The 72,089-nt window shown below is 39.3% G+C and overlaps 1 protein-coding gene across 1 annotated transcript; it reads right to left on the reverse strand.

Moving 5' to 3' along the window:
• Positions 1 to 30,323: 30,323 nt before the first annotated feature.
• LOC122792742 (GATA zinc finger domain-containing protein 14-like) lies at positions 30,324 to 30,743 on the reverse strand. The gene has a single exon (XM_044060322.1). It carries the CDS (start codon positions 30,741 to 30,743, stop codon positions 30,324 to 30,326), a length of 420 nt encoding a protein of 139 aa, XP_043916257.1.
• Between the last annotated feature and the right edge of the window lie 41,346 nt (positions 30,744 to 72,089).

Consider the following 72,089-nt stretch of genomic DNA (forward strand, 5'->3'; position numbering starts at 1 on the left):
TTGACATGCACTTTTGGTTGAACAACTTTCTCCCCACCATTAGCATTATTAGATATTTTTTTAATAATTATATTAGGGTATAAATTCCCTTCAAGTTGTTGGGATGCACCAAGTGTCTCACTAACACATACTCCTTCTATATCCCTAACCAAGGATATAGTCCGAGAGCCACTAGTGCTAACTGTACCAGGGCTTGGCATGTTCACCACAGTCCCATCACAATTCCCAACATTATCATTAAAATTGACATGCACATCACTGTTAACAGAATTCACACTAGTGACAGTATTCACAATGGCACTATTATTATTATTATTATTATCATTCCTAGACACTGTTGTTCCCAAAGGGACACCTCTAACCACGGCTGAACTGTTACCAGCTCTAGCACCAACATTCTGTCCAGTTCTAGGCCACATAAAGACGTGGCCTGATTTAAAATCATTAATGTCCCTTAAAATTTTTATCTTCTTTTGTTGCATTAATTTACGTTCAAACGCAGCCACCCCATCAAGCAGACTTTCAAGCAGAGGATTAACAGTCTTTGCAGCAAAGTTATTAAAAATGAATTCCTGTCTCTCTTTAATGACCTCTCTCAGCCTGTTCTCTTCAGGTCCGAAGAAGTCAATAAGTAAATGCATGTACTTGGTGCTTACCTCCAAGTTTAACTGCTGCCAGCGTGAGAGCAGCTCCGGATATTGCGAGCCTTGTCTAGGCATGTTGAATACACGTAATCCACGTGGTACAATCTTCTTCTCTAGGCAGAATTCAAAATGATGTCACTGCGCTTGCAGCCTCTTTAATTTCAAAAAATCTTGTTCCAGCTCTTCCATAATCTGTCGCAACTGCTCAGACTCGCCGGTTGCACCACCAATGTCGTCATCCATTGGGCTAAGCTCAAACTGCCAAAGTACACTCCTTTCCCATGTAAGGTATTGAGTAAACCTTTTAGGGAGCATAACACTCACACTGTCCCCTCTGTCAGGGTTATAGTCCAATTCTATGGAACCATGCTGTTCCGTTGCCATGTCTCAGTGGATTATAACAAGGAAGATAATTAATAAAACAAAGCAGCAAATAATCCACAGGGCAAATGGTTTGATGCTGAGAAAGTAGATAAAAATAAAAACTGTGCAGATATTCACGATGAAGCAGCCAGGCAACTCCTTGAAATTCTTATGTATAAAAGTCTTTTATTAAATGACCATGGAACAGTAAGCGCTTTTGCTAACAAGCTTCTTCAGACCACATAACACAGACTAAAATAATGATCCATTTATAAAAATTCAAAAATCACATAAACCAATCACATGGACACACCACTTAAATCAACCATCCCCTAAAAGAAAAAACATTATATCAGCCCCATTTAAATAACACGATCATACTGCATTTCTAAAAAGTGCATAAATATGCATATACATATAAACAATGCAATTGCACCAAAAAATAAATGTATATATATATATATATATATATATATATATATATATATATATATATATATTATATATATATATATATATATATATATACATATATATATGATAAAAAATGTCATACAAAACAATAATTCATTTCTGAATCCTCCTTTTTCTCAGTAGGGGTTTTATAGAAGCCCTCTCATTCAACCCCCTCCCCCTATCTGCTCTGAGGGTAATAGTCCACTTAGTTTCCCTGTACTCGGTGTGGTTCCTAATATCACCTTCCCTAATACTTGGGGCAATGACCTCAAGGACTCTGAAATTAAAGCCATGGTTATCCCCAAACTGCATAATATGTTTGGATAATGCATTATGTTCAGATTTCATTTTGATGTTATAAACATGTTCTCTCATCCTGTCATGAAAAACTCTATTAGTCTTCCCACGTAATAAGAGTGGCACACATGGCACTCAGCTAGATATATATATATATGGTTCCCTATCAGAAGCCTGAAACACTATAAGCCTAAAAATCAAAATCCTGAAACCAAAAGCCTGAAAATTCAAAATCCCAAAAACCCAAAATCCTGAAACTCAAAATCCTGAAAACACAAAATGGACATACTGACGTCATTGTGGCTTTGCTTTTGTTAGCCCTGTGGTGTTAGGTCATGCGTTGGGTTCAGGTAAGTGTGCGGTTGGTTTTATGTTAGGGTTAGGGGCGGTTTAAGTGAGTTAGGGTTAGGGCGCAGGTTAGGCATGTATGCAATAGTGACAAATATTGGGATTAGGGGCGGTTTAAGTATTTTAGGGTTAGGGCGCTGGTCAGGTGAGTGTGCGATAGTGACGGACCTTAAGGTTAGGGTTAGGGCCAGGGTCAGTTAGTAGATATTAGTGTCTTTATAGTGACATATTAGCATTATTTGTGTTTTCAGGATTTTGAGTTTCAGGATTTTGGGTTTTCGGGATTTTGAATTTTCAGGCTTTTGGTTTCAGGCTTTTGATTTTCAGGCTTATAGTGTTTCAGGCTTCTGATAGGGAACCATATATATATATATATATATATATATATATATATATATATATATATACATATATACACATCTGATGTCATACCTGTGGCATCAGTATGAAGGATAAATTTCTTCTGAAGATCTGGATGGTAAAAAATACTAGAAGTGTTAATTAAGGAACAAAAATTACATCTCCCACAAGGAAGAGTACGTCACATTTCTTTTTTCAGGATATTAGTACCTCTCTCATAACAAAGAAGTCTCTTCAAATTTTTCCTATTCTTATACAGGAAACACGGTTTCTCACCCACTATTTCATTGATACATGTATCCACTTGTAGGATGGACCAATTTCTGCTGAAAATTTCTTTCAAATCCTTATTATCAGCAGTGTAAAAAAGAGGAACCCTGAGCGTCTTATTATTAGTCAGGGGCGGTCCATGATATTGGACTGCCGGACTGCAGTCCCCCCAGCTGTAAAAAAAGAAAGAAAGTAAAATAAAATAAAATAAAATACAAAGAAAATAAAATAAAAAAAACAATCGCAAGTAGCAGACCTTCACGCACTAGCAGCATTTCCAGTAGCAGACCTTCGCACATGCACACTAGCAGCATTCCCGATATCCAGACTGCTGCTGAGACAGTCTGGAGCATGCACAGACTGTAGGGTGTATGTGTAATGCCCCAGGTGCTACATGGTGGTGGGTAGAGAATAAGGCTTGAATGCTTTACCTTGGGCCCAGGTGGCAAGAGCCTGAATTCCCTACCCACCACCATTTGTAAAAATGTTGCACATTTTTCCCTCATACTTGCTCTGTTCTTCATAAAATCTGTGGTTTCTGTATTTTTGTGTCCTTGCATCCAGCAGGGAATTGGTGCAGTGGTAGCATTGTTGCCTGACAACTACATGTTTTCTGGTTTGATTCTTGGCTGGGGTGCCTTACCTTCTGTGTGGAGTCTGTATGCCCTCCCTGTTTTTGTTTCCTCTAGTGTCCTCCCATCTTACAACGACATGTGTCTGCCTGGAGTGTTTCTCCCTGGGCCTCTGCTAAAAAATAGCTTTTGTTCCAGGTCAGACTTTCCTGGTTAACAAATGTTATAAATGACACGCATTTGAATATCAGACTTCATATTCTTCAGAAAGTGCATGTTAACACAAAAACTTTTATTCTAGCAATTTTCTAAGTGTATAAGATGGATATTTGAAATTTGTCCCTTTTTTTGGGGACTGTATTCCCCCATTATTGGCTTCATCCAGGTTTTGTGCTAAGGTTGAGAGCTATGGTAAGAACTGAATTCACTGAATATGTTTGGGGGCTATATTCCCTCATTACTGGCTTTGTCTGGGTGTGTTTTGCTAAGAGGTTGAGAGCTATGATGAGAACTGAATTCACTGAATGTTTGGGGTCTGTATTCACCCATTATTGGCCTTGTTCAGGTGTTTTGTGCTAAGAGGTTGACAGCTGTGCTATGGTGAGAACTGAATTCACTAAATGGTAGTCATTTAAGTTTCCGTCTTCGTCTTTAAGGAAACAGCTGATTTGGCATAGTGGTATGTTGCTCTGACTGTGTTGCACAGGGCCTGGGTTTAAGGCTTGGCAGTGAAATGTATGGTGGTAAGACAGCATTTTATTCTAGCAACTTTCCAACATTGCACAAGCAATGTAAACACAAAGAACAAAGAGCACTGGGTGGTTTGTATCATTATACAAGCAATGTTTAAAATGTGTCCCTGTTTTTTGGCTTTTGTCCCCCCCACAATAAACTTTGGCTTTTTCCAGATTTCTTTGTACTGCAAAGTTCAGAGATACAACTGAGTGAGTAGATTGTACAAGGAGCTGACAGCTGCAGTGGAGTAAAAGTTTAGTGCTGCTTATGCTGTGTCTGCTTGCATTGTTAATAGCACAACAGGTAGTATACTTGCTTTTGATGCAGAAGGCTGTGGGTTTTACTCCCACAGTCGATAGATGCATTGCTGATACTGTACTGTGTTGCAAAAGGGGTGGATGCTGCACTCATTTTTGGCGAAGATACCTAGTAACTATGAACCTGTTATCAGTTTGCCATCCATTCTCTATTGCAATATTGCTAGCTTATCATTTTTTAGTGTAAGATAGGCAATTTATTCCTCAAGGGTAACAGGTACTTTATTTGCAGATGAAACAAAAAAATACAAAGTTGTTTGCTAGCAGCAACTTCTTCATTAGTTACAGATCTCTTTAATGTGGAATTATTTAGATGACTTTTACTTCTTCAAGGATTATGCATATGTACTGATAGTGGTGGACTGTAGAAGTTTGAGTAGACTTTTATGATGGAAATGTTCTGAATTGGGCAGTTTTGTCATTACTGGTGCATGCATTTTCTTTCATTGTTTACTGGAAGAATTTCAAAACAATAAATTTAAAACACCCTCAAACTGTACTGTATTGTTCAAGGAATATAATTTAATACAATCAGGAAGGTATATGAAAGAGCATGTGTATGTTTTGTGTACAAGGGGCCTGTGATTTGAAAACAGCCCAAACCTAAAGTTAATCTGCCACTGGCAAAATGTATTTTCTTTGAATGTGGGTTTCAATGCTGTTTCAGTGATTGTGAGTTTTCAAGGGCAGAGAAGTTTTAATGCTAAGTCTGTTCTCATTGTGAGACTGCATTGCTTTGTTTAGCAGATATGATATCTATTAGTGTTTGCGCTGTAAAATGCAAAAGAAAACTTTTAAATGAAGTCCAAATCATCACAGAAGTAAAGCAGTATGCACACTAGTGTTTATGGTAAATGGGGTAAAATAGACAAGTAATGGTTCATTGGAATGGCTGTAGGGGGGGAAGCTCCATTCGACCATGATTTTGTGAGGGGGGAAGGGCAGCAAACTCAAAGACAGCCCCGGCTGAACTGTACCTCTCAACTGTCCAGATTTTTGCAGAATGAAAAGATTTTTGCTTCTTATTTTTCGTTTGTTCCTCATAAAATTTGTGGTTTTCTGTCAAATCATTTAGGAATGAAGTCATTAAGTAATGACAGACACTGAGTTTCAGACTTCATAACCTTCAAAAAAATGCAAAGACATGTTATTCGATCAACTGTCTCAGTTTATACAAGAGCAATTTTTAGTACTGTTTATATGTTCCTCCCCTATATTTGGCCTTGTCCAAATTTCCTGCATTAACAGGTTGAGAGGTACATGCAAATAGAATTAGGCATATCCAGACCTCTCAAGTGTCCCCAATTTTGGCTCAAAATGTTGCTCTTCCCCTATTAATCCCTCCACAAAATGGCAATTTTGGAAGAAAACATGGAGGGTTTACAATTAATAAATAACTGTAATAATCAGTTATAGATTACTTTTATTTCAGAAATGCATGTAGATTATTTTATTTTGTCAGCTGCTCAAGTTAGCAGTACTAATATTAAAAAGTGTCCCTTCTTTGACAGGTTCCCAGCTGTATTGTGTGGCTATTTTATATTTTTGCATCACATTTTCGGTCCATATTTCATAAAATTGTGTTTTTTGGCAACTTATTGGGAAATCATTAAAGACTGAAGTTAGAAAATAATGACAGACATTTCAGTTTCAGATTTGATACCCTTCAGAAAATTCATACCAATGCAAGACATACTATTCTATTATCTTTCTAAGTTTATAAGAGCAGTATTTAAAAATTGTCCTTATTTTTTGGGCCTTTGTCCCACTTCTATGTATGGCTTTGTCCAGATTTCTTGCTCTGAGGTTGAGAGGTATGATAAATGTGCCAGGGCCATCGCAGTCAGCCAGAGTCATTTCAAATTGTGACATACTTGTTGCACCTCACTCCCCCATGTAGTGACTCTGGATGTGTCCAAGCAAGGCAAGGAGCAGTTATGCAGTGTAAATGTGTAGAATATCCCCCATCCAAAGTAGACACAAGTACTACAATGGCTTTTCATCTGCCCTTGATTTTGCAGAATGTTCTGGTTTCTGTCATATTTTTATACTGTTGATTTATGCTTATTATTATTCAGAAAGTGCCTGTTGCTCTGTGTTTAAGTAGCAGTGCTTTAATGACCACCTGGTAAGCTTGTCTGAGATTGTAAGATGCAAATAAGTTTTAATAAGCATACTGTTAAAGAATTGCCAACATTGAAAGCCTTTCTGTTGTTGCCATGCAGAGAATATTTACATAACTAGATAACACATAAGCCTTAGGTATTGAAATGCATATGACAGTATTTGTAATAAAGGACAGGATTACATTATTTTAAGAGCTCATTACAGGCTTTACCTGCAAACTAAACAGAATGCCAATCTATCATCTGCGGTCCATATACTGTGCGGTAATCCTTTAAGCAATGTATCTTGAGCTTGTTTCTTGTTTGCTGTTCATTTTTTACTTTGATCATATTTTCCCCATGAAACAAGTAGATAGTTGTTGTCAGGCAGCAGGTCTTTTTTGAATAAGAAACATTTTTTACAAGTGGGGGTATCACAGAGATTGCTACTTTCAACATGTTACTTGGTACTTTAATAAAGCTGAATATAAATTATAATTAGAACTGGAGTACAAGGAGAAGTGATTTGAGTTGAGTGCTGCTTGTTTTTCTTGTACTTGATTTTGACCAGCATTCCAGTAATGTATTTAAAAAGTAATTGTTCTGTTTTGACTAATCCACCAATGAGACCCATAGTAGCGGGTGGAGGATGGATCACGGAGCCTCTATTATTGTATGTTGAGAAACATCTTAAACCAGTGATTTGTCAGAACAGAACAGTCCTTAGAGACTTTAAACAGTTTCTTATAGATCTTTATGAATGTACTAGAGAAGTTTGTGATCTGGAAAGTGTAGTTTTTGTCACATTGGATGTACAGTCCCTCTTTATGGTGATTCCCAATGATTTTGGAATACAATATGTACAGGAATACCTTATGGCTCACAGTGAACTTACTTCAGTTCAGATAGATCTTGTATGTCATTTTTTGGAAATGGTTTTGGAGAACAATCTTTTCACTTTTAATGGTGAAATGTATATTCAAAGGCATGGTGTTGCCATGGGCACCTCATGTGCCAACAGTGACGCTAATATGTTTTTGACACTTTGGAGAAACACTGTACTTTTTGAAAAAGAGGGGTTCAAGGCACATGTTATATTTTATCGACATTTTGTCGATGACCTTTTCCTATTATGGAAAGGAAGTCCAGATGAACTTGTTGTATTCCATCAGATGATGAATGCTTTCGACTGTTTGAAATTTACTATTTGTTGGTCGTACACATGAACTTGAGTATTTAGATTTGTATGTGGAAAAAATAGACAATGGTCTTATTAACACTGATGTCTTTTGTAATGCTTGTCTCACGATTCACTTTTAGTTAGGTCCAGCATGCACCGTGGATATATCTTCCAGAATTTGATAAAAGGCCAGGAGATGAGGGCATCTAGGCTGAATCCTTTAAATGATTGCTTCCAGGATGAAACTGATAGCTTGGAATCAAGATTGCTAAGGAAGGGTTATACAAAAAGTGAGATTACTGAAAATCTGTCTGAACTTAATGTACTATGAGAGGGTGTTGCAGCCCCATATTTTGGCCCAGCTAAGGCAATTAGTGCCCATAGTGGTATCACTAATAATAGGTTGCTCAGGGTTCCTCTTTTTTACACTGCTGATAATAAGGATTTGAATGCAATTTTCAGCAGAAATTGGTCCATCCTGCAAGTGGATACATGTATCAATGAAATAGTGGGTAAAAACCATGTTTCCTGTATAAGAATAGGAAAAATTTGAAGAGACTTCTTTGTTATGAGAGAGGTTCTAATATCCTGAAAAAAGAAATGGGACGTACTCTTCCTTGTGGGAGATGTAATTTTTGTTCCTTAATTAACACTTCTAGTATTTTTTACAATCCAGATCTTCAGAAGGAATTTATCCTTCATACTGATGCCACATGTATGACATCAGATGTGATATATCTAGCTGAGTGCCATGTTTGCCACTCTTATTACGTGGGCAAGTCTAATAGAGTTTTTCATGACAGGATGAGAGAACATGTTCATAACATCAAAAAGAAATCTGAACATAATGCATTATCCAAACATATTATGCAGTTTGGGGATAACCATGGCTTTAATTTCAGAGTCCTTGAGGTCACTGCCCCGAGTATTAGGGAATGTGATATTAGGAACCACACCGAGTACAGGGAAATGAAGTGGATTATTACCCTCAGAGCAGATAGGGGGAGGGGGTTGAATGAGAGAGCTTCTATAAAACCCCTACTGAGAAAATGGAGGATTCAGAAATGAATTATTGTTTTGTATGACATTTATTATACAAGAAATGTTTAAAATGTGTCCCTGTTTTTGGGCTTTTGTCCCCCCCCCAATAAATTTTGTCTTTTTTCCAGATTTCTTGTGCTGCAAAGTTCAGAGATATAGCGGCATGTCGAGTAGATTTTACAAGGAGCTGATAGCTGCAGGGGAACAAAAGTTTAGTACTGCTTATGGTGCATCTGCTTGCTTTATCCACACTATCCTCAGATTTGTATCTTTTACACCCTCCTATCTCCTCATTACTTCCTTTGACCTGTCTTTGTCTCCTTCTACTAGCTTCATCCTCTCTTTTTTTCTCTCTCTCTCTTCAGAGCACACTCAAGCAAATCTGCAGTCTGTGGCTACCACTCCACCCATACTGTATAAGAAGGAATCAGTACTGCAAACTAAACAAGGATATACATTTTGAACCTCAAGAGCAGGGTCAGTCCACCCAAGCATTCTACTTGTATGTTTTATGAGAGTCAATCTATTACATTAGCAGTATTTCTTAGTAGTTCTCAGCTTGCTAATAAAACTGACTGTTGTAGCCTTGTGTCCTCCCCACCCCCCCCACTAGTACAGTAATCCTAACTGTCCAATAGACAGTATACATTTAATTCACATCCCTGTGACTAAATTAACCATCAAGCAGCCCTCTCAGTGCTTTCTGCCTTAGTTTGTATCACTTGGAGGCCCACCTGTTTATTTGGATCTCTATACATTCCCCTTCATTGCTAATGTATCTCCCTACTCTAATCTGTGCACAAACTGGTTACTAATCAGCAAGTCAATGTGAAGACACACTCCCAACCTTAATAACCTTTGCTGTCTCTTCTCTCCTTCATTTTACAGGTAGTTTGAATTATTACTTACCCCCTCTGAGGCCTTCACTGATTTCCACTGATTGCCTCTCTGTTTTCTTTGCATTCCACCTGGTTTACACCCCTTGTGCTATCTCCCTCCCCCAATACAAAGTCTATATTAGAATCCTGCTGAGCATGGAGCCATCTTTAAGTTTCTAGTCTCCCACCAGGACACAAGTGCTCTTCAGCAATTACATTCTGCTTGCCGGTAAGCCATTAGACCTCAGGAATGTGTTTAAAGTGTTCAGATTTGTAAAGTAATACTTACTTTTTTCTCTTGTCTTGGTTGGCTCTGCCCTGCTCCATTTGCCTTCGCTAATGCTCGGGCTCTCTCCGCTCCCCTGCCTTGCCCCCTATTTCCTCCCGCCCCCACTACTTCTACATTTATAGTAATCACAGCCACACCCACAGCTCACCCTCACATCACCTCCACCAATCACAGCTCCTCAAGTCATATCACATTATACCACACCAACTTGCTCAACACAAAATACTCCCAATCACTCTCATTCCCACTAGGCATTTTTTACATCACCCACACTACTTCCCCATCCATATATAGTGCAATCCTATAATTCCTATTTAAACCGCCCACCTAGAAACAACTTAAACTTTATAACCATGACTATCACACAACTAAGTCTAGTCTGTCTTCTCATAATTCTTTACAACATCACAAGTTATCACTCTAGTAATATCCCTAAACTTAGTAGCACAACATTACATTATGCACTCTCGTATACAGACGCCACACATTATAATAATATCTGCCCACAGCTATTCAAGAACTACATAACGGACCAATTCAGAACTAAACACATATGCTCTCATTCCTACTCCAAAAAAACACAATATTTTCTCACACTCCTCACCAAACTCCAACATCTATATAACCATTTTAACTCCAGGTTCACTATAAGTGGGGATATCCACCCCAACCCAGGCCCAAATCCATCCTGTCAAACACAAACTGCTCCAACACAAATGTCAGAACATAACACCCCCACTATCTTCATCCCTGGGCAAATCAACAACAACAGCAAAACCATATTTTAATGCTAAATATTAATATAATAAGAATCAAAAATAAAATACCTGAACTCCAGGTCACAATTGTGCACTACTCCCCAGACATAGTTGCTTTAACAGAAACCTGGCTAAATAAAAACATAGCTAACTCTGAAGTTTTCCCTACCGGCTACAATATCATTAGACAAGACAGACCACTTCGTAAAGGGGGTGGAACTGCCTTACTGTATAGGTCCAACTTAACTGTCCGTCAATTACCAAACTCCTACCCCCCCCCCAATAATTGGGACATACTTATCTCACAACTTCAACTTCACCCTAAAAAGGTCATCATCACAATTGTGATCTATATTCCACCTGGTAATACACCTGCTAGCCTTGAAGACTTCTTATCCTGGTGTTCTTCCACATACTCACAAGAAACCCGTATTCTGGGGGACTTCAACCTAGATTGGTTCACCTGTATATCAGAACCACCAAGTAATCTAATAAATCTCCATGGCTACCAGCAGCTAGTCCAAATTCCAACTAGATGTGATAAAAATTCTAAAAGGGAATCCATCCTTGACTGGGCCCTAACTAACAACCCCACATTGTACCCTCACACAGGCAGTCCACCAGACACCTTAAGTGACCACAACATAATATACTTTATACGTAGTAGAACAAGCATATGCAAAACCACTAACTATATATCCACTAGAAACACACAAAAAATTCTCTCCTGAGGTCCTCAACACTTTACTCTGTAACTGTGACTGGACCCCCCTAAAAACCCTCCCACTTGACCAGGCTGTAGCATATTTCAACAAAACATTTCTACAACACCTAGACATTGTTGCTCCATTGCGCAAAATCAAGGTTAGAACCTCTACAAACCCCTGGCTCAGTAAAGAAACCAAACAAATCCTCAAGTCTAGAAACACTGCCTGGCTTTACTATCAAAAAAACAAAGAAACACAAAGCCTAACTAAGTACCAAGAACTGTGCAACCGTGCAAAAAAATGCATTAGGCTGGACAAAAAATCCTACTACACAACATTACAAACTAAATACCAACACAACCAGCAAAAATTTTGGAAAAATGTAAACCAGCTACTAAAATCCACCCAAAAGGCTACCACCAAACCAACCACCCCTGACACTAAAGTTTCCATCGAAACACAATCCAACTCCCACTTTGTGAACTCAGTTCTATCCTTAGTATCGCAGGACAGTTCCTTCCTCACTAATCCCCCCCCAACACAAATAACACTAATACAAGCTTTACCCTCAAAACAGTTTCCACCACTTCAATCAAAAGCATGCTCTCCAAACTAAAAACCTCATCAACAGCAACTGACCTAGTCCCCAGCTATTTCTTGAAACTCACAGCAGATGCTATTGCTATCCCAGTCTCCACTCTCATAAACAGATCAATTGTTGAAAACTATGTGCCCAAACTCTGGAAAATATCCTATGTTATACCCATACAAGGCAGGACCTCCACTGAACTTAATAACTACAGACCCATTGTTTTACTCTCCTCCCTGGCCAAAATCCTAGAAAAATGCATCCATACCCAGATGCTAAACTATCTCCTAGACAGCAACATCCTGTCACCTACTCAACATGGTTTCAGACCTGCCCATAGTACCACTACAGCCCTCCTCTAATTCACAGACACAGTAAACCATCTCAAAAATGAAGGCCTATGAGTGTCAACTCTTTTTTTGGATATGTCCAAAGCATTTGACACAATCTCACACCAAATCCTGCTAAACAAACTAAACCAATATTATCTATCAAATTCCACTCTTACCTGGTTCCGAAGCTACTTAACTGACAGGTACCAAGCTGTGAAATGGGAAAAGTCTCTCTCTCCTTAGCTGCCCATAACTATAGGAGTCCCACAGGGTTCTATCTTAGGACCATTACTATTCACAGTCTTCACAAATGACTTCCATACCTCCACACAACAAGCATCTATAATTCAGTATGCAGATGACACTACCTTAATCTGTGCTGCACAAAACATTTCCACCCTCCTGCAAACAACTCAACTAGCATTCTCTGATGTTGAAAACTATCTTACCAAAGCCCAACTTATCCTCAATCCAAAGAAAACACAGCTTATGATTATAACCAGTTCTAACAAAAACACTAACAGTCAATTCACTATCTACTCCACAAATGCTACTCCAATTGCTCCAGTGGCACAGGCTAAGCTATTGGGAATAACCATAGACTCCCACCTAAAATTTGATAGTCATCTCAACTTAACTATTAAAAAAATACATGCCAAACTGGGGTCACTCTACCGTATCAAACCATTTCTTACCAGCAACACAAGATCATACATTGCTCGCTCCCAACATCTATCCACCCTACTCTATGCATCTCACATTCTGACTAATCTCAACAAAACTGAACTAAGCAAAATGGAAGCCTGCTATAACAGAATTGCCTGCTTTGCTGCAAATTGCTCATATAGAACTCATCACTGTACTGCTTTGAGACAGCTCCACTGGCTTGAACTGCCCAACCTCCTAACCTACAATCAGCTCTGCCTCTGTCATTCTATCTATTACCTCCCCAATAAGTGTCCTGCCCTCAAAAACCTAGTACATCACTCAGCCAAAAGGCCTCTTAGATCATCAAGCAAACTACTACTAGAAGTCACCAACAGCTACAATAGCTTTGGAGATGCGCTATATAGTAGTTCAGTGGCTAAAAAATGGAACTCTGCCCTTACTAGCATTCAAAACACATCATCCAAAGCCTCCTTTAAAGACCTCATCAGGCAACACCTCAAGCAAAGTTGGCAGTGCCATGATTGCTCCCCAGGCTAGTGAAAGCGGAAAACATATACATGCTAAATCTAGAGCACTTGATAATAGTTTTCAATCTTACTCACAAACACTGGCAAATCTACAATGTATGTACTGTACCTGTGTACTATGTATGTATTCTACCTATGTTCCAAATTTCAGCTGTACACCACAAATCTATTAATAACCTTTATTTTTAAAATTAATATTTTTTGTTTGTTCTCTCCACTGTAACTGTTTATGTGCTGCATACCACTGTAAAAACATGTCTCTTGTAATTTGTGTGTATACTGATCATGTCTAAATAACTAAATGTATCTGTAATTTTTCTTTGTGGAGCTTTTCTCCCCAGGTCTCTGCTCAAAAAGGGCCTTTTCGGCTCAGTCAGACACCCCCGGTTAACAAATGTAAAATAAAAATAAAATTGTTAATAGCACAATGGGTAGTTTACTTGCTTTTGATGCAGAAGGCTCTGGGTTCTACTCCCACAGTAGGTAAATACATTGCTGATACTGTACTGTGTTGTAAATGGGGTGGATGCTGCAGTCCTTTTTGGTGAAGATACCTAGTAACTATGAACCTATTATCAGTTTGCCATCTATTCCCTACTGTGATATTACTAGCTTATCATTTTTTTAATGCAACATGGGCAATTTATTCCTCAAGGGCAACAACCACTTTATTTGGAGATGAAACCATGACATATAAAGTTGTTTGCTACCAGCAGCCTCTTCATTAGTTGCAGATTTCTTTAATATGGAATTATTTAGATGACTTTTACTTCTTCAGAGATTGTGCATATTTACTGATACTGGTGGACTGTAAAGTTTGAGTAGACATTTATGATGGAAATGTAAGTTTCAGTAAACTTTTATGAAGGAAATGTTCTGAATTGGGCAGTTTTGTCATTATTGGTGCATGCATTTTGTTTAATTGTTTACTGGAAAAATGTTCAAAACAATAAATTTTAAATGCCTTTTAACAACTGTACTGTATCATACAAGGAATATAATTTAATACAATCAGGAAGATGTATCAAACATCATGTGTATGTTTTGTGTTTAAGGGGCCTATGATTTGAAAACAACCCAAAGTTAATCTTTATCTGCCACTGGCAAAATGTATTTTCTTTGAATGTGGGTTCCAATGCTGTTTCAATGAATGTGAGTTTCAAGGGCAGAGAAGTTTTAATGCTAAGTCTATTTTCATTGTGAGACTGCATTGCTATGTTTAGCAGATATCTATTAGGGTGTGTGCTGTAAAATGCAAAATAAAACTTTCAAATGAAATCCAAATCATCGCAGAAGTAAAGCAGTATGCACATTACAGTGTTTATGGTAAATAGGGCGAAGTAACCAAGGAATGGGACATTGGAATGGCTGCAGGGGGGAGGATCCATTCGAACATGATTTTGTGAGGGGGAAGGGCAGCAAACCTAGACAGCCTCTGCTGAACTACCTCCACTGTCCAGATTTATGCAGAATGAACAGATTTTTGCTTCTTATTTTTGGTTTGTTCCTCATAAAATTAGTGGTTTTCTGGCAAATCATTTAGGAATGAAGTCACTAAATAATGACAGACATTGAGTTTCAGACGTTATAACTTGCATGCTAAAGCAAGACCTGTTATTCTATCAACTGTCTTAAGTTTATACAAGAACAATTTTTATTACTGTTTGTATGTTCCCCCAATATATTTATTTGGCCTTGTCCAGATTTCCTGCATTTAGAGGTTGAGAGGTACATGTAAATAAATCGCTTTATAGAATTAGGAATATCCAAACCTCTCAATTGTCCCCAATTTTGGCTCAAAATGTTGCTCTCCCCCTAATAACCCCTCCGCAAAATGGCAATTTTGGAAGAAAACGTGGAGGGTTTACAATTATAAATAACTGTAATGATCAGAGTTATACATTACTTTTATTTCAGAAATGCATGTAGATGCTCTTATTTTGTCAGCTGCTATAGTTAACAGTACTAATATTAAAATGGTGTCCCTTCTTTGACAGGTTCCCAGCTGTATTGTGTGGCAATTTTATATTTTTGCATCACATTTTTGGTCTGTTTTTCATAAAATTGTGGTTTTCTGCCAAATTAGTGGCAAATCATTAAAGATTGAAGTTAGAAAATAATGGCAGACATTTGAGTTTCAGATTTCATACCCTTCAGAAAATTCATACTAATGCAATACCTACTACCATTCTATTATCTTTCTAAGTTTATAAGAGCAATATTTAAACACTGTCTTTATTTTTGGGCCTGTACCCACTTTTATGTATGGCTTTGTCCAGATTTCTTGCTCTGGGTTGAGAGGTATGACAGAGCCATCACCATCAGCCAGAGACATTTCAAATTGTGACATACTTGTTGCACCCCACTCCTCCATGTAGCGACTCTGTATGTGTCCAAGCAGTGCAAGGAGCAGTTATGCAGTGTAAGTGTGCAGAATATTCCCCCATCCAAGGTAGACACAAGTACGACAGTGGCTTTGCATCTGTCCTTGATTTTGCAGAATGTTCTGGTTTTATGTCATATTTTTATTCTTTTGATTTATGCTTCTTATTATTCAGAAAATGCATGCTGTCCCAGTGCCCTGTTGCTTTGTGTTTAAGTAGCAATGCTTTAATGACCATCGGGTAAGCTTGTCTGAGATTGTAAGATGCAAGTAACCTTTAATAAGCATACTGTTAAATAATTGCCAACACTAAAAGCCTTTTTGTTGTTGCCATGCAGAGAATGTTTACATAATTAGATAATGTACAAGCCTTGGGTATTGAAATGCATATGACAGTATTTGTAATAAAGGACAGGATTACAGTATTTTCAGAAGCTCATTACATTTGTTGGAGACTTGCAGTCATCTTTGCAGGCTTTACCAGCAAACTAAACAAAATGCCAATCTATCATGTGTGGTCCATAACCTGTGCAGTAATCCTTTAAGCAATTTATCTTGAGCTTGTTTCTTGTTTGCTGTTCATTTTTTACTTTGATCATGTTTTCCCCATGAAACAAGTAGATAGTTGTTGTCAGGCAGCAGGTCATTTTTGGATAAGGAACATTTTTACAAGTGGGGGTATCACAGAGATTTCTACTTTCAGCATGCTACTTGGTACTTTTATAAAGCTGAAAATAAGTTATAATTAGAACTGCAGTGCAAGGAGAAGCTTGTTTTTTTATACTTGAATTTGACTAGTATTCCAGTAATGTATTTAAAAAGTAATTTATTTTTTCATGCCTCACAACCTTTTTGTTTTCATCTAGATATTAAGTAAGCAGTCATGTAGCCAACGCATTGAAATATTTTTTTCTTCTACACTTCATTTTGTCTTGATTGGACTCTCGTAATGACGGTTTGGCACCCAGGGCAGCGTGTTTAATTAAAGTCGCAGTTATTTTTTTTAGCATAGCTCCACCCCTTTCTAGTTGGCCACACCCCTTCCCATTGGCGCCACCCATTCAGCTGTCTCCTGCAGCCCCCCTTTAATTTGAAGGCACCAGACACCACTGGCACTTTTCCACCTAGTCTAAAGTTGGTAACAACAGATTAGTGTCTAACTAAAAAAAAAAGCAACAAACTTGAACTGCAAAAAAAAAAAAAGCACAAAAAATTAAAGAATAAGGACTAAAGACTTTAGTAGGAACACTTCCAAATAAGAAGGAAATGGAACTAAATTTTTTTCTTGATGCCACAAAGATGCATGATGATGAGAACAACAGCAAGTTCAACAGAAGATTCTGAAAGTAAAGCTGTGACATTAGAAGAAACTGAACTGCATAGAGGACTTTTATAAGGATTCTAAACTGGTATCAAACTATAATTAATCTAACAAATGCAATAATTATTACATAACTTGCAAGGTGTGGTTTATATATATATATATATATATATATATATATATATATATATATATTACAGCATTTAATATCATAAGCCTAAAGGAGACTCTTAAGCATAATGCATTACTTTAATTGTCTGAGAAAGTGAATACTATTTAATATCAGAAGCCTAAAGGAGACTCTTAAGTATAATGCATTACTTTAATTGTCTGAGAAAGAGAATACTATGTACCATGCTTTCATAATGATGCATTACATAACTTTGAAAACAAAACTGCAAGAAATATATGCTATACACTAGTTTTCTTGAGAAAATTCTGCATCTACTAACAGGATGAAAGATGCTATAGACTAAAGGCCACAATTTACTGCACAACTATTGTAGAAATATATAATGTTTACTAGATATATTTAACCAATATAATCCTAAATGTGCATAGCACCTAATACAATGATATAACACTATTGGTTTAAAGGATACACTGCAATTTGACAGTCTCCACTTATACTGGCTCTGAGTTTGAATTACTACTATGCTTACCGGATTAGCAAAAAATGCAAATGTAAATATATATATATATATATATATATATATATATATATATATATATACACATTAACATAAAAGGCACAGTAGCGATGCAGGCAGTAAACACAGCACTAACCAAAATGCAGGAAACAAAGCTGAAAAAAACGCTGCTTCATGAACTTTAAAATTCGGATTTATTGTGATACAAACAGAAGACGTGGTAAGTGCTTTCACCTGGATAGGCTTCTTCAGTCCAAAAGAACCCCCCCTCTCGTACACCCTTATATGGCAAAAAAGGTGTAAAAAACAGATAAACCATTAAAGGCACAGTACAACTATCATGGTATACAACATAAATGAAGTGCTTACTCTAAAATACATTAACCATAGTAAAATAAAAACACCTATAGGACTCATAAAACATGAATAGAAATGTATAAAAGCAAAAAAACTGCATAAATTCATACTAATTGCACAACACTAACAATAAACCCTCTCATAAAAATGCTCTCATAAAAATGCTCTCATAATATATGTAAAAAGCACAGTCATATATATCACTTCAATCTCCTGGACTTCAGGAAAGGTCTCAATGGTACTTTCTCATTCAGTCCAGGAAAAACATCTGCTCTAAGTCTAACAATCCATTTATATTCAATACTCTCAGTTCTACCCCTCACCCCCCCCTAAAACTAGTGTGTGTGAGATCTAGTACTTTAAAATGAAAAAAGTGTGTGGAATCATTAGACAAGATATGTTTGGACAGAGCATTGACAGTGGAATGAATCCTGATGTGGTAGAGATGTTCCCTTATTCTGTCCCTCAGACTCCTGTCCATCTTGCTTACATAAAACACAGCACAGGCTCCAGAGGAGGCCAAACAAACAACATGTGTAGATTCACAGTTTGCATGAACTCTAACTTCATGGTTAGTGCCATAGACAGGGTGATAGAAATGGACATCAGTGTCTATGGAACAGCAATAGTTGCAACTACCACATGGTACAGTACCAGCAGCCCTATCACCTCCACCATCCATAACAGGATAACACAGCAATTTCTTTAGATTCGATCTATTCTTATAGACAAAACCTGGGGCAGCACCCATAATTTCCCTCACATTCGGGTCCATTGTTAACACACCCCAGTGTGATCTAATCACATCCTTCAACCTACCTACATCCTTAGTATAATATAAGGGCACTCTGAAACCATGGTTTCTACTCCCTGCCAGAACACCCTGGGAGGGACCATCATGGTCCACTACAGTCTCAGAGAAAAAGGGTGCAGCAGCTTGTTCCCTCAAATTAATGAGGTCTGCCAATCCTCTGTACATATCAGATGTCTGATATTCCCTGCTCTTAAACCTCTCACATAAATCCCTAACATCTGCCACAAAATCATCCTGACTGGGATTATACCATGATGTCCTATATACCTGACCACTCACAATATTACCAAAGATGTAACCTGGATGCATACTGTGTCTATGGAGATAGGAATTGCATTGACACTCCTTTCTATACACTCCTGTGTTCAATAAGCCACTTTCCAATCTCTGAACGTAGACATCCAAAAAGGAAATCCAGTTCTCAGAAACTTCATGGGTAAATTTCAGATATTGTATTAGACCATTAACTCTCTCCAAGAAGAGAGATAACTCATCTTTCGTGCCCTTCCAAATGAAAAACACATCATCTACAAAATGCCTATAAAACATCACGTTCCTCGAAAAATCACCTACACCAAACAAGAACTTGATCTCCCATGCAGCCATAAAGAGGTTGGCATAGCTATTGGCACAAGAAGTGCCCATAGCCACACCATCCATCTGTAAATAGCACTGAGAGCCAAAACAAAAAATGTTGTTTTCTAACCCAACTTCCAAAAACAAAGCCAACAGATCCACTGTATCACTACCTAATCCAGATTTGTCCTTCAAGTAATCAGACACCAACTGCACCCCATCTCTGTTTGGTATCACAGTGAATAGGGACTGAACATCCATCACGACTAAGTAATATGGGAGATCAACAGGGACAGATCTCACAAACTCATACAAATCCAACAGGAACTGTTTCATGTCCCTTAAAATATAAAAATTTGTGTCAACCACTGGGTGCAGGAACCTCTCCACATACAACGAAAATGGTTCCGTGATCCACCCCCTGCCCACAACAATGGGCCTCATGGGTGGACACACACACTGTCCTTATGGATCTTAGGAAGACCCTGTATTACTGACAAGAGGGGATCACTAACAAACAAATATTCATACAACTAATTCGTAATAACATTGGTCTTAATCAAATCATCCAAAACCATCTGTATTCTATGGACATGTATATCCACCATCTTACGTTCTACCAAACTGTAAAACCTTTGGTCTGATAACATAGACCTCATTGCCTTATCATAGAACTCAGAGTCCATAACTACCAGGGCACCCCCCTTGTCAGCAGGTCTAATGACAAGGGAGGGATCACTCCTCAGTTGTTGTAGGGCTCTCCTCTGTGCATAAGTTAAATTGCCCTTTCATTTACTAGACTTACCCACTCTCTTTTCCATGTCATACAGATCATTCTCAACTAGTTTACTGAAGGCAGCTACTAGCAGTGGTACCATTGGCATATACACACACTAGGCTTCTTAAATGATTTCCCATCTAACACTTGTGTTGTATCCTTAAACTCCAATCTAAGGTGCAGATTCCTAATAAATAACTTAAACTGTACTAGGGTATCAACAGAATTACTGTTACTACTAGGTATAAAAGTCAATCCCTTTGATAGTACCCCTAACTCATCTGACATGAGTGGGCGGGAGGAAATGTTATGCACTAATGTCTCCCAGTTTTCTCCCACATTTTCTTGAGGTTTTGGTTCCCCTGGGCATCTGCTGACACCTTCCTCTTCATCCTGTCCCTACTCATAGATCTCAATCTCCCCCCACCCCTGTGAACTATGCTGATGGGGAAAGGGTGAGTGACAATCGCAGTGCCGACATTGTCATGACTCGAACTATGTGCAGCATGCATAACATGGTTTGAATCCTTCCTCCTAACCACCAGTTCCAGATTTGGATTTATTTGAGCCACACACCCAAACGGGTTAGTACTAATGACAGATTGGCCCACTGGGGGGGCAGCAGTAGAACTCAACCCCACCACAGTCGAACCCTCGAGCTCCGACTCAGCAGAAACAACTGCATTAGAAAAAGCCCTATCAAGGACATTCGAACCTTGAGGCATATTACTCATAGAAAATACATTACTAGAGCCATAACTCATACTTGCAGTAACAGTTACACCCTTAGGCATATTAATATCCACATTAGTATCATGAATTTGTCCTTTAGGTGCATCAGTCCATTGAGTAGAAACAGCGGCATTAGGTCCATGCACATTACTGTATGTCCTCGGCCAAGAGAAGACCTTGCCTAACCTAAAGTCATCTATGTCCCTCTTGAGCTTGTGCTGTTTTTGTGCCAGTAAGCGCTTCTCATATAACTTCACAGTATCCAGTGTTGAATCAATAAGTCTATCAACAACATCAGCAGGAAAATGACAATACATCTCCTTCTGTTGTTCTCCAATACTTTCTCTTAACTCAGATTCTTCCAGTAGGAAGAATTAATTCAAGAGTGACATATACTTTAGGCTTACCTCTATGTTAGCCTGCTGCCACTTATAGAGCAAGTCCAGGTATGAATTACCCGTGGTGGGCATCTTCAGTACTCTTAATCCCCTCGGTACAATTCTCCTTTTGATGCAAACTTTAAAATGCTGCCATTGGGTCTGTAGTCGTTTCAACTTCATAAAATCAGCCTCCATTCTTGCAACTGTTGCTCGCAACTTGACCCTATCAAATGGCTCAGCAGAGATCACAACACCCTCCTCTCCAACTACTTCAAACAACATCAAGGGATTCACAGTACCTGATACGCATACAGAGAAATGATCAATGTTCGTAGGAGTACCTCGTTCTGGTACATAAGGCAATTCCACTTGTTGCTCAGCAACACCTGCCATGCTCCCAGGGGGGTGAAAACAGCAATACGTAAAAATAAGTCCAAGAAATATCACTCCCCACAGGACTAATGCTGCCTGTGCCAAACTTAGTCCAAGCACATAAACTAACATAAAAGGCACAGTAGCGATGCAGGCAGTAAATACAGCACTAATCAAAATGCAGGAAACAAAGCTGAAAAAAAACGCTGCTTCATGAACTTTAAAATTCGGATTTATTGTGATACAAACAGGAGTAGCGCTTTCACCTGGATAGGCTTCTTCAGACCAAAAGAACCCCCCTCTTGTACACCCTTATATGGCAAAAAAGGTGCAAAAAACAGATAAACCATTAAAGGCACAGTACAGCTATCATGGTATACAACATAAATGAAGTGCTTACTCTAAAATACATTAACCATAGTAAAATAAAAACACCTATACCACTCATAAAGCATGAATAGAAATGTATAAGAACAAAAAACTGCATACATTCATACTAATTGCACAACACTAACAATAAATCCTCTCATAAAAATGCTCTCATAAAAATGCTCTCATAATATATGTAAAAAGCACAGTCATATATATCACTTCAATCTCCTAGACTTCAGGAAAGGTCTCAATGGTACTTTCTCATTCAGTCCAGGAAAAACATCTGCTCTAAGTCTAACAATCCATTTATATTCAATACTCTCAGTTCTACCCCTCACCCCCCCCTAAAACTAGTGTGTGTGAGATCTAGTACTTTAAAATGAAAAAAGTGTGTGGAATTATTAGACAAGACATGTTTGGACAGAGCATTGACAGTGGAATGAATCCTGATGTGGTAAAGATGTTCCCTTATTCTGTCCCTCAGCCTCCTGTCCGTCTTGCCTACATAAAACGCAGCACAGTGATATATATGACTGTGCTTTTTACATATATTATGAGAGCATTTTTATGAGAGGATTTATTGTTAGTGTTGTGCAATTAGTATGAATTTATGCAGTTTTTTTGCTTTTATACATTTCTATTCATATTTTATGAGTCCTATAGGTGTTTTTATTTTACTATGGTTAATGCATTTTAGAGTAAGCACTTCATTTATGTTGTATACCATGATAGTTGTACTGTGCCTTTAATGGTTTATCTGTTTCTTGTGCCTTTTATGCCATATGAGGGTGCACAAGAGGGGGCGGGGGTTCTTTTGGTCTGAAGAAGCCTATCCAGGTGAAAGCGCTTTCCATGTCTCCTGTTTGTATCACAATAAATCCAAATTTTAAAGTTCATGAAGCAGCGTTTTTTTCAGCTTTGTTTCCTGCATTTTGGTTAGTGCTGTGTTTACTGCCTGCATTGCTACTGTGCCTTTTATGTTAGTTTATGTGCTTGGACTGAGTTTGGCACAGGTAGCATTAGTCCAGTGGGGAGTGATATTTCTTGGACTTATATTTATATGTAAATATATATATACGCCTGTGACCTTATTTTCTTGTTAAGATACTTCTGAAATGATTCTTTACATTTTGTTTATGCAGCACACAGACTACTGACAGTTTAAATGTTTTGTTTAGAGTGTTTAAAACAATAGAAATGAATACAATAGTGTTACTCTTATAGTAATAAGTGGACTTTAGTCTGCTAGATTTGTCACGGAAAGGGATAGGCTCCCTTTATGATACCACATACCACCCTATTCTACAAAAATATATATACACACTGTAGATATATGGCTTTAAATAAATATGACAATACCCTAACTACACTACTTTGTAGTTCAATGTCAACTAACACCTACTCCATTTTTCTATATCTCTTACCTATTATGGCCAGAGGGGAGATAGCTCGACAGTGCTGCGGGAATGGACATGCAGCTGGACTCTTATCGATGTGATGTTTTTAAACTGATTTATCATATTTTCAGACCATTTCATTCTAGGGATTTACTAGATGGATGGTTACTTATCTCTCACTTTAGTAAAAACTTCCTAGTTGTAATGTTAATCCTTTCCAGGCCAAGTAGTTACATGAGTAGACACAGAGTAAGGGCAGGGAGGGATAATATACTGCTTGCTGAAATCACAATACTTTTATTATTGTTTATCATGTTTTATTAATACTAAGAATATTAACTGACCTCATACACACTAACACTTACAAAATAATTAACCTTATATGATGTGGAATATTGATTCTTGGAACGTAAAAGGATCCAGATATCAAAAAAAGGAAATTATTTTTTCATTTAGCTATAAAGTCAAATGAGAATATAATCATGATACAGGAGACTCATATGCTAACTGAACAATGGAAACAGGAGTTAAGGAAAAAATAGATTAAAACAATTGTGGCTACGGGGGACAAGTCATATAGCAAAGGTGTTGCAATTATTGTCAAACATTTATTTTAAGACACTATTCCGGAACAGGATACTGAACAGGAAGGCAGATGGTGCTATATAACGATCAACTCCCCAAATATTAATAAACCTATACTTTTCCTAAACATTTATGCACTGTGCATAAAACAACAGGACTTCATAGTATCCATATATAAGTTATCTAATTTCCCTGACCATTATTATATTATAGGAGGAGATTGGAACATTGTTCAAAACCCTCTCATAGATAGATCAAACACTAGCACTTCATATAACTCGCAAGCAATTCATGCATTGAATGAGTAAAAAGAGACTTTATACTGGTTTTGCCATGCCACATTCAGACAAATAAGCACAATGACAAAAATACATCCTACTCTCAATGTCACAAACATTTGTCTAGACTGGATTTTTTTCTTAATATCAGATACATTTCTGAATTTTGATATAGCACAAAATACAGATCCAAGATTCTTCTCAGATCATTCCAAAATTACACTTACTGTTAGCTGGTTTGGAAAGAGAGGCGACAACACTAATCAGTTTAACTGGACCTTAAATCCCAATCTGTTAAGAGGAAATAGTTCAGGAAGTAGAAAATATCCTTAAAGACCTTCTTACGCAATCAGACTCTTCCCAAATGCCCTTTGATATCCAGTGGGCTTCTGCAAAGGCTGTAATTATAGGTATAATGATCAGTAAAGCATTGTACTATAAGAAAAAACATCCACATAAAGAGATATCACTCAAAAACAAAATTACTGAACTTGAAAATAAATTACAAACTATGACCAAGAAATAGAAAAAGAATTAGCTGTACAACAGAAAAAAATTATACATTTTAAATGCTAATAATCTCTTTTTTTAAGAAATAAAAACAATAGCCAATTATGCTGAATAGGCACAAATGCCATCCAAATTCCTAGCCAACCTAATAAATCAAAGAAACCCTCTACAAATTATTCTGGAACTTGCATACAAAGAAAAAGAGTACAGCTCCAACTAGGACAAGGTCCAAATATTTGAGTAATTGTACTCACACGCATACACAGAACAGTCCAACACTATAACAAATCAGGAAATGGAAATATTCCTAAAACAAGTAAACTTTCCAACACTCTCCCAAGATCAGAGAGAACACCTGTCATCTCCCATCACACTACAAGAAGTAATTACAGCCATTAAAAATCTTAAGTCAAATAAATCCCCAGGACTAGGCGGATTCACAGTGGAATTTTATAAAGCTTTTATTCTAACTCCTAAAATATTACTAAATCTTTTTAACTACCTTATAATTAATGCAATTACTGATCGGCATCTAAATGCATCCAAAACAATATTTGTTTTTAAAGACAAAGCTGACCCTAAAACTGGGGAAACTACAGACCCCATATCTCTAATGAATGTGGACATAAAGATATTTGCCTCCATCTTAGCAAACAGATTAAAAACAGTGATAACTATCTTCATTTCACCCTATCAGTCTGGTTTTATTCAACAAAGATAAATCTATGACAACACCATAACATTGGATGCTATGATTACCTTGTCTAGTCAGAAAAACTCCCTGTTCTTTGCTCTGGTAATAGATGCATCTAAGGCTTTCGACAGAATCAATCAAAAATTCTTATTTTAAATACTACCATATTTCAACATTCCCCCAGAATTTATAACATTCATTAAAGTATTATATTCCAAAGCACATACTATACTACAGGTTAATAAAATGTTCTCTTCTGGAATAGATATTAAATATGGAACTAGACAAGGATGCCCCCAACACCATATCTCTTCAATTTGTATATAGAACCATTATTTCTACTCATTACACAAAAAAATCTATCAACAAATACCAAATTTATATAATACAGTGATTCTTTTTACAGCCTTTGCAGATGACCTGAACCTATATTTTACAATACCGGGCTCTGATATTGAGAAAATCATAACCTCTATAAGCGACTACTCGAAATTCTCTAATTATAAAATAAACCCAGAAAAATCACCAGTATTTCCTGCCAATCTATCCTCCAAGCTTACAATATATGCACTGCCCACAGAAATTAAATTTAAGCACACTATGAAATATTTCAGAATTATTTTTCATCAAGATCCATCATTGGTGTACCAAAGCAATGTAACAAACCTATGGTCAATAATACAACAGGACCTTCATAGATGGGAAAAACTTCGATTATCTGTACTAGCCAGGGTTGCCATTATTAAAATGACCATTCTATCCAGAATGGTATACCTATTCAATGCTACTGACATACCAATACAAGCTAACTTCTTCCATAAACTACACTCCTCTCTCTCCAAGTTTGTATGGTATCCTAAATCAGTCAGAGTTGCATATAAAAAACTGATTCTCCCTAAAGAAATAGGAGGCTTAGCTCTCCCAGACTTTAAACTATACTATGATGTAATAAGAGTCAGCAGAGTACTGGCAATATCTGAATATACTCCAAGCAAAAAACATGGCTCCTACTTGGATAACCTTATACTATAACTGTGTTACATCATTAAACATAAATCCCAGGCTCTTTCTTTCTTGGACAAAAATAGTTTGAAGAACATGAAGTTACATAAAACAATTGGAGACAAAATTAAGGCATTGCAAAAACTTATCAACTCACTGAATTTATATAATGCCTTTATTATAATGCAACCTCTGCATTTGAATCCCAATCTTAAGATTAATGATAAAATGTTAAACTTAAAACCATACCTCTTGCTAAGGGAGCTGATTGTGTTAGACCTTTATTCTTATAGGAATCAATCCCTCACAGAGCTGAAAACAACTTTGAACTTACCTAAACAATACCTAATTATGCTAAGACAAATCAGAGATATGTGTGCCGGTATACTAAATAATCCTACAGTCACACAGCGAGACATAAGTTTAGTCAAAACACTCTGGTCTCTACTAACACTGAGAAAGAAAATGATATCCAGCTCATACAAACTCATAATGTCAATAAGGTACCAAGAAGAGATTATTTTCTCAAAATACTGGCATGGCATAGATCCACTAATTTCTAATAACCAAATGAATCAATCTATTCAAATTACAATTAAATATATTCCCTTCAGAAAACTGAGCTACACTCAGTTCATGATACTAAATAATGCGTACCTTATCCTGACACAAATAAACAAATTTAAACCTACTTCATCCCCCTTATGTCCACATTGTGATAGCCAGAATGCTAACCTACTTCATATATTCTGGAGCTGTAAATGCTCCTCTAAATTATAGTGTTCACTCAAAGTCAGATTAACAAAATGGGATATGAGAAATCTACATTATCCTTGAAATTTGCCCTATTACATGTTCACCCTGTGAAGCTAAAGAAACAACAAGAAAGAATATTAATTACACTTATAAAGCATTATATTACACTAAACTGGAAAGACAGAACTCGGATATCCTGGAATGAATTCAGACAAATAGCTATTAGATACATAACAGCACACAGATTTTTAATGCACACCCAGAAACGAAATAAACATTTTGTTGAATTTTGGAACTCACTAATGGATCATATAACACCAAACTTCAAAAAGAACGCCAGTGATAAATCCAATGACTTAAAAATACGGACACAAATCTAGTGCTTTCATTCACATTTATTCACTTGTGAACTTCTTCAGAAATGATTATCCATCCACTCACATACAATTTATACATTTTAAATCAATCACATGTTCCGTGATGTCATGTAAAATTAGAACTTTTAAAGACACACAAAATAAAATGATTATGTGTATTTGTATAATTATTAAATATCAAAACACTTTTTATGAAAAATGTGTGTTTGTTATATAAAGCCAAATCAGCACTAATGTTGTCTAATTAATAAAAAACACTTCATATTTATAGATTCATTTAAACCAGGGGCAAAATCAGCTCCTAGATGCAACTGCCAAAGAGACTCTTTACATTCTAAAAGAACTTTGATGTCACCCATAAATGCCCCTGACGGAACGTAATCTAAAACTGAAAAAATAAATTTCTTAAAATTATTACAAACCAAAGAATGTTTGGCCAAAGCGTTGACTAGATCTTTTTTCTTTATGGCCAAAAGATGCTCACTAATCCTTGTATGGAGACATCTTGTAGTCATACCTATATAAAAACTAAAACATGTAGAACATTGAGCTGTGTAAACCACTTTATCAGTGCTACATGTAAAATATTTTTTTGACCAAATCTTTTCCAAGTGTGGAAAATAAATGGAAGAGGAATTACTTACGTATCTACATTGTCTACAATTTTGACATGCATAGGTGCCCTTAGTTGTAATATTTGAACCTTTATAATTTTTACTTTATTTAGTTCCCCATTCTAACATATTCTTGATGTTTTTAGTTCTCTTGAAAATAAAATTAGGTCTATCACCTATAAGTTTTATCAAATCTTGGTTCCCCAAGAGTACCTTCCAATTATCCACGATAATCTGTTCGATGCACCACATCTCATTTGTGATAGGCAAAACAAATGCACATGAAAAATCTTTGTCAAGTTCATGTGATACTCTGTTAATTTTATTTTTATTTTTATTTATATTTTTCTCAGAAGCTGTAGAATAAGATAACGATATAGGGGAAGCTTTATCTTTTCTAAGTACTAATACTTTTTTAACAATACTTTTTATCCATGCTGAATCATATCCCCTAGCTATAAAAATATGTGAGTAAATCTACTTCCTGAGAAAAATTTGCATCCTGCAATGTTAACCTACTGAGTCTAATAAGTTGTCCCTTCACTACTCCTTTTTTCATGTGAATAGGATGCAAACTATTTCTATGTAAATACTGATTTGCAAATGTTGCTTTTCTATAAATTCCACTGATAAATTGCTTAGAAGTGGTATCATAAGTCACATGCAGATCTAGAAAGTTCAAACTCTCCCCAAAATCTCCAATAGAAAAACCTTAAAAAACTAGTAGTACTATTTAAAAATTTGACAAATTCTTCAAACTTTTCTAAAGTACCATGCCAAAGAAAAAATAAATCATCTATGTATCAACGATAGAATAAAATATTATTTCCAAAGTTGTTGTGATCAATGAATTTATTTTCCCAATTGGCCATAACAAGGTTAGCATATGCTGGTGCTACTTTGGCTCCCATTGCAACTCCAGCAATTTGTTTATATATTACCTTGTTAAATGTAAAAAAAATTGTTGTCAAGTACTAATTCCATCAGGGTACAGATGATATTGATTTTAATATTAATATAACTACTATTAGAAGTTAAATATTCCCTCATAAAATCAACACCTATTTCTTGATCAATACACGTATATAAGGACACTACATCCAGAGAGGCAAAGGAAAAGGACTTCCCTAAATTTTCAAAGTCCCGAAGCAATTCTAATAAATGCAGGAATCTTTAAGATAATATTTGGAAGCTTGCATAATAGGGTTTAGAAACAAATCTAACCAAATTGAAAGAGGTTCAGTCTTAGAATTATGTGCAGAAATAATAGGTCTAAAGGATGATTTAAGCTATTATTTTGTATTTTTGGAATACCAAACAGATGAGCCATTTGTGGATGTTCAACTAATAAATAAGTATAACTTTGATGGTCTAGTTCACCTTGACAAAACATGTCAAAAAGACAAGTGTCCAGTTTAATAAAACTCCGAAAAACAAAATTAGCTTCCACTTTCTTATAAGTATTGTCATCATTTAACATGTTCTGAATAGACACATTATAGGTGTCAGTATCCATCAAAACTATTTTACCTCCTTTGTCTGCCTTCATAACTCTTATCTCTCTGTTGTCACTGAGAGTTTTAAGAGCTTCTACTTCTAAAGCTTCCAAATTACATATACTTGTATTATGTTTTATTGCTCCAAATCCTGCCTCACATATATTCTAAAATACTTGGAGTGTGTCTAAAAGTGGTGGATTATAAACACTAGGTTTTTTAGGACCTGTATTAGGGACCTGGTGATGAATATCATTAAGAATGTATCTTAAATTAAGCTTCCTTAAAGTAAGCCTAAAATCAACTAACGTTCTAGCTATATTGAAGGAATTCCCCAGAATAAATGAAAATCCCTTCTTGATAAGCTGAACTGTGGGCTGGGAAAGAACTAATTTTGATAAATTGTGGATTTGTATGTCATACTCTGAATGATCTGATACAACTACCACTTCTTCTTGCCTTTGGTCCTTCCTTTGCCCTTGTTCTGAACCACTTTGGACCAGGTAGGCCCTCTCTTGTTCCCTTGTTTGTCCACCAGAAAAGGGGCATTAGTGTTAGAATTATTTGCTCCTTCGTTGTTACAAGAAATGGCACCATCGTTATTATTATTCTGCAAATTGACCTCAGACCCACCTACTGACTTATCACCATTATTATCTGTGGAGATAACAGAAGAATTGTTATTATTACCACTGTTCATATTAGTATTAAATGTAACAGGCTTATTCGCTTTAGAATCTGTCTCTGTACTGATGTTGTTATTATGTGCATTACGAGCTCTATTTTTCACCGAATAGGCAGTGTTGTTAGCATAAGCATTAATATCTCTTTTAAACTTTCTTTGTTTCCTAGCCACTATCATGGCTCTCTGCCTATCTGCCTTATCTGCAATACTACAGTACAAATTTATCATATAACACCCACTGACTCCTACTAATGTCCAATTATTAAGGAATAAAACTGTATTTTTTCTCTACATGCAATCCCTCAGCACCTCTCCCCTCCATCATTTACTCATAATCAATAACTTTTGGGATTCTTGTTGTAATCCAGCCTAATTTTATTCTTCCCCAGTAGAAATAATTACATACCAAGTACACCTACAATGTCATCATATTGGCTGTGTTTTACTGGAAAACAGTACATATGTATATATGTATATAGTTTATTGAATGACTTAATATTTTCTCAACTTTTTTGCTAATCATATGTGATAACACCATCCTGTCACTCTATTACATTTCATTGCACTTAACACTGTTTTCTAACTATTTTTGTTTTCTGGTCTGATATGTTTGTTCTTGGCATTGAACACAATAGAAATGTTATTTAAGAAATTTCAAAAAAGAGATTTTTAATTGTTAAAAAAAAAAGAAAATGCATATATGAAAAACATATGTAAAAAACATACGTAAGGCGTGTTCAAAAATGTTAATTATTTATGTAAAGATCTAGCTTTGAGTAGGGGTTTCAAGAGAATCTTATCATTCAGATACCTGCCTGCATCTGCCCTTAGTCTAATGATCCATCCTGTTTCCAATACTTCAGTTAAGTTCCTGATATCCCCTCCACATTTGTTCACTACAATCTTGTCCATAACCAAATACTTAAGTGTGTGATAGATCATTACTAGCTACATGCTTAGCTAAGGCATTAGTAGCATTCCCGGTCCTTATGTTGTATATATGCTCCCTTATCCTGTCCCTGACCTGCCTGTTGGTCTTCCCCACAAAGAATGATGAACAAGATCTGATTTGCCTTTTGATGGAGTTAGTTCTTGAGAATAATGTTTTTCTATTTGACCATGAAGTGTTTTTTGCAGAAAGATGGGGTAGCCATGGGAACATCTAGTGCAAAAAGATATGCAAACATGGTGATGGCTGTATGGGAAGAGGAAACCATTTTGAAGACCCTGATGTGATAGATGGTCTTTTATAGATGCTTTGTCGATGACCTCTTCCTACTTCGGGGGGACACTGAAGATGAAGTAATATCACCCCTTGATTTCTTGAATGACAATACTTCCTTTCTTGGGTTCAGTATGAAAAAGTCACACCATGAGACTGACTTTTTAGATATCAAAATTTATCTTAAACCCAATGGGTCTTTAAGCACCATGGTATATAAGAAGGAATGCTATAGGAACACTTTATTACATAAAACAAGCATGCACCCAAAACACATCTTTAAGAATATACTGAAGGGGCAAGCCATGAAAATGTCAAGACTGAATGCTGAAGATGATAGATTTATTGGTGAAACTAAGCAAAAGATTTGAGGAGAGAGGGTATAGTGGTCAAGAAGATGACACTTCACTTAATAAAGCAGTTGTTCTTAGACCCACTAAAACTGAGCCCTATTTTTCTGAGTATAGTGATCACCTTGATGTTAGTATAGACTGTAAGAAGGCTGTAGTTTGTATTCCAATATTCTTCACTAGTAATGTTAACTCAGTTACAGAAGTGATAAAAAATACTGGCCGGTTTTAGTTAGTAATCTAGGTATAAAGCATATAGTAGGGGAAATACCATATTTTTCTTTTAAAAACAAGAAATCTCTTAAACAACTATTGTGCTCTCCAAAGAGCAGAACACGTAATTTACCTCTAGAAAGTACTTTTTTGACAATCCCTTGTCTTAAATGTAATTTTTGTATGTACCTTGATTCTTTGGGATCCTTTAAGCACCCTAATACCAGGAGAGTGTTCACCTTTATGGTTGAAGCCAACTGTGATTCATTTAACATGGTTTACTTAGCATATTTCATCCAATGTTAATCTTTCTATGTGGGGAAGACCAACAGGCAGGTCAGGGACAGGATAAGGGAGCATATATACAACATAAGGACCAGGAATGCTACTAATGCCTTAGCTAAGCATGTAGCTGGTAAAGATCTATCACACACTTAAGTTTTTGGTTATGGAAAAGATTGTAGTGAACAAACGTGGAGGGGATATAAGGAACGTAACTGAAGTATCGGAAACAAGATGGGCATTAGACTAAGGGCAGATGCAGGCAGGTGTCTGAATGATAAAATTTAATTGAAACCCCTACTCAAAGTTACATAAATAATTAACATTTTTGAACATGCCTTATGTATGTTTTTTATACATGTTTTTCATATATGCATTTCATGTTTTACATAAGCATCAGTTTGAATTTATTCAGCATTATTATGCATATTTTCACTTACTATTTTTTTCATGCTATTTTATTACTCTGTGTTTTTTATGTTATTTATTATGCTGTGCCTTTAAATCAGTAAGCTAGTTTTCTTCTAGCTGTTTTAAGGTTTACTTTGTTGCTAGGATATTGATATGTTCTTTTATGTGACTGGCTGCAACATTATTGGTTTCTTTATTTAAAAGTGAGCAATGTTTGGTTTGGCTGTAATGTCTGAAGAAGCAGTATTTTTGACTACTGCAGAAGTACTTAGATATTATCAAATTTCCAGATCTTAACTCCACTTGAAGCTTGGTTTTTGACTGCCACTTTATTTTGGTTCACTCTTATGTGTTTTTGGATTTTGCATGTTTCCATTGTTTTTAAAATGAATTCCACACAATTTCCTTACATCACATTATTTTTCTTGGTGACTGGATGCTTCAAACTTCTGTTTATACATTATAGTCTAAACAAAAAACTTCACTCCCTACAAGCTTTCCTTACCCTAATGAACGCTGACATCTGTGAAGCCACTGATACATGGTTAATACCAGCTATACTGCCTTCCAATCATTTAGATCAGTTATTACACAGACAATCCCCCGGATTCACGAAACCTCCGTGTATGACTAGTCTTACTCGGAAACTGCAGTTGAACGGTCTGACATCAGCATGCCATGCATATTCATGAGGGCAAGCTGACACCAGTCCACGTCTAACATGGACCGTGCAGGGAGGCAGGGGGCGTGTCTGACTGCCGAGCAGTCCTAAGGTACACGCCTCTGCAAGTATCTGAATTGTGAAAAGTTAAAACACATGAGCGAGTCCGCTCAAATGTCAACACACCCAACAATACACTCCCTCACATTGTAAACCCCCAGTAGAGTTATAAAATGCAAAACAGAATTCTTGTTCTAATTCCTGATATAGCTGCCCGTATTTGCGCGTGTTTGCATGGGTTTGCACATAGCTTAGCTAGAGTCGGCAATGCCGACATTGTAGAGCATAATACCAAATGTTTATGCAAATCAATCCAAATTGCAATAGCATAGTGGTAGAGCCTTCTCACAAAAAGGAGGCATTCTTGGTTCGAGTCCCACCACTCCCCTCTCTATTTTATGTTTTAAATTAGCATATGAAATAATACCTGACATATATATATATATATATATATATATATATATATATATATATATATATGACTAAAATATTAGTAAAAAGCATTGAAATGGCCTATGTATCAGTGAACAAAATGTAAATATAGAAATGTAAGAAGGATCTTGACATATAAATGCCTGTAGCTAAGCAGCGCTTTACCCAGCGCAATATATTTGCCCACAGCTAAGCAGCACTTTACCCAGCACAATATATTTGCCTACAGCTAAGCAGCACTTTACCCAGCGCAATATAGTTGCCCACAGCTAAGCAGCACTTTACCCAGCATAATATAGTTGCCCACAGCTAAGCAGCGCTTTCCCAGTGCAATATAGTTGCCCAGAGTTAAGCAGCGCTATACCCAGCACAATAAGTTTGCGCAGAGCTGCGCACGGCGCTAACCAGCACACCGTAGGGCAACATGGAGCAACGTCAGGCAACGTGGAGCAACATGGAGCAACGTAGAGCAAAGCTGCCTAAACACAGCCACACCCCCCCCAGCCTGCCTGGACAGTATTAAAGAAAGCAATGACAAGGTTCGAACCCGGGACACTGTACACCAAAGTACTGAACCACTAAGCCATGACAGCTTAGGATAAACATCCACTGTTAGCATACATATACTTATAAATGGTATATTAACCATTGCTAAGCAGGTCTGCAGTCAGCCGGGAATTTTCAAAAGCGGCCAATCACAAAAAAGTGTGGGAAATGCGGCATATTTAAGCCCCATAGGCGGGAATACCCACCATATCTGATTGTAGCTCACATCTGCAGTTAGAATGTCTGCTGTTGGAGAGGGTAATCGCTTTCGAGTGCAATGCTGAGGCATTGAGGAGTCAAAATACATGGTTTGGCTCCTTGTCCACCGTCATGAGTCTCGACTCCTGCAGGGCCAGTTCTAAGGAATGGAGTATAAGGCAGAGGCTTGGAACTGGTTGGCTCATGACCTCACCAGTGCCACAGGCGTCCCAAGGACTGGTAAGCAGGTCCGTCACCACCATGCAGACCTGAGGAGATGGAAGCAGGACCTACTGAACCAATGGATCCAGGAGGCCTGTCATATGCAAGATGCCCCACTACTGAGTAGGTAGCCATGGAATGCAATATGTAAGACATGCTAAGATAGTCTATTAAATAGATAGGTATGTCTCACTATCCCTTCATTTACTTCACAGCTGCAGGTGTCCATGCTGCAAACCAGCAAGCCTATGCAGATTGGCTGCTAAGGCTGCGTCACCAGGCAGGTTAGTAATTATTCTGCATGTATTGTTATATAATATATGTCAGAAAGCATGAAAAAAGTGTTGTGGCCCAATAATACAGATATAAAATGCCATGAATAATTTCTCTGCATGTACTGTTACATAACATAAGCCAGAGAGCCAGGAATAGAGTGTAGTAACGCATTAATAAAGGTGAAATAAGTCTGGAATACTACCTCTGCATGTACTGTCATATAAAATAAGTGAGCGAGCCTGAAAAAGAGTGCTGTAACCTATCAATAAAGGTATAATATGTCCTGAATAGGTCTTCTGTATGCACTGTAATATCAGATAAAGGAGAGAGCGTGTAGAAAAGAGTGTTCAATGTAATTAATAAAGGTATAAAACTTGGAGTGTGTCTGTGTCACTGACTTTGAAATGTTATTGTACTCTTGCATTAAATAAATAGTACTGTTGTATTAAGTGCTGTCAATCACAGTTGTACAGTCCCATATGAAGCGGATGAAGGAAGTGCCAGTAGCTGTGAAGCATAAAACATTAATTCCCTGAATAAATCCTCTGCATGTACTGTTATATAACATAAGCCAGAGAGCCAGGAATAGAGTGTAGTAACCCATTAATAAAGGTAAAATAAGTCTGGAATACTATCTCTGCATGTACTGTCATATAAAATAAGTGAGCGAGCCTGAAAAAGAGTGTTGTAACCTATCAATAAAGGTATAATATGTACTGAATAGGTCTTCTGTATGCACTGTAATATCAAATAAAGGAGAGAGCCTGTAGAAAAGAGTGTTCAATGTAATTAATAAAGGTATAATACTTGGAGTGTGTCTGTGTCACGTACTTTGAAATGTTGTTGTACCCTTGCATTAAATAAATAGTACTGTTGTAATAAGTGCTGTCAACCCACAGTTGTGCAGTCCCATATAAAGTGGATGAGGGAAGTGCCAGTAGCTGTGAAGCATATAACAGTCCTCAGCAGTTGGTAAAAGGCTGGAATGCATAGGTAAATCTGGCACATGAGTAGCTTGTCAAGGTGTTCCCTAGAAATGTGAGTGTGCTACATGAAATGTAGGGTTCTGTAGAAATGTAACTGAAAATGTCACGTGAACACATCCAGATATGTAGATACTGAAATATAAATAAAATATATAACTATGTAGCAGTAACATCTGTCGTTCAATATATGCATCTGTTATGCTTGCTGTTCAACTGTTGGAACCCTGGTGTGTTGGGTTAATGGGAATATTACTGCATGCTGTTACAACTAATCTGGAATGCTGTTGTTTATGTTGTAATTAAACACACCTAATCACAGAACGTATGGGAAGGCCAGTCCCAGCAGACCCACCTCTCCCACCTCAGCTGGCGATTGCACCTGGCACCAGCAGGTCTGGTGCCCAGCCCGGGCCACCCTCCTCCATTGGTCCTGTGCCACCTTTGGGTGGAAGCACTGCAGGGGATGGGGCTCATCCCCCCTGCAAGCGTGGGTGGAGAAGGGCCACCTGTCACCCTCTGAAGGGTCCGGGTTGTGGTGCATAGGGAGATCCATCATTTAGTCGCTGATGCCCTATGCCAGCTCGAGGCAAGAGTGGTGCATATCATAGGTGAGCCTGCCCCTCCTACACAGTCACTCTCGGGGCTGTGAAGGTGCAGTGGAGACTGCCCATGGGTGGGGATCTCAGTCCCACTGTTACCATCTGTGGGCTCATGGGCTTGCGATTTCCAAACATCCATCCCCGTCAATTGTGTTCACCCACCCTATGTGTCATACTCCACCCCTGTATGCATCTTGTTTGTCTTGTCTGTTTACCTCCCCAACCTACCTCCCCAAATATACCTACTTCCCTACCTCACATTCCATCTCACCTGAAAAAACAAAATAATAAAAAAAGGGCAATCTGTTCCCACAAAAAATTACGCCCCATACATAGCTGCCCATTTCACACACTTGCCCGCTGGACATGTAAACAGATAATTAGAATTGGCAGTACAGCATACTTTGTTGTCCTCACCCCTCTCTCAGGGGTGGAAGGTTCCAAACTTCACTCCAAATTAGCAACATAAGGACAGCTGTTGCTGGTAAAGACGTGGGCAGCTACGGACCTTCCCTACACCCGTCCTGCACATCCCAAGCTGTTTTCCCTACTGTCTTTCCCTCTTTGTGCCCCTTTTTCACCACTTTCCTATCTCCCCATTTTCCTTTCAAAGAAATGAGTGCGGGGGTTAGCGGGTGTAAGCACTTTTAAGCAGTATTAAGCAGGTTTGAGCAAGTGTGCGCATGTGTGCGCTTAGCTTGGCATTGCTAAGCACCACGCAAACCTGGGCAAACCCATTTACAACTGCTTAAAAGTGCCTTAGTCACCCTGCATATAAGGGGCCTTTTTCTGCTCAGCAGCAAAATAAAACACCACTGCCAGTCTCGAACCCCGGAAACACTAGACTGCATGAAGTACCACTAGGCCACAGTAGATATACAGTAAGATGTTGCTGAAATATATATATCATGCACCAGAATGTGTGAATATAAAGGAAAGGTAGGAATGCCATAACACAAAACCTGTTCTGTGGAACTATACCAGCAGTTGTTGTGGAATTGCATTACATGACTGTGATAATAGAACCAGACATTCTAGCAGTAAATACTGTTACAGCAGCACTTCACAACCCCCACACAGTTGAGTGTGTGAATAAATATTCACAGTATAGCAGTTCACAACCAGTTCATGTGCCAAATGAATACATCTCAATAACTACTTTTGTATGGCAGTAAATTGTATAAGTAGAAAAGAAACTACATACTCCCATGTATGTTGTGTTAGCATATGTAGGGGTGAGTACAATTCTACACTGACAACTGTGTAGTGAAATTGGCAACATTCAGGTCTGAGTACAACAATAATATCACTGGCTACACCCCTAGCTTCAGATATAAGAATCATACCAACCTTCTGACTTACACAACAGTCTCCACAGCAAACAAGCATGGGCCCCACTCTGTAAAGCTGAAAGGGCTATGCCTACCTGACATAGCAATTTATAGCATTGGGTTGCTATGACAGTGAGTACTGCAATTACCATACAGCAGGCTGCATGCAATTACCAAATGGTAGCCACCAATTGGTGCAAAGGTCATCACATGCACATGTGCAGATACCTATAAAAGCATGCTGTACCTGCTGGCCACACATGCAATCATCCCATTGCAGATGGTGAGAGAGAGAGAGAGAGAGAGAGACATAGAGACAGAGAGAGACTGACTCACACCTCCACTCACACCAGTGGTAAAAAAAAAAAAAATACACCAATAAAAAAAAAAAAAAAAAAAAAGCATAAAAGATATTATTACAGTCAGCCAAAGAGACAGCTGAGTGAAAAATACGAACGCATACAAAGGAAAGGTATGTAACAGATATGTATTTACTGGCATGTAGTAGATGTATTTGAAGACCACTCTACATACTTTGAAACATCAATATGGGGCAGCAGTACGTATCCATGCACAGATGCCCTGCAAAACTACTGCCATGGACATATCGGTATGTAGCTGTGTGCAGTGGGACATAACTGTGATATACGTAGCTCAGCATTAAATGTCAAACATCTGAACTATGTTATCTGTGCTCTGTACAGTAGTGAGGACAATGTCTGTTTGGGAGAGTAGCGCATACAGCTATATAACCATGGATGTGACAGAGTAACAAATGCATGATAGTCATATCAACGTGTAGCTTAGTATTGGCAACAGCTGTACCAGGCTAGTATGGTAATTAACCATTTGCAGATATATATACACTCTCTAATATTACTGTGTACTCACATGTGACACCTGTTCATGTTGCAGCAAGGCTCAGCATGTCAGCTGTTAGGTCCATGGACTCACAACAGTGTGGACCTTGTGTGTGTATGGCACACACATATGGAGAGATCTGTCTGTGTCAGATATATTAGCATCAGTACATGTGCATAGAGCAAGGGACATACTGCAACTGTTTGTGAAGGGTGGACATACAAATATTGTTGAAGGTTGTTATGTGCATACTCCAATGTAGGTTGTAGTGTGTGGCAAACAAGACAGCATACAGTGCTGGTATATGACATGTGGTTAAACGCTGTGGGTATGAATTGTCAGGTTTGCAGTGTTGCAGCCAGTGAGGCCTGCTAAAGCTACATGTGCTAAGAACACCTTCAATGCATTCCGCACAACACTGTGAAATATAAGTGCATACCAGTATACCTCACAACCTTCACATAATTGATATTCCTACCATGAAAGGTGGACCGTATATGTGCCTATATGGATATCAATATGTACACCAATGTATGTTTATATTTATGTGTGTGCATATATATAGATATATATGTATATTAAAAAAAATATATATATATATATATATATAGAGAGAGAGAGAGAGCGAGAGCGAGAGAGAGAGAAACAGGCTCATATTTACAGTGGCAGATGGCTGGTGACAAAGCCATGGACCCAATTTCAATGTTGAAACTGCATTGCATCCTTTCTGGAAAAAACTCTGCACCCATGAACTACCACATAGGTGGTAGTCTACCTAACACTGAAAGTGTGATAAGAGACCATGGGACACAGGTGGACTGTAGTCTCCACTTCAATAATCACAGTGACACACTAGTCATATAATCTGTCTACCTGCCACACCTCATCACAAAAGGTGGGTCATCCAGGGAAATATAGGTCAGTGTTCCCCTCTACTCATCACACATAAAGCCCATTATAGAGTATAATGCCCTATGTGGTATGTACCTCACAAGACATCCAGACCAACTGGAAATGACAAAGACATACCTCACAAAGAGTAATACCAGCCTCATACAGATGCCCTATGCAGACCATCCCACAAACCCACAACTACACTGTGTCGCATACCGCCTACCCAGAGGTGACGTCTGCCTAACATACTAAGCTATGTAAAAACCAGAGATGTTGGACATGCTGCACGTAAACAGATCACAATCTCTACATGCTACATGCTCTAGGGACCCAAACCTTCTGACCACAATAAACAGCACATGCTGGAGGGATAGATTCCCATCTGGGAGACATCCCATACCCTGGAACAAACCAACTATCCATAGAAAACAAAGCTGCTAATTAGCAGTCATCATAAATAATCATGAAGATTGTATGGGAGATAGTGAATAAACCCAGGCATTCACCTCTGTGTCACTGCTTGACAGGGCCACATGAAATGCAATGACCTGTGTGTCAAAGGCCAGAGTAGCCTATGGCTAGGCTTCTATAGGCCCTCGGGCGACTAGCCTCATACCTACCTATGAAGTGATACACACCCACATGTACTTGTTTCAAGAATTGCTATGTGAATTTGACTGAGTGTGATGGTGAATGTGTTGGTGAATGTGTCAGAGTTTGGTTTATGTGTGCTAGCTTAGTGGGAAACTGTTTCTGTCATGGTAGTATGTGTCCTAGCTGTGACCCCAGCAAAAGCTGTGTATACAATTGCTAGGCTGAAAATGCAGTATGCCATATGTTCTGACATAGTCCCTTGTTGTTGACTGGGGAGCCCATTGTAGGCCAAAGCAGTACATGCATGCTTATTGAGTGTTACTGCTGGTGAATCCAACCCCTGTATGAACTGTAGGACTACCTGAGGCTGTATGCCTAAACAGCACAGTATGGTCTACTTCCAAAATGATTGGAACCACTGTTCCGTGTGTTCCCTGTAGTCCTCATAGATTACATACCTCAGGCATATGGTCTTGTAACTTCTGACACACAGTACTGTAAGGTACACAGGTAAAGGTCACCTGTGTTGCCATACCTATGTGTCTGGTCTGTATGTCTGATGTGTGTGTGTATGCCTGTACCATGGTCTTGGTCATATGTGTGTTACGGGATATAGGTGCTTATCTAGCAACATGTATAGTGTAGTACAGCTGTATGCCACCTATATTCATGAATATGCACATATGTTAGGCAGGGATCTGCCATCAACAACTTGTGTGGTATACCGGTGATACTGTCACTGGAATCCACAATCATTGCAATGGATTACACTTTTCATGATGCATTAGCATAATATATACCCCCTGTGCCATGTACTGTTGTATAGTATTACATACTGTTGTAAGTTTGTTGCTGTGCAAAATGTGGTTAGCTATATAGAGTGTGCCAGGCACTGTCAGCCAGTTGTGTGTTGAGTACTGACATGTAGTATTGAAAGTGTGTATCTTCTGACAGCCAATAGGTTGCTATATATGGTGGTTAATTGATATCTGTACATTAGAAATATATGTGTGCCTCATGACTTGCTCACACATATTGTTTCATTGTCTTCCAGGGCTATGTCCAACCATCGTAATCCCGCCTATAGCACGGCGGAGGAGGAGGCCATTACAGCAAGCCTGGTGCAGCAGTATGCCCTGCTGTTCTCTAGAACCAGCCAGGACCAGCATGAGCGGACTATGCTGTGGCAAGAGCTTGTCCGTCGGGTAAATGACATAGGCATGCATAACCAGACATATGAACAGGTATGCCATCACTGCAGTGATTTAATTTGACATGTCCGGCAGTGTGCGTCTGATATCCGCAGACAGTAGCTTGCCACAGGTGGGGGGGTATCCATCCATCCCCCCCTCACCAGAGTGGAGGAGCTGCTCCTGAGCCAGGTGGCTCCTGCCCAACAACAATCCCAACAACTAACATGTGTCATCATGGAGGCCGGAGTCACCCAGCAAGCTGACATGCAGCGTGCAGGTAACATCGCATAGCTGTAGACTACTGTTACCTCAATTTTTAGAGCATGCTTATGTGAGATGTGTACTGTGTAGTTAGACAATGTGGTGCCTAGTGTTGTGCAATGGTAATAATTAGGAATACAATCTCTAGGCCTGTGACTGTCAACCGTTGTACTACTGTATGATTGCAAACACACAGTAGCAATGCCACAGTTGTTGCCACTGACAAAGTGTCTCATATCCTTGTAGGTCCCTCTGGTGTGACAGCAAGGCAGCCGACCCATGCTGGTGAGTGTGTTCTACCTTTAATACTGCCAATTCAATGTGCATGTCATAGGTGAGGTGTAGGCCATGTACACATAACACACATATGCATAATGCATGCTGTGGATGTTTGCTGTGAGACTATGCACGTCCCAGTAATGTGGGTAGCTGCCTAACGCACATACAATACACAGAGCATTCCACAGAATTGTGTCAACACTGATGTGGACATTGGATAGGCAGAGTCGATACACATGCACACAACATACACAACACTGTCATACGCAGTACACGTTAATATGACACACATGGTGTATTCAGATGTCTACTGTAAGGTCACACTACAGTATCCCACACTTCATCCACACAGCACACATAATATACCTGAGGGGTAGATGCCTCACATGTGGCTGTGCGACACTCTTCGACACATTACACATTCATGGTAGGCAATGCCCCCTATTGCGCACCTTACAAACCCATGTAACAACTGGCTGTGAAATGGTGAATGTAGCCATGGTACTGCAGTTCCGGTGCAGCATGGTATGTGCTGGTCTGGCACACATTAGTGGCCTTGAGTGACCACATGATGCTGCATGATGATGGCTCATGGTAGTACACCCCATCCAGTCACAGTGACCACAGTACTACAGCTAGCATGATCTGCTATGCACCTCAGTGTTGTGTGTGTGCAAACATAGGCACCTATACATGATATGCATAGCAATCACCATTTGTACAAAGTGACACATATTTGTCTTGTAGCGCTATTGAGTGTATAGGTCGCATGACATACACTGTGTCTGTGTGATGTGTAATGTTGCATTTGTGTTGTAGCATGCCATGTCATGTCTGGCACTGGCATGTCCACAAAATGTCCTACACTCACCATAACCACTGTACAATGGGCATGTTGAGCAACGGTATTCCATTAGGTAAACATGCACCACTCATCCTGTGTGTATGCATAACATACATGTGCTAATCCTGTGTCCACAATTATCTACTGAACACACAGATGCTCTAACCAGAAATAGCTATCAATGTGACACACAGATACACATCCAGCCATGGTATGTATACCTGTGAGAGATGATGCACAGAACATTGCAGAGCTTATAATACTTGCACAGCACTGTGCCCATGTACACAGTGCATTCCAGGGTGAGGCCAATCAATGAACAACAGCACACATGCATCAAACACATGTATACTGTCATTGGCAAGCGCTGTCAACACCCACACTGTATGCTGTTGGGAAACACACATCCTGCATGCTGACACATGTGATATAACTGTTTGCCTTGTGATACTGTACCCCACCATCACCCGCTATTGAGTATGTTCTGGATTGCTGGTGGTGTGTGTGTGTGTGTGTGTGTGTGTGTGTGTGTGTGTGTGTGTGTGTGTGTGTGTGTGCGTGTGTGTGCGTGTGTGTTTGTGTGTGTTTTAGTGATGAGTGCATTTGTGGGCATGTGTGCATGTGTGCATGTGTTCATGTGTGCATGTGTGCATGTGTTCATGTGTTCATGTGTGTAAGTGTACATGTGTTCATCTGTTCATGTGTGCATGTGTGCATGTGTGCATGTGTGCTAACATCCTGTACAGATGGTAAAGTGTATTTCCTGTCTCCCTCTCACAGGTGCTGAGGTAATGTTGGATGAGTGCAGCAGGGAACCTGAAGTCACTGCCACAAATAGTGGACATGATGATACATGTGTTGTGGCACAAGCAGGTTTGACAGGGTATGTCGTTGGTCCACCAATCGACAGTACACAGCTTTCCACCCCATCTATGTGCACATACATACTGCCAATACATCCTTCAACACCAATGGCCTTAGCTGAGGAACAGCATACAGTAGGCATTGACCAGGATAGTGTGTTATCAATGGCACATGCAACCCCACACAGCAGCCATGCCCAGACACCTGGAATGGTACCACATAGGCATATGTCCAGGTGTTTTCGTGGGAGCACTGCTGGTTGTAATGCCCCTGACAGACGTGCCCCCACAGGTCTCACAACCTCAGGTATGTTCCGGGCTGTAATGCAGGCACAGGCACATATGGAACGGTACACCAGGTAGGGACTTAGGGCGCAGAGGGCTCATAACACTGCTATCAATGACAGTATCCGTGACCTTGCCGGTGCCATCCGTAATTACACCAAGGTCATTGATAGACATTGGGGGGAGACACTGGATGTCCTCCACAATGTAATGTCCATGCACCAGGACAGTGAAGGATGGCTGAGACGTCAATGTGGACATATGCCCGCAACATCATCAGCTGGCACTCGTTGCGGATGGCACACAAGTCCCAGCCGCTCCCGTAGTGGCAGTACCAGCCCCAGCAATGTTGGGGCTTGGCTGTTGATAGACCATCCTAGACGACCATGTGTACGTGGCTCTGGCCAGTTCCAGCAGGGACAAGGGTCCAGTCGACATCCCTCTGCCTCTGACGATAGTACCCAGTCTGGCTTAGTACCCGATACTGTCCGTGTCACCCCTGCCAGGCACAGGTACTGTGTCTGTGGCCAGAGACAGTGATCTGTACAGCCTGGCAGGTACTGTCTGTGGCTGTCCCACAACCTCCCATATTTGGCAGCCACAAGGTGGAACTGTATGCATGCAGACACACACACATAATCCAAACACCTAGGGCTAACACATACACACACATCACATCAACACTTACCCATACTGTACTGTTGTCCCTCACACAAACACACACACACACACACACACACACACACACACACACACACACACACACACACACATACATGTCGATTGGATGGGTCATTGTCGGGCTCTGGCAAACCAATAAAACATCCTGTGCATATGATGAAACTGTGCCACCTCCTGTCATCTGTGACAGTGATGCAGGAACAGGCTAACATGGTGCTGATGCACAGGGTGACCTAATAGCAGTGTAGCAATGTTAGCATGTTGTCAACAGTAAAGTGTAATGATATCCTTGTAGGTATAGCTGAGCAGGCATGATGCATTAAAGCTGTGATTATCAATGTAGTATTGTTTACACCACTGTTAATTCCAAACATGGATTGTCCACCCATGTGCCACTTGGCTGATGTGTGTGGTACTGGCAGCATGTGTTGGTGAGTGGACGGTACGTGTGTGATGTGTGCAGTACAGATTTGCAGGTGTTCATTTGGGAACATGGTGGAGGTGCACTGTCTGCATGTACGTGCATGGTGGACACATGGGAAGGGTGACATGTCCTGTATTACACAGTGTTAACACTTCATATTTCCTATTGGTGGCCAGTATGCATTTTACTACATATATGTTACAACTTGGGTACACATGTGTGTATGACATGGTTTGACACTATGCTGTGGGTGATACTGTTAATATCGGTCATTGGTTTGCATTCTGGTAGTGTACATAATCTCAACAGCCTGATTTTAACCAATCGTTAGATGATGTCTTGACAACTGACACACAGCTGTAGGATACACAGCATCATTTGAATCCTTCCAGTACTATACTATACCAGTTACCAGTGGTATTGACTGCCACACATTCCCATGACCACTCCTGTTTGGCATGTGGCCGTCCTAGGTACTAGCAGACACACTAGGGATTTGTCTGTCCATATCTGGTAATGCATACAGTGGCCTACAATGCATTCTCCGGATTAGACACTTATCCTCCACAAGGGTAACATACAGACAGATACCTGTTGACCAACCCATGCTGTGAAGCTATAAGCTAACTATAGCATAGTCATCCACATTTACTATTCATAGTATCCTGACAGTACCACATTGGTAGTAGCCCACAACATGTAGCAGGGGTACCGATGTGTACATACAGCCACATGCGATGTCATTTGTCCTTTGATATTCACATTCCCAAAGGTATGCTGATGCCCCTCAGTGTATCACATAAGCAATAAGGGATCTGTATGCATATCCACAGAGTTGTTGTACACCTATACTGAATGCCCATTATTGACAGACTGTGTTGTGTTTGAACATGTCTGTGATATGCCCCAGGCATGAGCCCTCACTCACACTATTCTATAGAAACTGTCATGTGTGTGTGTGTCACAGATGACCTAGGGCACAGATCACTACAGTGGCTGGCCTTGTCACATACATACATATGTGACCTACGGTCTGAGAAGCAGCAGCACAAACTGTCAATGGTAACAGATGTATTGGTGTAGAAAGCAGGCTTCACACCTATGAAGTGATTGAGGTCACATGTACATATATGTCTTTGCCACACAGTTACCAATTGAGGTCACATGTACATATGTGTATTTGCCACACGGATACCTGAAGTGTGCAATGCACATACTGTTGTTTTACTGATATGTCATACAGTAGTAAAAGCAAAACCCACAACACATTGATCAACAGTGTCACACACACTCAGCAATTGCAGGATTCAAACCCTTACCTAACTATGTTATGATACTAGTAAGATACGCATTAACATGACGCGCTATATGCTTTAGTGGGAGTTTTCATTTCCACTGCTGTATTTGTGGGATACTGACAGCATCAGACTTGCCAAAGAGGAATTTACCTCTTTTAATGCGTTTTGCCAATCTCCAAAATGGCCACTCCTCTCAAGGAAATCACACACACACAGCAATTGCAGGATTTAAACCCCTACCTAACTATGTTATGATACTAGAGAGATACACATTAACATGACGCACTATATGTTTTACTGAGTAGTTTCATTTCCACTGCTGTATTTGTGGGATACTGACATCATCAGACTTGCCAAAGAGGAATGTACCTCTTTTAATGTGTATTCCCAGTCTCCAAAAAGGCCACTCCTCTCAAAGGAAATCACACACACATACACCCCCACTCAGCAATTGCAGGATTTAAACCCCTACTTAACTATGTTATGATACTAGAGAGATACACATTAACATGACGTGCTAGATGCTTTACTGGGTGTTTGTATTTACACTGCTGTATTTGTGGGATACTGACATCATCAGACTTGCCAAAGAGGAACGTACCTCTTTTAATGTGTTTTGCCAGCCTCCAAAAAGGCCACTCCTCTCAAAGGGAATAATACACACATATACAACCCTACACACACATTCAGCAATTGCAGGATTCAAACCCCTACCTAACTATGTTATGATACTAGAGAAATACGCATTAACATGACACACTACATGCTTTTCTGGGTGGTTTGTATTCTCCTGCTATATTTGTAGGATGCTGACATCATCAGACTGGACATGGTAATGTGTGTGCACTTTGTTTTATGCAATCCCAGGAATGAACCATGTGGGTCAGCAGGTGTTTCCAGTTTGAACAGGACTCCACAATTCATGGTTTGTGATCTATCTGTGGACAAATTGCCATTCCTTCATATGACAATACATATTTATGCACAGATTGTTGATTTTTTGGATACGACATGTGTCTGGTATGTTGATAAAAGGCTATTCAAAGTCTATGTGGGACGTGTGTAGCTCCTTTCAGTGATGTATGTCCTGGATGGCTGCCTTGCAAACAGTCTAGCAGGTTTGGGAACCATGATCTGTCCATGAACATACCACAGTTGGTAGGGTTGTGTGTTTGTTGGCTTCCAATAGCTCTGTTTAATACTTCAATCATGATGGACTCCATGGCCTTCCAGTTCAGACTTCATAGGCTTATAAGACTATAGTTCCCATGGTCTGTTGTGCACCAACACTTGTGGGGTGTGCCATATGTTGCTGTAACACATTCAACAGTTTCAGATCCTGTAGTCAGGGTGAGGCTCAACAGACTGTTCGGGTGCAGGGTCTGTTTGTTCTGTAGTTCACTTATGACACATATCGGGAAACAATGTAATCCAATTGATGCCATGTTTTTGACTTTGGGAGGAGCTGTTTACCCATTCTACATGTGGTATCTCCTGGTATGATGATAGGGCCTTTTGTCAGTGGGAGGTGGGTATGTATATATGGGCCTGTCTGATAGGATGTCGGCATTGTCAGTCAGGTACAGTTGGCCCTGACTCAGGACATATATGAGTGTACATTGCTATTTATGACATATCTGAAGAAGGTGTCATGGTTCTGTCTGCACTCCTTTGCAGATAATCTTTCCAAAACACTGACAAACATGAGCACTACACCCCTGTTGTAATCTTTTACACACTTAACACCCTACTGATCCTTTGTGATCAGTCAACAGAGTATGTCATCATAATATCCTGGCACGTCCAAAGGTCGGTTTCATGTGTACTCTCCAGTCCAGCTGGTGAATATTGGAATTTTGACGCAATGTTACAACTGCCTCATGTACACAGACAACCCTCTCCTCCTCCCAACAAACTCAGATATATGTGAGAGATGCAACTATATATACAAACAGGAGGCTGAGCTCTCTTGACCCATGACTGGCACAGTCTATCAAGTGGTGAAGGTAACCACACACACCACAAATCCAGTCTCACATAGAACTATAGCAACAGCAAACAAAATACATTACCACGCAAAAACATACTCAGAGGCTCTAAATAAACTCTGCCTAAGCAGCAGAGACCTCCAAAGCAGACACACAAACAACTGCTACCCCACAACAATACCCACATATCACATAGTTCACAAAGTCAGTGTGCCACACAGTCACTGCCCTTAGAGCTAAAGAACACACCTAATACACTTGTCATAGCTGACTCTTATTGTCAGACACACTGACATCCCACTCACCAGGCTGAACAAGGAGAAGGTCACTTTGAGCTGTCTGTCGGGTGCCAGGATCCGCCACATAACACATGCACTCAGGTCACTCCACAGCCAGTACAAATATGGCTCCATCATTGTCCATGCTAGTGTGAATAACCTCAGACGTTCCTCCCTGGACTACATGACAAGAGACATAGAGGAGCTCTCTGATCATGTAGCCCAGGACAGTATGACCCTGACCTTGTGTAGCATCTTACCCTCACCAAGAATTATGTCACAGTATACAGACAGACTGATCACTTTTAACAGTTGGCTAACATAATGGTGTCATTCAAAGGGGATCCAGTGTCTGTCAGCCTGGGATGACATGCTCGACATGCCATGTAGCTTCGCTATGGGTGGCTTGCACCTGTCACCCCTAGACTTTCGAATACTGGCTAAGGCTCTTGCCACCCCCATAGTGGCTTTTTAAACAAGGCTCATAAGACAAACCCACCTCCATAGCCATTACAAGGTAAAAGAAACTAAGGGTAATGCTGCTCAACACCAGATGTCTAACCCTCAAAATGCATGCACTCAGGACTCTCCTCAGTATGGAGAATGTCGATATCTGTGCAGTAACAGACACCTGGTTCAGGCTCATGAAAGTACACCAGCACTACCAGGCTATACTTCATACCATGCTTTTCGGCCACAAGACTCAGACCGGCCAACATAAATAGAGGGAGTATCCATATACATCACAGATACACACACCTCCAGGTTATTAGCACTGCACAAAGCATCGGAGACCATTCATGTGCAACTAACAGTGGGCAAACCTTCCTTTCAGTTTGTAGCCTGCTACAGACCACCCTCCCAAACTCAGGTACCCCACTCAGTATTCCTGGGAACACTGGAGAATATGTAGGTCTCTGCAAACACCATTATATTGGGTGACTGCAACTACCCAAACATTGACTGGGAATACTACTCAAGCCGCAACACCCTCGCCCAACAGTTGCTAGAATATATAAACTCAAATGCTATGGCACAACTGGTCACCACACCCACAAGAGGGGAAAATATATTGGACCTGCTCATCACCAACATGGGGACTTTATGTTCCACACCAGAGGTATACCCCTCATTGGTAAGGTCAGACCAAACATTTATCTCACTGGACATCCATATCCCATCCCCACCCCCATACTAGGTAATCTCTGTGAAGAACTTCTCAAAAGCAAATGTCACACTTCTACAAACCAAGGTGGTATCCTTCAAAGACCCTGGGACAGTGGTAAATACGGCTCACACCGCTGAATCCTTTACGAACTCATTCTATGGACACCTACTGGAATGCATGGATCGTGCTATCCCAAATAACAACAATACTCACTCCTCCAAAGGCAGGGGACCTGTCTGGTGGACCCTGGCCATTAATAAGCCATACAATGAAAGGAGGAGGTTACTACATGATAGAGCACAATCCCAACATGGGAAGGCATCTCTTATCTGTACTAGCAAAAAGCTACGATCACTCATGAATTCATCTAAGGCCCGCTGCTAATGGAAAATTGCACCAGACACTGAGGACAATCACAAGGCCTTCTTTAGTTATGTCGGGAACCTGGGTGGAAACTCCCAGATATGCTGTGAGTTACTGCATAATGACAAAACATACACTGAGCCCACAGACATTGCTAACATCCTGGCAAACAGGTTCAGTGCAAATGTCTCCCCCCCATCCCCCCTAAAGAGCAAATGTCCATCCCAACAGAGTGTAGCCTCCCTGGCATCACAGATGAACAGGTCAGTGCTGCCCTCTCCAAAGCAGACATCATAGCATCAATGGGACTGGATGGTGTCCCGGCCTGCATCTTACATGAGTTTCATGATGAACGTAACCCTCACATTAGGTCACTGTTCAATATCAGAGTCACTACAGGATATGTACCCAAGGAATGGCATACAGCAACAGTGGTCCCGCTCCACAGAGGTGGTGCCACAATGGACCCTGGACAATATCGCCCTATAAGCCTAGCTAGCCTGGTTTGCAAAGCTATGGAGTGTATTGTCATGGAACTCATACACATAGACATCGGGAACCTACAGAGACTGGATCCTACACAATTCGGCTTTGTTGTGGGCAGATCTTGCCTCTTGAACCTGTTCAACTTCTTTAAACAGTTACCAGGTCCATAGACGTAGAGAAGGTTGTCCACACAGCCTACCTGGACCTCGCATAAACCTTCAACACAATACCCCACTCGGGCATTATACATAATCTCACCAGCTTCGATATCGACACATATGTCACAAGATGGATTGCTAACGGGATCAGGGATAGCACCCACATGGTCAGTATTGCAGGTGCCATGTCTGACTATACATCAGTTACACGTGGCATCCCACAAGGCTCAGTCCTGGGACCTCTCTTGTTCAGTATATATTTCTCTGACATACAGGCTAACACAGAAGGAATATGGCTGACCATGTTCGCAGATGACTGCAAACTGGGTGCCATAATCAACTCTCCAGCTGGCACAAGCATCCTCAAAAAGGGTCTCACAGAGATGGATAACTGGTGCCAGAGCCATGGCTAAATGCCATTAGATGCATAGTCATCCCCTTTGGGTATAACAACGTGCCCACACATTACCACATAGGTGGTAATCCATTACGTACGATAGGAGTTGTTATGGATTTGGGGACACAAGTAGTTAGTACTCTCGCCAAAGTGGTTAGACAGACCTTCTATATAGCCCACCTTATCCCATAAGGTTTCACATCTAGATCAAGTGAGGTCATTGTGCCCCTATAGTCATCAGGCCCATGCTTGGATACAATGCCCCATTTGGGATGTACCTTACCTGACACCTGCAGCAACTGTAATGGCCATAGATCACCTCGCCAAGTAGATCTAGGGACTCACACGGATGCCCTGCACAGTTCGGCTAACGTAGCTCTAGCTCTACTCAGTCGCTTACCGCCTACTCGGATGCGATCTGTGCCTGTTGTTTAAAGTCACGTCCAACCCAGAATTAATGGACATGCTCCACCTCAGGATATCCAAATCCCTTAGAGCTACATGCTCCAGGGATGTAAACCTCAGCACAGATGTTAATAGGACATGCTGGAGGGATAGATTCCTATCCCAGAGGCTCCACTAATTCCGGAATGAGATCCCAGTCCCGCATACACATAGCCCACCACTGACCACCTACAGGAGACATCTTGACAAGTGGATGGGTGATCGTATGTTTAACCCTGGGATATCTTCTGTGTCCCTGCTAGACAGAGGCACATTAAACTAAACGTAAATGGACTATCTTGTGTGACCTACTATTCACAGGCACAGTCTACTAATCTAACAGGGTTACAAAAGCCAAACACACTCTGGTTAGGCTTATACATGCCCTAGGGCAGATAGCCAAGTATCAACCTCTGAACCTATGATAATGTTTGGGATGCACATTGTTTATTGATGATACTGGTTGCAGGTTTTGTTTCTTCTTTGCTTTCCCACTTTCTATGAAAAACCTAAGTATCTGCAGAACATATTTGATTAATACAGGGTTCCACTATATTATATATGTGTCTGTTGTCATATAACTGTGTGCACAAGGCAGATTGGTGGCTAGTGAGAGGTTCCTGGGTTAACACATGCAACTGCTGGATATGTGTGGCCCACTGCTGTACTCAGTCATGGCCTAAGTGTGTGAGCATGCCCAGTTTGGTTTTTCAGTGTTTTGTTGCCTGACATTTGTCTCATTTATTCAAGTGCATGAGCATGCCCAGTGTGACCTTTCAGTATGTTGCTGTCTGAGGTCCACTACATTTGTTGATGTGTGTGAACATGACCAGTATTAACATTTATACTGTATGTGTGTTGAAAATCAGGTTCTATTCATACTGCAGGGCTCACCTTTGTGTCATAACTCAATGGGGATTATGCTATGCCTGCAGGGTTTCCATGAGATACTTTGCATAGACTTAGCAACATTTCTTCATACAGGCTGACCACTGAAATGTTGCCATGGTTTAGTGGTTCAGTACTATGACTATAGTGCACAGTATCCTGGGTTTGAGGCCTGTCACTGCTTTATATTTTCATACTGAGCAGACCAGACTGCTTAAGAGCCATTGAGCAAATATGAGCATGTTGGCTTTTGTTTGGCCATGCCCAGTTTAGACCAAGCTTGTCCAACATTGCTCAACGTTAACCAGCATTGCTGAATGTTGAGCAATATTGCTCAACATTGACCACAGTTGTGCTAGTTAGTGTGTGCAATTTTGTTTACATATACTGAATGGTGGTAAAAGCTGGTTAGCACTGCTTTATATTGCTTAACACATGGCAGTCATGCCTCACGTGGTGCTGCAGGGCTGCCTATGTTGGATACACATACTACACTCCCTATACATGTTTGAAAACAGGTAGTGTCAAGTTAGGCATCCCTTTTATTATATGTGCGTGATGGAGAGAGGTATCATTTCCAGAGTTCCTACTGAGCCAGTGTATGTGCTATGCGTTGCCTCTTTGCCAAGGCCAAAGCATACTGGGCACGTCCCCTTCTGCCTACTGGGACAGGCTCAGGTTGTTCCTTCTCCGAGTCACGCTCTGCCTGTGATGGCCTTGGCAATGGTGGGGGGCTGTTTTGGCCCGGACCTATGCTGGTCCTGCTGCAGCTGTTTTCGCAGGATCATATTATGTAGCATAGTACATACCATGACAATTTTGGTGCATGTAGTTGGTGAGTACTGCAGGGCTCCACAAGATGTGTCCAGGCACCAGAACCATGACTTGAGCAGCCCAAATACACGCTCGATTACATTTCCTGTTTGTGCGTGTGCCTCATTATGGCATTCCTGTTCAGGTGTGTGTGCGTTTCTGATGGGTGTCATCAGCCATGGCTCCAGTGCATAGCCAGCATCCCCCACTAGGTGACCTTGAGGGATGTCCCCATTGGCAGATGTCTGGTACAGCTGTGTCAGATGCCAGATATGGGAATCATGGTAGCTTCCATGGCAGCTAGCACACACATTCAGTATTATGCCCTGGACATCACACACAACCTGGCAGTTGATGGAGGGGAAGCCCTTGCGGTTAAAGTAGACCCTACCCCGCTCACCGGCTGGTGCTTTGATGCATATGTGCGTGCAGTCGATTGCACCCACTACCTCAGGGTATTCTGCTATTTGCTGGAAGTGATGCATATTGCTGGCCAGTACCTCACGGGAATTGGGGGAATATACATGATCACCGACATGTGCTGACATGGCATCCAGGAACTGGTGCAGTACCCTGGATGCTGATGCCTGTGATATCCCCATCATATCACCAGTTGGTCTCTGGAAGGTACCTGTTGCTAATATTCTTAGGCCAACACATAGCTTGGTTTCCACTGGGATGGGTTCCCCTCTGTTGGTTCTGTGTGTGAGGCGTGGCCTGCACAGCTCAACAATTGCTGCATGAGGTCTCTATCCACGCTATAGCACTCCACTATCTCCAGCTCATGTAGCCACTGATAGGTTACCCTGGGCCTGTACACTCTTCTCTGTCTACTCACTGTGGGTTGTCCAGCAGCATTCGCATTGTCACCATCCTCAGCATGTTGCATATGTTGCCTTATAACAGCAATGGCAGCCCCTAACATTTCTTTGTCTCAGTAAAGCTTTTTCAGTTTTCACTTCTATTAGCTTACTGCAGTGTTGCAGTGTTTCTGAGAGAAACATAGTGGAATGTTGTTTGCAGAGTTTTAAGTGCTGGGCTGGGCTAGTGTACTGCCTGTGTAATTGCCTGATTCTATTTGTTTTTACCTGCTAGCTCTGCTAGTACTCCCTGGTTAACTTCCTACTATTTGTTGTGCTTCCTTTTCCCTTTCTGTTTCCTCAGCGGGCCAGCTCACATGCGTGCACACATGCTTACACAGACTAACACTTACTTATTCTTGCTAAAACGCACACACACAGGTGCAAACGCACTTACACATCTTTAAAGAACTTTATACATGCTTACTCCGGCTTAAATGCGTGCACACAGGTGCACACACACGCACACAGTCTTACTCGGTTCTACATGCGTGCACACATTGCAGGCACTTCTACAAGAAACTTTAGTGTTATCCATGGCACACACCTTCAATTTCTTGCCTTTAGCTAGGGTACCTGTTGACACACCTCTTCCAGTGATGGGTAACTGACAGCAAACACATGCCACTCTGCTCCAATGAGCTTCACTTCTTTCATACATACCCCCTTGTGATGTCACCTATCTTCTACTCTGATACTCCCCTTATCCTACTCCTACACTCCACTGACTGTGCTCATTTGCTATGTAAACTTGGGATCCACTATCCTTACCCTCATTTTCATAGGATTGCCTACTAATGCTTGATTACATCTCTTAGACTGAGCTTCCCCTCTTAGCAACCTCTACTTGGTAGCCATGTTGTCTTTGGACTGCCATTCCCTTGCATTATAATTTAAGTATTACTATAAAATCCACATTTGTGGATTTTAATAATTGTTTTTCTGGTTTTTACAGCGTACCGCATTTGCACGGCGCTTTGCTATGCTTAAACATCGGCGATCGGGGTAAAAAAAATATATTTTATTTTTGTTTTGCATCGGTGAACATTGCCATTGGCCGTATTTTTGGCCATTGGCATGATTCCTCAACTGGATGCATCCTTTTTTTGGAGCTGTCACAGCTCTGTTTTGCTATTTGCAGAACCGTACTCAGTTGTCAACGGAGTATATTTCTGCAAATAACACTACTCTTACTCGGACAGGTTCGGGTTTCCTGGATCGCAAATTTACCTAATTTGCATAGCTTTCACCTGCAATTGAGGGAATTTGCATATCCTAGCCCTGTCCATGTAAGACTCGTTTTAGGAGCTCTGTTGCCTGCCCCTACCGGCTGTTCCTGGATCGCTCGGCGGACATGTTGGCTGCATGGAGTCTTACTCTACTCTTAGACTCCATGCAAGCCTTCGTGAATCCAGCCCAATGACTAAAGGTGGAGGCATCCCACTTTACATAAAAAATAAATATACCTCAAGGCTGGTCAAACAGGACAATGCACTTGAGCTTTCCACATTCAGATCACCATAGCAAAATCCAATACCATTTCCTTGCAAGCTGTAGGTCCCCTTCTATGAGCCAGAAAACTCATAATATGTATTTAAACTTATTGGAAACACTCACTAGTTAACCCAATACTGCATTCATGGGTGACTTTACCCCACTATTAACTAATAATCCTATACAACACTAAACATGCTGGCACAGGGATTCCTAGATTTTGTAAACACAAACCCTCTGGATCAGATTGTCAATACACTAACTAGGGGTACAAACATACTGGATCTAGTCCTCATTAATATGGGAGAGTGTTGTACATCCCCTAGTGTAATGTCTTCTCTGGTAAGGTTAGATCACAAAATGGTCTCCTTTGAAGTTAAAACTAAACCTGGAACCTCGGCTAACCCTGGAATACTCAGGAACTACTTTTAGGTAAACTTACTACTATTAAGTGGTAAAGTGGAAACATTTCAGGCTCCCATAAACCTTGAGAACACTGCTACCAACACTGAACTGTTCACAGAAACCCTATACAAGCATGTTAATAGCTGCATAGATGCAGCTGTACCCACTGGGAAGAAGTACAGAATGATCTCAAAAAACAAGCCACCCTAGTTTAATCACAACATTAATAGGCTGTATGACATAAGGAAGAAAATCATGACAAAAATTAGGAGGTGCAGCACCCAGCAGGATAAAAGCACACTCATCAAACTAAACAAACAACTCAGAAGACAAATAAAGTCTACCAAAGCCAAATTTGAGGTAAATTTGGCCTCACAGGCCAAGGACAACCACAAGACATTCTTTATCTGTGTCAGCAACCTCAAGAGTATTACACAATTGGTGCCGAGCTCATTGTTAATGGGTCACCTATACTGAGCTAGAAGATATAGCAAAGCTACTGGCTGACAAACTTAGCTCCAGTTTTACCGCTCTCCCCTCAACCTTCCCTCAGGAAATACCATGAAATCTAACTCCCCCTACTATCACTATAAAAGAGGTCTTTAATGATCTCTGTAATGCCAAGAACAGTACAAGAATGGGACCAGACAATATCCCAGGATGACTTCTAAATAGTATGAAACATGCTTTATCAAGCCCTCTGGAATTGCTGTTTAAGTGGAGCCTCTAAACAGGCTTTATGCCTAACAAATGATGAACCACAACAGTCATCCTTCCACAGAAAGGTGGGCCATCTGCAGTTTCACTAGTTTTGTATGCAAAGCTGTGGAAAGAATTATCATGGAAATTATCAATAATGACATAGAAAACCTCCAGACTTTTGACTTAACCCAATTTGTTTTTGTTAAGGTCTGGTCATTGCTAGTCAACCTGCTGGACTTCTTTAAGAAGGTCACCAAAGCAATGGATGAGGGCAATATGGTTCACACTACCTACCTTGACCTGGCCAAGGCCTTTGACACAATAGCCAACTTGGACATTGTTGACAAACACAAGAGGTAAGGTATAAATCCTTAAATCGCTCAATAGATAGTCAACTGGCTCACAGACAGGGCACAGCAAGTAAGAAATGGGGAGTCATGTATCCAAAGAGGTCAGTCACAAGTGGAGTCCCTTAGGGATTGGTCTTGGGACCACTCCTTTTTGGTGTTTACTTCTCTGAGATCAAGACCAGTGTCAATGGCCTCTGGCTAACTAAATGTTCAGATGATTGCAAACTAGGAGCTGTCATAGAGTCTCCCAGCTTCACAAATGTTCTCCAGGAAAAGCTGACACAGACAAATAACTAGTGTCAGAGCCATGAACTAAAACTAAATGCCAAAAAATGCATAATAGTATCCTTTGGGAAGTCAAAGACCCATGGTAGCTATCATATTGACAACATACCCCTAAGAGTTGACCCAGTAGTCAGGGACATGGGGAATAACATAGATAGTAATCTAGCCTTTGATCATCACATGTCTACAGTAGTGATGAAATCATTCTATATTGCACAACTTATAAATGAAGGTATGGCATCTAGTTCCAATGAGGTCATTACTTCACTGTATTCAGCATTCATTAGACATATCATTGAATACAATGCCCTTTTTGTATATACTTAACCAGGCACATCAGACAATTGGAATATCTGCAGAAGTTCCTCAATAAAAGAATACAGAACATAACCACCATGTTTTATGCAGAACACTTCAAGACCTTATCCTTGTATTCTGTCTCCTACAGGTTTTTGAGGGAAGATTTATGCCTGGTATACAGGGCATTGTCAGACTCCACTTTGATGGATTTCCTGCATATCCATAAAACAAACAGTGCCAGAATTACCTATTTTAAAGATTTAAACCTTGCCTGTCATATAAATAGGACCTGCTGGAGAGACAGGTATGTATCCTAGAGACTACCCTGTCCCTGGAACAGGTTCTCCATCCAGGTGAAGCAGAGTTTCTCCCTAACCAAATTCAAGTGTAACTTGGACAATTGGATGGGGAACAGGAAATTCACCCCTGGCACCCATGACCTTAATGGACACAGGCAGCCTGTAAATGGCTCAACTCCCAAGCTACTGCTTGTAAATGTTTCATTTCTGAAGCCTCAGCTTACATTTATCAAGGGTACTGGAACATGTCAGAGATTTGAGATGCATGGCTAGTCTTAAAAATGCCCTTGCAGTCATTAGCCTATTAACATATGAACTATATTGTTATGGAGGCTCAAACAGTACTGTCTTTTACAGTTTCATATTTTTATATTTTCATGCGTGCATTGATCCCAGACGAGAGCTTATGTGATCCATTTAGACTCATTATATTCTATGGTATGCATTAACCCCATTGCAACACTAGCCCCCCCCCCCCACAGAATAGTTCCAAAAACATCAAATCAGATCTAATATATCAAAATGGAGGTGCTTGTATACAGTTCTTAAAAATTCCACTAACCTGATGTATTTAAACTAAAGCTGTTGTAAGATCTCTTCCACCCACACAAAACCCTCAGAATTACACAGACATTCACAACGTTTCTTACATTGCATATTAACTTAACTGAAATCCTTCAGTGGGAAACCCCCCAAAATATCTTACAAATTTATTGTCAGACAAAACACTAGCTTGTCATCTCTTAATAGCAGTTGCATATAATGATTGCAGACCTCTCAATCATGTTTCAGAAAAATAAAATTCCTTTACCAGTTCAACATAACGTACATTTCTCACAAGGTTACCATCCTCCTAGTTAATCTTCCACATACTAACCTACTTATACCTACTTTTATACAACCTCCAACCCTTTCTTGAGTGAAGCACATCCCTACAAACTTGAAAATAAACTTTGTCCATCTTATCTGCACATCTACAGGAACTGGAAGCTGATTGCTGTAAACTTGAAACTAAAGTATGTCCAGGTTGTCTGCACATTGGTCAGAACCAGAAAGTGCACCACACAACAATCAACAGCACTTTATTGTGTCACTATATGCTTTATTAACAAAATTTAATGATAACTTTATAATTATTGGGGTGACTGGAATTCCTACCAGAATCCAGATAAAAATAGATCTAACCCAAATAAATGATATAACAAACAGGCCACACTAGCAATTAGGTAACTGAAACAAGATTTTAAACTATTTGATCCCCTTAAATATACCAGGAGAGACAATAAAACAGAAAACTTCACCTTCTATTCACAATGCCACAAAATGTGGTCGAGGATTGATTTCTTTCTAATCTCTGAAACATTCATTAACATGAAAGTTACAACCCATACACATACCAGATTATTTTCCGACCACTCAAAAATCACACTTCTCATTGACTGGGACAATAAACAAAAACAATCTAATAGAGGCAACTATTGGACATAGAATTCCAATCTCTTAACTAAAAAAGACGTGGTGGAAGGCATAACTATGCTACTAAACTACCTAACTTTAAACCTAGTCAATTCACAACTACCACTAGACATTGAATGGGCTTCAACAAAAGCTCAGATTAGAGTTTTTTTGATTAACAAAGCAGCACACTATAAAAAAATTATTCTCCAAGGAAGAATCTGTGTTAAAGGAAAAAATAAAGCAATTAGAATTGGAACTAATCTCAGGTTCTAACGGAAAGATTGAAGACCTCTTAAGTAAAGCACAACAAGAACTATATCTAAAAGAGGTAAGAAACTTATCATTTAACGAAATGAGAAACTTGGCCAAATACACGGAGACTATTCAAATGCCATCCAGGGCCTTAACAAAACTAACTACTCTACACAAATCCACACTCATTATAACACAAATTTATCACTAGAACAAATCATATATAAATAACCAGGCAATAATAAACCTCTTTGACCAACTTTATACTCAGATTTAAGGAGAACAATATTTATCATCTTCAGAAATGGACAGGGAAGCTTTCTTTCAAGATATAATTTTCCGGCAACTAGATATTAACCAACAAAATAACCTAACAAACCCAATATCAATAAAAGAAATCATCATTACAATTAAAAATCTAAAAACAAATAAAGCTCCAGGTCTGGATGGCCTCACATCAGAATTTTACAAGTGGTTCACACCACTAATTGCTAAAATATTAAAACAGGTACTAAATTACATAATAAAGAAAAAATAAATTATTTATACTTTAATGCCTCAAAAAAACATTCTTATTTTGAAAGAATAATCAGATCCTAAAGACCCTAGTAGCTCCAGACCAATATCATTACTAAATATAGATGCAAAGATTCTCACTTCAATACTAGCAAATAGACTAAAGAACACTATGACCAACATTATTTCTAATGAACAATCAGGTTTTACTCCATTCAGACAGACTTGTGATAACACCTTAACTCTCAAAGCCATGATAGCCTTTGCAAACATTAAGAAAACTCCCATATACACAATGTTTTCTGTGTAATTTTGAACTTGCTTTGCTGTTTCTCACTTTCTTGGCCCACAAATAGGTGGCATACATCTTTGAATGGTTTTCCATGTTTAGTCAAATCACTGCAATCCATGTATTGCTTTTAAAAATATTAAATTCTGAAAAGGGGAACTCAAAAAATATAGAAGGATGAAATCCATTTTTTTTGGAGGAGAACACTCCCTTGCATCCTCAAATGGGATGAGTGGCAACCCTCATCTAACTAATACACACACACACACACACACACACACACACACACACACACACACACACAAACACACACACACACAAACACACACGTTTATATGTATGGGTCCCCTACAGAAGACCGACAGCTCACAACACCGACACCCACATCACTGACACCAAAAACCCGACACACGAAATACCGACAATGGGGAAACGAAAAGTCTCCACAGTGCGGAATGAAAATATTTCCATTCCTGCACTGTAGTGCAATCTCAGAGTTGGTATATTAAAGTTATAGGGTGTGCAGGGGTGCATATCCCCCCTGCTAGCAGAAAAAAGGAAATATTATTTTCCTTTTTTCTGTAGTAGCGCTGTTGTCGGTATTTCGTGTGTCGGGCTTATGGTGTTGGCGATGTGGGTGTCGGTGTTGTGAGCTGCCAGTCTTCTGTAGGGGACTCATATATATATACATATACATATACACAATATTAATACTATCGATATATATATATATATATATATATATATATATATATATATATATATACACTACATACACAGGGGTATTGCATCTAGGTCCAAGGAAATCATTATTCCACTGTATTTGGCCATCATCAGACTGATCATTGAGTACAACACTCCCTTTAGTATGTACCTGAGAAGCCACATGCAACAGCTAGAACATCCACAGAGGTTCCTCACAAAAAAGGATACAGGGCATAAATAACTTATCCTACACACATCACGTCAAAACCCTATCCCTCTACTTGATCTCCTGCAGACTGTTGAGGGGCGATCTGTACCTGGCATACAAGGCATCCTTGGATCCCACTCTGATGGACCATCTGCATACCTGGTCTATGGATTTAAACCTTCCTTGTGACATAAATAGGACATGTTGAAGGGACAAGTATGTTACTCAGGGACTACTCCTTCACTTGCACAGGCTTTCTATCCATGTGAAGCAGAGTTCTTCCCTAACCCAATTCAAGTTTAACTTGGACTAGTGGATAGGGAACTAGAAATTCATCCCTAGTCTGCACCTGTGTCCCTAATAGACATAGGCAGCCTGTAAATGCTTGATCACGCGAGTCCTAACCTACGTATACCCTTTACAATAATATTACGGTTACCAAACTTGTCTGATATGTATGGGGTGCATGGTTAGGCTTGAAAGAGCCATTGTGTTCAGTAGCCTAATGTACACCTATGAACCTACAGTATATGCCAAATCCATAGTAATATACAGTGGAGGAAAAATGAGGGGGAAAGCAGAAAAAGTGCAGTACTGTCTCACACTGTCTAACAAACTGAGGTAAAGTGAACTCCAATATTCAAACTTTAATCTAAAAACATGCAGTCGCACATGCCTCAATGAACTGTACATACACTTCTTTAAATGCTTCCTTATGCATCCTGCATTGTGCTGCTTGTTTAAATACTGTCTTTTATAAATATTTAATTTTTTTCCACAGATCGCAGGGAGTTGTGCTTCAGCCACTTATACAGTTCCTAAGAGCCAGAAGTCCTACTTGGATTTCAAATCTTTAAAAACATTGACTAACACATTTAATTGCACAATACAGCCTATGCTGAAAACATTTGCTGATGGAAAATGTAGCTGACATCGGAGGGCATAATTAAGCATGAGTGTTGTGCACGTTCCACCATCTATAAGTTGCATACATAGAAATTACTTACCAGAGAGTATAATTGCTGGGAAAATGACAACATAAGACATAAAGCATGCAGCATGCAGCTGGACCCACTAAAATGACTTCACTTAAGGGGTATTGACACTTTCAACTACACCATACAATGGCAAAGTATATCAGAAACACACCTATAACCTTAAAATGTGATTTTTTTTTCTTTACAAGCATAGACATAAATATCAAACAGCTCACAAGCTGTTTTCCCCCAGAGGTAATCACACCTTCTTGTGAAGGAAAACAAATATCTGTCAGATACTTAATTTACTCTGTTATTATGACTTTATCCCAATGATTTTGGCATACAATACAATATAATAAAGTCTTGTGGAAATCGGGGCAAGGATCTTGCTTGCATTGCATTTGGCCAAAGTTGTAGGTGGAAGGCGTCTTAGAGCAACCTATTTACCTGACCATCAAGTAAGATAAATAAATTAACAGATAGACATCCAGAAACTAAATTAGAAAGCAGAATAACACCTAAAATCTAAATTAGAATGCAGAATATGAAGAAGAAAAAAAAGTGGTTTGGTAATGGCAAGTATTATAATGTTATAAACAGTAAGACGGTATGTACAGAATTATCAGATAGATGTGTGAAGCAATGTCAACATAATACACCCATTCATCTTCATTTACTTTGTGCTGCTTGCCTAAACATCACAAATTATGTATTTACCTACGTTTACAGGTGATCTTTCATCCACCCAGCTCTTATGTCAATTGTTAGGGCTGACATTTACAGGCCACTCCTAAAACACAGTCAGTCAAATATTTGGATTCCATGCTGGTTAACATGAAGTCATATTTCATTCTAACAAGCATTTTCCAAATTACTACATAGTTATTTACCAAACTAAGTAAACTGTAAGAAAAAATAACTTACTTTGAAAATGAAAAATAGGTTGCTGTAGAGGAATATACTATTCAGTGATTTAAAAACAATACAACAAAACAGTAAAGTGCTTTGTAACAGTGCTGTGCAAATCATGTCCTTAATTACCCAAAATGCACAATACAACGAATATGTAGAAGGATCTTCTTCTTCTTTCAGCTTTTCCCAGTTAGGGGTTGACACAGCGGATCACCTGTTGGCTCATGATTGGCAGTGGAGTTTTACAGTGTCGAGTTGCCAGCCCGGCTCCCAACCTTCCACAGAAGGCACACACATGCACACACTCACACCTAGGGCCAATTTAGAGTGTCCGAGCCGCCTACAGCATGTTTTTGGGCTCAAACCGGAGCACCTGGAGGAAACCCATGCGACCACAGAGAGGACATGCAGACTCCGCACAGAAGGCACCTCAGCCGAGAATCAAACCAGAAAACCTCTTGCTGTGAGGTGGCAACGCTAACTGCTGCACCACCATGGCCACCCATGTATAATACAAAACAAAAAAATATAAAGAGAGAAACCACTTATTTTACCAGCACCTTAATACACATCTCCAGGTCTTGTGACTTTATCATTCATATATTTAAAACTAGTTGCAAGAAAAAAAAAGCATTTGTAATACTTTAAAAGTAAATAGATAATGTAATTTATTCTCATTCTCTAATGTTGAAGTAGCCCACATTTCATTCATCACTCACCAGGCCATCATATTACTCACACACGCACACACACACACACACACACACACACACACACACACACACACACACACACACACACACACACACACACACCGCGCGTGCACGCGAACATGTGCACACGTGTACACACACACACACACACACACACACACACACACACACACACACACAAGCATACACAAACACACATGCATGCACACAAGCACCAATACACACACACACACACACACACACACACACACACACACACACACACACGTAAACAAGCACACATGCACACACACACACACACACACACACACACACACACACACACACACTGTGTGTGTGTGTGTGTGTGTGTGTGTGTGTGTGTGTGTGTGTGTGTGTGTGTATGTATATTTATATATATATATATATATATATATATATATATATATATATATATATATATATATGATCCAGGCCAAATCAATTAAATGTTGACAGCACTAATGTCGACATGTTATCATCAACAACTCTAGCACAATATGCTTCTGTGCATTATCTGTGGATTAAGACCTCCTACACCCTGTGAGGGGGCTGTGCCCTCCTCAACTTCTGCTAATTATATATACTAACTCGGAGATCATATAATCCCCATGAAAAGGGCGTGTTATCCAAACCAGGGAATTGTCGATCTTGCACAGCTGTTGACCATCTGTTTTGTTGACCAAACTGTGTGGGTAAAACTGATGTCAAATAAATCTTAAATTGAACAATGGCTTGAACAATGGCAGTACTGCTGTATATGCATGTGTGTGTGTGTGTGTATATATATATATATATATATATATATATATTTTTTTTTTGTGTGTCTTTTGGCTTTTTCCCGGTTAGGGGTCGCCACAGTGGAACTCCAGTCCACTAATGATTGGCAGTAGAGTTTTACGTGCTGGCTTGCTGGGCCTAATGCACAACCTTCAATGAAGGAATGCCCATTCATGCATGTTGCCACACAGAAGACGCTCTAACTGAGGATCGAACAGGCAACGTCTAACTGTGAGGCGACAGCGCTACCAAATTATGTTCTCTGGCATTTTGTTGGTGTTGATTGCCTACTCCTTATCACAATTATAAGAGCTCAAACTATAGATCACAGAAGTATGAGCAAAGCCTGCAATTAAAAAAGTAGAACACTTTGAAACTCACTATTAAACATGTAAGCATTCCTTTCTGTTGGCTTATGACCCCCAGCACCTTTAATGGGGGGTGGCTGTGCCTGTCCAGACACCTGCTACTTTTAACATGCTAACCAGTAAATTGCTGTACTCCCCACTAGCTGGAATAATCCAAGTACTACAAACTCATACTTCAAGTTTTTAGTTGCATTTCTGCTATTCCAAGGATCCTGTTCATAAACCACATCATTTTCCCCAGCAACTTTGGTACCTTTGTCTACCCTATGTCTCCCCTTTTGTCAGTGACCACAGGTTATCAGAGACAGCTCAACCATTAAATCTATTGACATAATCACCAAATATCCAGAGGTCTGTCAGCTGTTCTATTCTTTTCAGTAGCTCAAAGTTGTCTGTTCTTTAGTAAGGGAAGTAAACATAATATGTATGTTTATGAACACATTATATTTAATTATATAAAGACTGTAAAAAAATTCTAAATTGAAAAGCATCTACAGTTAGCTGTAGTTACTCTTACAGAGGATGATGTGAACTGTCTTGTGACAGTTCAGAGATCAGATATATATATAACTCCTCCATAATGAGAAAAGTTAACACTGTGTTTAGGTAAATGGCCAGACATTTTCAGTATGAAACCTTATACTGTAAAACCTATCTACAGTCTCAAAACGTAACATATCCTAAGCCAAAAGCTTTTCCGCAATGAAATGCAGTAAAAAATGAATCTTTAGGAATGGTGGATCTAGAAAGGTTTATCAGAGACTCCCAGAGTCAACATAAAAAATCAGCAAACCTCAAATTAATTTTGCTTTAAAAGAAATTAATGAAAAAATTGAAAACATGTCTGCACACAGTTATTCATAGTATTGCTTTTATGTGGCAAACTCACCAACTATCACATTACATGATGCCAGTATGTGACAGTGTGTCTATTTCTTAAAGACACGAGATGTGAAGAGGGTAGAAAGTGTTCATCAAATGGCTGCTCTGTTAGTCTGCGGCCTTGGTTGCTACTTATTTATCTGAGAATAGAAGAGGTCATTAGTGTGGTAACATTCTCTGCATGATTTATATGATTAAAAGGTGTAAATGCAGGTGCTTTTTTCTAAGGGACATTTCCTTCAACTTACGCTGTAAGGGACAGCAATGCTTTAAAACCTTGACAGAGCTTATCAACTGAATAAAGCAAATTCTGCTAACATCTACAATTTCAAATTATTTACAGTCATTTTTGATCTTCCTTCCAATCAGATGGACCATTTCTGATTCTTCTTTCTGAATTCTCCACGTTTCTTTGCAACTTGACATAAGTTGCAACTAAATGCTCTTTCTTCAGAGATTAAAGGCCAGAGGACATTCAGTTTATTTTCCAGTCTGACAGAAGAGAAGCAGCATAACCTTCAGTGGCTTTCTTTTGTCTGTCTGTTTGTATGTCCCTAAATATTGGCTGCTTGAGCTCAAAGAATTTATTGGTGTAATTCAGTGCACTTTGCAGTTTTGAAAAAAAATTGTAACAGTTTCAAATTTGAGATTCTTAAGTGTGAGTCCTGGAATAGTGAGTCTGAATGGATGAAAATGGGTGCTTATAAGTCAAAGATAATTATATTTCAGAACGTACCCTTTTCATCAAGGTGCAGTGATCTTGTTACTGGTATATATACAATACATGAGAGGTGCAACCCCTATCACTGCGTTGGTGGATGTGTGTGTGTGTGCGTGTGTGTGTGTGTGTGTGCGTGTGTGTGTGTGTGTGTGTGTGTGTGTGTGTGTGTGTGTGTGTGTGTGTGTGTGTGTGTGTGTGTGTGTGTGCTAGAGAGGGATGCTAGTCCTCTGCAAGAAACAATTTTAAAGGAGAACAAATATTTCCACATGGATTATACTTGTTTACCTTCATTACTGTGGTTGTACTGTGCCTGTACCTGAGAAATGTTCCCCAGTGCAACAAGTAAGCTGCACTTACTGTAGCCATTGATAATCCTTCTGCTTCCTTGGCTACACAGCTACTGCAACATTTATACTATACTAGTGTACTGCTTTACATTCCTTCTCCTTTCTTCATTTTATTTTGCACTTTTTCTTTCCAGACTTTATTGTGGAGGCACAGAGCATTTACTGTTAGTGTGACATAGGTGTTCCATATAACGCTGTTTGCTTTCCTTCACAAAACACAAATATCCATTTGTCAAAAAAACTATATAGTATGCAATAACACTGCATTGTCTGCAATTATACTGTACAGCAGTCAATAAAATTGCGTAGTGTGCAGTGATACTACTTTGAGCTAAGCCTTTTATATATTTTTTAATCTATGATTTTTAATGCAAACTTCAATTCTTACATTAGCATGCATTTATATAACATTGTGGCTTAATATAAGGTTTACAGTATGCTAAAAATGTTTATGAATCCTATCCTATATCTGTTGATACTTTTTACAAAATGCACTACAATATGCAGATTAATTTTGCTTCTTATTTATTCACTTCTACTCATATTGCTGCTGTTTTTTTAATTGTTGCAAGTATTAATTTAATTAGTTCAAACAGAATACTTGCTGCTTCATTAACATCTGTAAAATCAAAATGTAGGTCTACAGTAGACCGATATTTTATTCAAAGTAATATACTATATAATAAACAAATAATAATAAATAACTGCAGTGCTAAAAAAATAGTGCAGAGTCACATAATGAATTGTTCAGAACACTGTAATGCCCAGTATGTTGCAGATGGGACCACACAAAAGACTAATAGGGCATGCTCCTCAGCAGAGGTTTAAAAAAATCTTTACAACAGATAAAGGTTACAGATTATGAGGGAAAGAAACTAAAATATAGAAAGGAAAAGCCACTGGTGTCCGTATCCAGTAGTACAAACAATAATGCTACAATCATCAGCAGCAGACAGTGAAAAATAGTAGTAATGCATCAATAGTATGCAGTAATGGAGCTCCCTTAATATGTCCAAACATTAGTTCATGATGTCATCGATATAGATGAGTGTTATAACATATGAACCTCACTGTAACGGTATTTTAATAGAAGCAGTGCTCTGACTACTCCAAAAATTAAAGAAAAATAAGTTTGTTATAACCAGGTCCATCCCATACTAAATAAGCTAGCCTCACAAAGGTTGTAGTGCACAGAACAGCGGGATTATCAGGAAAAGGATAGACCTGTTAACTTCTTCCCTAATATGAGACCCATATGTAACAGTGCTTAAGGGGCTGCTTAACAATTGTCAAGCAACTCTTTCTAAGCACTGTTATGATAGGGTCTTGCATTAGAGACTAATAGCAGAAAGTGTCAACTGGCAAAGAGCAATTGCAGAAGGTAAAACAACTTTACTTCTGCCTGCTGTCCATGGCTTTCAACTGTCTATGAATTTGTCTCATGTTTGCTCTGTCCCTCATATTTTTTGATTTTCTGGTAAATCACAGAGGATTAAAGTCAATCAATAATGTAAGATATTAGAGTTTCATACTTCCTGTTCTTTAGAAAATGCATACTAATGCAAAACCCATTGTTCTATTAACGATTTGAGTAAATAAGTGCAATATTTAACTGTCTCTGGTGATGATCCTTTGTCTCCACCCTGTCATTGTGTTTAGATTTGTCCAGAATTCTTTAACAAAGAAGCTGAGAAATGTGCTGCTGTCTTACAGTGATAAATGCTTTACCAGCAATCAAATTCAGGAAAACAATGTACTCTGCTACACTTTTTTCTATAACTGGTACATAGAGCAGCTAAACCTATGAAGAATTATGACTAAGTCAACAGTAATGACCTTTTATTATATGTTCTTAACAAGTATGTCTAGATTGCCTGTATTCATAGGTTCATAGGTAAGTAATAGGCTAGCTGCCCTTGTGGGCCTACTCAGTTTCCCTTTTTGTGCTCAGAATAACCTATCCCACCTGGCTATAGATTGGCCTTACCCATTCCATGGTCAGTATTTATATATTAACCCTAATAAGAATAAATGTAGATCATACCATAGATAATCTGAATGGATCAAGTTATGCTTGAAACTGGACAGGGATGAGCTTTGTTTTAGGTGGATGGGGAATCTGTTCCACACTAGTGGTGTCCTCTGTGAGATATACCTGTCCCTTCTAACTGTTTTGCTGATGTTGCAGAAGAGGTTTAGATCACTAGACCAAGTATTTATGATGGCATCAGTAATGGATTGGAGGATGCCTTGTACTTCTTATCAGTTTATAGAATACCGAGTATAGTGACAGGGCTTTGAGTCAGTCCATGCAGGACATGTTCTTTAGGCCTTGTACCCTTTGGGTAAGGTATCCCTGTGGTATTCTAGTTGTTGCATGTGTCTGGACAGATACAGTGCAAAGGGGGCATTATATTCAATGATTGGCCTAATGAGGGCTGAGTAAAAGGGACAATGACAACCCTAGATCTAGATACAGTCCCTTTGTTTATAAACTGTACAATATAGAACAACTCTCTTATAACAATGGACACATATTCATCAAAAGTTAGGTCAGTGTCCTCATAAGTTCCCAAATCCCAAAACAACTGGGTCAACTCTTAGGAGCATATTGTTAACGTGGTAGTTCCCTGAGGTAGGTAACTTCCCAAAGGATACAATAATGCTTTTTTGCATTTAGTTTCAGTCCATGATTTTGGCACCAGTTACTAATTTGAGATAAACCTTACTGCAGGATGGCTGTTGCTGTTTTCTGTGAATTTCTTGGCTTCTATGTCGTGAACACATGATAAGCCAGTTATGAGATGCAATCATAATCCTCTGTGTTATAACTAGATTCTCATGGGTGAACTTCAGTGTTTGTTAAAATAAAAAAAAAATCTCATGTTGCCATAAAAACAAGAACCACCAGAGAACTGCACCCAAAATCCACCAAGAGTTTTAAAAATTTTACATACCTCACAACTACTAGTGAAAACATAACTGCAACACTATTCAACCAACATGTTTAAAATCTACCATTTTTTTCAGGGTAACCCTTGTTTAGGAACATCTCTTTAAGTCTCTCAAGTTCACTCCAAACATCCCCAAACTCAGATGTCATATGTAATATGTTAAGGAACAACAAGGAAATAAGAGTTATGAAGCCAGATAAAGGGGGAGGGGTGGTGTTCGTCAACGTGGTAGATTACAACAATGCCATGATGAATTTATTACATAATTATGTGACCTACTCCCCTGTTTCAAAAAATCAAATTCACATTGCTTATCAGTGAATTGACTCTTATTTAGAAGAGTACTTGTTGGATAAAAGAATAGATGGTGACATTTATCAATTTTTGTGTCAACCAAACCCCATTATCCTAAATATCTTTGAGATTCCCAAAATACACAAGTTTGTAGGGAGCCCACCTTTTAGACCTATTGCATTTGCAAAGGGTTCAAAGACCCATCCCATAGCAGTGCCTATTGGTCATTTGGTACAGGAAGTGGTGGAAAATACGTCACATTTCATCAATGACTCATGAGATTTCTTGGGAAAATTTAAGCAAACTATATGGAAAAGAGATTTATTTTTTTGTCTATTGATATAGTTGATCTCTTTTCAGTTATACCAAGAAAGGAGGGGTCAGAGTATTATCAAACCATTTCATGTTTTATATCAAAATTACACCTTGCCAAAAGAATTAATTTCCATCACAATTGAATTAATGAAACTTGTCCTTGAGAACAACTTTTTACACTTTGCAGGGGGAATATTATCAACAAATTACTGGTGTAGCTATGGGCACAGCATGCACCCTGGTAGTTGCTAATCCGGTGATGTTAGGGTGGCAAAATGAGTTTGTATTTAATAGCCCTTTTGCCAAGTATTTACATCTTTATGTCAGGTTTTTGAATGACATTTTTATTTTGTGGAATGGGTCTGTGGAAGATATAGCAAATTTTGTTGACTATTTGAGTCAATGTACTCATTATTTTAAAATTACTAATTGTAGGAAAAGGGAAGCATGAGTTATTAAGATACCCTAATTTCACACACATGACTGATGGTTATAAATCTAATTTGTTTAGGAAAGAAACACTTTGTAATAGTTATTTGCATTATTCCAGTAACTACCCACAATTTCAGAAGAGAAATTTGGTGAAAGGGCAGGCCATACATATCACTAGGATGGCGTCTGAGTTTGGGGATGTTTGGAGTGAACTTGAAAGACTTAAGGAGATGTTCCTAAACAGGAGTTACCTTGAAACAATGGTAGTTGGAATTATTAATGAGGTTTACCAAGGGTGGGGTGTAAGATTTAAACCTTTGTTAGGAACAGGTATGTAAAAAACAGGGGGAGGGGCTAGAGATGTTAGGTATGAAAAAATTTAGTTCTTGAGTACAACCAATATGTAAATAACATCAGAGGAATTGTTAAAAAGAA

Source organism: Protopterus annectens, chromosome 2.part0 (assembly GCF_019279795.1).
Source record: "Protopterus annectens isolate FY-2018-M chromosome 2.part0, PAN1.0, whole genome shotgun sequence".
Classification (NCBI taxonomy): domain Eukaryota; kingdom Metazoa; phylum Chordata; order Ceratodontiformes; family Protopteridae; genus Protopterus; species Protopterus annectens.

What these genes read in the sequence shown, in the direction of transcription:
- LOC122792742 (XM_044060322.1), bottom strand. Translation starts at nt 30,743, where the DNA reads ATGATAGTGGCTAGGAAACAAAGAAAGTTTAAAAGAGATATTAATGCT.